This window comes from Bubalus kerabau, chromosome 1, assembly GCF_029407905.1.
Source record: "Bubalus kerabau isolate K-KA32 ecotype Philippines breed swamp buffalo chromosome 1, PCC_UOA_SB_1v2, whole genome shotgun sequence".
NCBI classification, from domain to species: domain Eukaryota; kingdom Metazoa; phylum Chordata; class Mammalia; order Artiodactyla; family Bovidae; genus Bubalus; species Bubalus kerabau.
Genome location: NC_073624.1, coordinates 166,698,062 through 166,759,135, shown reverse-complemented (window position 1 = coordinate 166,759,135; position 61,074 = coordinate 166,698,062). Strand labels below are relative to the sequence as shown.

At 49.5% G+C, this 61,074-nt stretch overlaps 1 protein-coding gene and 1 long non-coding RNA gene across 2 annotated transcripts; both read left to right on the top strand.

Annotated features, from left to right (window-relative positions):
• Positions 1–17,525: 17,525 nt before the first annotated feature.
• Positions 17,526–50,103, top strand: DRGX (dorsal root ganglia homeobox). The gene is made up of 7 exons (XM_055566453.1): positions 17,526–17,654; positions 18,045–18,166; positions 22,246–22,343; positions 23,195–23,296; positions 26,681–26,859; positions 26,947–27,059; positions 49,443–50,103. The coding sequence occupies exons 2-7, from the start codon at positions 18,133–18,135 to the stop codon at positions 49,706–49,708; spliced, it is 792 nt and encodes a 263-aa protein (XP_055422428.1). The 5' UTR covers positions 17,526–17,654; positions 18,045–18,132; the 3' UTR covers positions 49,709–50,103.
• LOC129641870 (uncharacterized) lies at positions 41,848–42,445 on the top strand. Its single transcript, XR_008709491.1, has 3 exons — positions 41,848–42,045; positions 42,151–42,216; positions 42,356–42,445. It is a non-coding gene; the product is annotated as an uncharacterized LOC129641870 (long non-coding RNA).
• Positions 50,104–61,074: the final 10,971 nt, after the last annotated feature.

The following is a 61,074-nucleotide window of genomic DNA, read 5'->3' as shown; positions in this document are numbered from 1 at the left end:
ACTGCAAACAAAGTGGACATGCTGCAGAAGGACAGCTACGGCAAAGCCGGCTTGGAGTGGACAGGAAAGAGAACAGGGGCCCCTTGCGTGTCATCTACACCAACGGGGGCAAGCAGCCTCCGGGGGACCACCCAGCCCTGCCCGACGATGAGGATGGCTTCACACTCTGAGAGAGCGAGCGCTCTGTTGACAGTGCCCTGAGTGTCACGGCCCCTCTGACAGGCAGGGGGAACATTAGAGATGAAAGCTGTCAGGAACTAGCCCTTTGCACACTGAGAATTTAGTCAAAACCCTGAATGAGCAGGACCAAAGCATGGGTATGCTGGCCACTGGCCCAGATGGAGTAGAAGCTGCATTCAGAGTCTTTACCCAGCTCTCGCTGGACTCTGACCCTCCCCTCTCTCCTGATCACTTTCCCTGCAGGGTCCTGCCTGGCTGGCCAGCATGAAGCTGCTCAGGCTCCACTCCTGCCACAACGACCTGAGCCCAGTGACCCAGGTTCCAGTCCTGGCTGTTTTTCCATCAGTCCATCGTGATGGAGTTGAGGTTGGGGTGGGGGTGGGGGGGGACTGTCACCGCCTCGTGCCCCAGCTCAGTCCCTCCACGGCTCTGAGGTTTTATCCTCCTCTCTCACCTTTTGTGGGGCTGGAACCTGCAGAGCCACTTGGCAGTCAGAGACCCTGGTTCATGAGCCCCCCAGCTCCCAAACATCAATATCCCCATCACAGACAGAAGCTTATCATTGTGCAGTAAAACCCAACTGCATAGGCACATGTCTTTGGGAACACTGGCTGTCTGGAGATCCAAATGGGAAAGAATTCTTTAAGTCTGCAGAGCCTTCTGCTGTTTTGCTATGGATGTGCCCTGACATCCCTGGACGTGCAGGACACCTCTGGGTATGTCTGGGCCCTTCTAGCCTGGCAACAGTTTGTGGACTGAATAGATGAAAGCCCACCCATGCCCACTTTCTTCAAATAATCCCCTGTCTGTAGTTGGTGGTGGGCAGACAAGCCTCTCTCATGCCTATGTTCCCCTCCATGCTTTTGTGTGACCAGGACCAGGGTCAGGCTGAGCCAGGAAACCCCACGCAAGGGGGAGGAGGGGGGTACCTGTGCCTTCCTCCCAGGGCTGCAGCTCTTGAAATGGTCGGGGCAGTTTGTGAGTGAGCAGTTGTGGCTCTGCAGAGCAGAGTGTCACCTGAGGGAGGCCTCAGCTGTTTCCAAGGCCCATCCGCTTTCTCTGCAGCTGACACTGCCTCCCCGAATCCTCCATCAGATGCTCCTTTGAGGGGGCAGCAGATGCTGAAAGCAGTCCCCACTCATCCCGCTCCTGGACGGACCCTGACTTTAGAAGATGAACACGACAAGTAAGGCAAGCTGTCACGCAGGGAGCCTTCAGGCTCCTCTGTGTGGTTTTTCTGGAGAGTTCCTTTCCCCTGAATTCTCTCAGTGCTGCTCCAGGGCTGTCTTTTCCTTCTCCTGTTCCCTCCTAAGCAGAAACAAACATATGATGGATCCAGGAGCCTAAATGTAACACTAGAATAGAGGGAGTGTCTAGGAAACAGGGAAGCGGGTGTGCAGGGCGGAGGGAAAGTGATGTAGGTGATGGTGAGAATGGGGTCCTCCTGGGGTAGGGAGGAGGGGTGTCCCTTCCTGGGTAGCCAGAGAAGCAATGCCTTGAGGAGGAACGAGGGTTCTGCGTCCCCTGGCTCATCGCAAGGGCAGTGAGGGGACAGCCTTGCTTCACTGAGGTGAAAGCCCAGAGCAGGTGGGATTGTCCTGTGTAGACAGACAGCCACTGCCGTACAATAAGCTAAGAATATATACAACAAGATGACAGGCAGAAGGGGAGAATCTTACTGCATTTACAGCTCTTACAAATCATCAGTCCTCCAGTAGGAATCATGAGCCTTCCAATAGGAAAGTAAGCATGGAATACTCAGAGCCCCCCTAAAAAACCCCAAAGAAACACATTACAGTAGAAGCAGTATAGGCTTTCCTGGGGGCTCAGCAGTGGAATAAGCTTGCAATGCAGGAGATGCTGGTTCAATCCCTGGAGAGGGAAATGACAACCCACTCTAGTATTCTTGCCTGGAGAATCCCAGGGACAGCAGAGCCCTGAGGACTGCAGTACATAGGATCGCAAAAAGTGGGGCATAACTTAGCCACCAAGCAACAAACAGAATATATGTACAAGAAACTGTTTAACCACCCAAAAATAGAAAAAAAAAAAAAAAGAAAACAAGATGCCATTTTTGTTTGAGGCTTATCTGAGAATATCTGAGACTGTCAGAAATTATTTAAAAAGTTGTCTGCTGCCTCTATGAGTATGGGGAGCAAGCCAGGCACCTGGCCTGTGGGAGCTTCCCTTGTCCCCGTGGTCCCTGGGTTGCGACTGCTCTCCATCAGGCAGAGAGGCAGCCATGCGACAGCAGATGAAACTTCAGGTAAGGCTCTCACCCACCAACACCTCCGCACTGGCCTCTCCTAAATGATCTCCTTTTGTGCACCCTCGCCGTAGTCTCACTATGGCTCATTAAACAGCGATAATTAAAACAAAATAGATTTGTGCATCCTGGACTTTGTGAGGGAATGAAGTCTGCAATGGTGCTGGTGCAGAGCTAGGACTGCAGGACCTAAAATCAGTTCAGTTCAGTTCAATTGCTCAGTCGTGTCCGACTCTTCGCGACCCCATGAATCGCAGCACGCCAGGCCTCTGTGTCCATCACCAACTCCCGGAGTTCACTCAGACTCACGTCCATCGAGTCAGTGATGCCATCCAGCCATCTCATCCTCTGTCGTTCCCTTCTCCTCCTGCCGCCAATCCCTCCCAACATCAGAGTCTTTTCCAATGAGTCAACTCTTTGCATGAGGTGGCCAAAGTACTGGAGTTTCAGCTTTAGCATCATTCCTTATTTCTCCACTGATCTCCAGTAGCATATTGGGCACCTACTGACCTGGGGAGTTTCTCTTTCAGTATCCTATCATTTTGCCTTTTCATACTGTTCATGGGGTTCTCAAGGCAAGAATACTGAAGTGGTTTGCCATTCCCTTCTCCAGTGGACCGCATTCTGTCAGATCTCTCCACCATGACCCACCCGTATTGGGTGGCCCCACAGGCATGGCTTAGTTTCATTGAGTTAGACAAGGCTGTGGTCCTAGTGTGATTAGATTGACTAGTTTTCTGTGAGTATGGTTTCAGTGTGTCTGCCCTCTGATGCACTCTCGCAACACCTACCGTCTTACAAGTAAGTAAGACCTAAAATCGGCAGAGTAGTTAAGGGGAAGTTGCTTATTGTTGTGCAAAAGTGCACTTCTTAGGGGTAATGAGCTCTCCCTGGGGGTGGGAGTCCTGGCTGGGGTGGGGGAGGGGATCAGGGGCTGCTGGCAGCTGGACCAGCCAGGGTAAGAGCTGGAGTCTGCTCGGTTAGCAGAATGCTGTCTGCTACATGCAGTTCCAGACACTGAGATGCTCCACTGAGCTTGCATGCTAGCAGGGAAGTGGGCCAAAAAACACAGCAGAGTGTTGATGGCTAAGAAGGCAATTAAAGCAGGAGAAGAGCTGAGAGTTGGGGATGTGGGGAGAGTTGGGTGGTGGCCCTGGGAGTCTTCTCTTGAAGAGATGACTTTGAGCTGGGAATGAATAATGGGAAGGTCGGAGCTTTGAAGGTGGGAAGACGGCTGGCCAGGCTGGGGTGGGGACTGGGTACAGGAGGGGTTTCTCTGATTGCCCTGGGTGAGATCATTAGGACACTCCCAGTGATCTCTTTCTCTTCAACCTCCCACCCCCTTCACCCTCCTCCCCATAAGCAGGTAAACCACCAATTTGTATAATAAAGACCCTTTGCCCAGTCTGTGGGCCCAGAAGGAGCCAGAGGCAGAAGCATCCGGAAAGGCCCGTTCTTGAGCTAGAGCGACCTGTGAGGCCCAGGGTGGATCCCAGCTTCATCTGTAGTGCCCACCTGGAGGAGAAGACATGCCCAGCTTTTGCAGGGGTATCAGCTCTATCCACGCATCCATCCGTCCATCTGTCCGTCTGTCCTGCAACCAGAAGACATTCACACATTCTGAGCCCCTACTCTGTGCCAGGGCTTTGATGGGAGCAGGCAGCACCCGGATGAATCAGCAGGGGCTCCAGTCTTCCTTGGAAAGCTGTCTGTACAGGACTTCCTGCTGAAGAGGAAGGGGCGAGTGTCTTTGCAGTTTGGTGCCACCTAGTGGCAAGCTGTTGGCTCTGGCTCAATAGGGGCGACTCTGGGTTGGGGCAGCGCCACGGGACGTCAGGGTAACGGCAGCATTCTCAGAAGCTCAGCCAGTGGGTAACACTTCCTCGCCAGCCCAATCTGAGGAAACTGGGCTGAGCCACCTGGGGACAGAGAGAGCCCTCCCCCTTCCCCTTTTCTGGTCCCCAAGATGGGGTTGCTCAAGGTTCTCCTTCCTGCCTTCCTCCCACTTCCCCTCTTCTCCTTTTAAGCTGAGCTCACATTTTCATCAACTCACTAGTGCTGACCTGTGACCCAGGATGTACGGCCATTCTGTCGGTGTGTGAACAGAGGCCCCATCTGCTGGTGGCAGCCCTGGTGGTGGAGGAGCCGAGGAGATTTGGGGAGTCCTGAGGACCACTGTTTATGCCCCTGCTCTAGGGAGAAATTAGCCAGCAGGCTAGAGTGCTAGAGTCCTGAGCCCCCTGGTATTTGACCTGTGACTATCTTCCTCCTTAGCCTGGGAAAGAAAGCCCTGACCTCATGCCTCTCCCAGAACCTGCCTACACCACCTTCCAGCTCCCACCCCAGAGTCCCCTGGCTTTGGGTTTCCTGACTGAGTCCGCAACCAGCTTCCCAGGGGTCTGTTTAGGGGATCAGGGTCTTCATCCAGATTGTCCCCTGGCCTGAGTGTCTTTACATCTGACTCTCTGGGCTGTGATGAGACCCTGTCTGGTTTGCGTGTTGCCACCCAAGACTAGAGAGGGCTGATGCAGGCTTGTGGGATTTGTGTTACAGTTTTCAGTTTGGGGTGGTGGTCACTGATGTCTACCACTCATGTGGGCTGGTCTCCTTGGTAAAGGATGAGGGTTGAAGAGGGCTCGAGGTAGTGAAAGTGAAAGGCGCTCAGTTCAGTTCAGTTCAGTCGCTCAGTCGTGCCCAACTCTTTGCGACCCCATGGACTATATAGTTCATGGAATCCTCCAGGCCAGAATACTGGAGTGGGTAGCCTTTCCCTTCCCCAGGGGATCTTCCCAACCCAGGGATCGAAGCCAGTTTTCCTGCATTGCAGGTGGATCCTTTACCAGCTGAGCCACAAGGGAAGCCTGCTCAAGGTAGAAGGGAAGACAAAAAGAAAAATATTTAAGCGGGCATAGGCTTTCACAGAATTGGGAGCAAGTACAAAAGACTTGGGCTTTCCAGGTGGCTCAGTGGTAAAAGAATCCTCCTGCCACTGCAGGAGATGTGGGTTTGATCCCTGAGTCGGGGAGATGCCCTGGAGAAGGAAATGGCAGCCCACTCCAGCATCCTTGCCTGGCAAATCCTATGGGCAGAGGGATCTGGTGGGCTACAGACCATGGGATCACAAAGAGATGGACAGAGCTTAGTGACTGAATACGCACGAGTGACTCTCAGGAATCTTCAGTATGTTTATTGCTTGTTCAAGCAGTTTGTCTACTGGAAAATTTATCTTAGGAGAAAAACAGTGGCTGTACGAATGTTCCACAACAGTCCCTCACTGAAACAGCACTGTGGCGGATACTGACAGCGGTCCCCCAGTGCTCACTCTCCTTTCTCCCAGGATAACAGACCCTGTGATGCTCATCTGGGCACATGGACGTCTCCCTGCCAGCTGGGTGGAGACATGCTCCTGACCATGGGGATACAAGCAGAAGTAGCATGTGTACCTTCCAGACGCTGGAAGGGCCGTGCCCTCCCGTGAAGGGTGTGCCACCAACCCTCCTTCTCTACCCTCCCTGCTGGCTGTGAGGCACATGTGGAGGGGCTCCTCCTGGGCCACGTGGACAAGGGCCACACCTGAGGGATGGTGGAGAAAGCAGATTAAAGGGAGCCTTGCCACTTCAGAGAGGAGAGCCATCAAAGCAGAGTGGACATCCACACAAGAGGGAAATGCACTGTCTTGTTTAAGCCACTGTTAAAGGTCTCTAGCCCAACAACTGAACACATATCCTGACTGTAGAACCACTAAGAATATTGTGGAAGAACATTTAATGACACAGAAAGACATTCACAATATATTGTGAAGTGAGTAAGAACCGGGTAATGTTATGGTCCCACTTTTGTTCTTTAAAAAGTATACATAAAACAAATTCATATAAAACATGTGTAAGGTCGACAATAAAATGTTAATAATGGTTCTCTTAGGTTGTAAGATTGTGGATGTTTTAAATTGCGTTGTCTTATGTGCTTTTTAAAAATTATCTTCACATTCAATTCATTGATTTTTTCCTTTAAACACTTTTTCTGAGGAGCAGAATAAAAGGAACCTATCACTTCAAAAAAATCTATTCACTTAAAAAAACTTATAATCTATTATAAGTTCAGATGCCCTCAGATGTCAGGTAGAAATGATCTTTGTGTAAAGGGACCAGTGTTACAAAGAGGCAGGGTGTGGACCTTGGTCAGTGGTGTTCCATACGATCGTTTTCACATTTCAAACGTAATAAAGCCAATATCGATTCTGGTTGAACAACAACAAAACTTTCTCCACAATAGCCAAGTGGACACCCCTTCAGAAATTAAAAATTGAGGATCCTCTCCCCTTCCCCCATTTCTTCACTGGTACCTCCCCTATCCAAACTCTATTTCTTGGTTAAAGGGGCAAAGGTGGTGAGAGGTCAGAGCCCACACAGACAATCTTGGGATAGCTAAGGCAGACAGGGCATCCCTTAGATAGGACAGAATTTAGCACAGGCTTTGCCAGTTAGGGGCTGGACCAGACAGGACATTGAGGGAGAGGGAGGGAGGGAGGGAACAGGGAGAGAGACAGGGAAGATGCAAAAGCAGAGAGGCTATTACCCATTCCCCAAGCCCGCGCCTCTGTAGTGCCGGGGCCTCACACATGCTAAGCTCCACCACCACATCTATGGAGCCTTTTACCACATCATAAGGCACTTCTTCTGAGATGGGAATCATTTATCTGCTGCAGATGAGGAGATGATGTTCAGGAGCTGGAAAGCAGCACAGGGGATTTCAGATGCGAGGCACCATGTACATTCTAGTACTGCGGTTGTGAAGTGGGGAGAGCAAAAGCCCTCAAATGATTTGAGTCAAGTTGGGCAAAACAGCCTAGAAGAGCTTTCCTCCTGTAAGACCGCACGGTGTGGCCACATTGCTTGTGATTGTCTCAGAAGCGACTGCCTGTGACTATTCAAAAGCCCTCTGCAGCAATTAGTAAGAGATACAGGAGTGAGGAGACAATTGGTTGGCCCTTGATTCAGGTACTTCTCTGTGCCCCGGCTTATCCTAGGGAACACCGAAGGACACAGCCCAGCACTGGAGGGAGAGGCACTGGTCGCCAAATGCTCTGCTGATGTCCTTGTCCTCCTGAACCTGAGCCCGTAGAGCTTGTCTCATTCCTATGTGTTCTGCATTGCGTGTCTAGGAGAAGGTGCTAGGCACTGGGCTAAGGGCAGAGAATGTCATGATGGACCCACGCGGACCTGTTCTCTACCTTCAAGGCTTTTAGTCTACTTGGGGAGATAATATTAGAAAAAAAAAATCACACAAATAAACAAAATTAAGCGATTTTAAGCATAGTGAAAGAATAGCCATCTCTTGCACACATGGCTCTCCGTGAGCAACTGTTGGAGGAGTGAGAGGGAAGAAGAGGAAAGCTGGAGCTTCAGCATGGCATCAGGGAAGCTTCGCAGGAGCCCCCCACTTCCCTGGCAAAGCTGAGCCTGTCCATCACTGCTTCAGCTGCCCTCCTGCAGCAGCTGGGCTCAGCCTCTCTGGCCAGGACTCTGGACCATGCGGCTGGGGGTCTGGGAGGGGGCAGCCTTAGGGAGCAGGGGTCTGTCCTTCCAGGGTACAGCCTGTCACTGGAACCTGGACTTTGGTGAGCTCTGCTACAGTGGTTATGAGAGGCTTTCCTGACACAGCAACCTCCTCAGTCCCTGGGGGTTTTGTGTACAAATGCATCCCCTGAAGGCACCTGGCACAGACTGGGACTCCACAGCTATGTTGTGGAATGAATGAAGAAACGGATGGATGGACAGGTAAATACATGAGGATGTCCCCAGTGTGTATCAGTATGCCAAGCTGAGGCTTGCCACTCGCCAGGCTGGCCTGTGGGACGCTGTGGGCTGATCGGTGATAGGGCAGAGTGGTGGGAACTGCCTGCACCAGCCTTGCTCAGACATCAGTCAGTTTCATTCAGTGAATATTTATGCTGAAATCTGAATGGGCTCTTAGAGGCTCCCTCCGAGTGAGGCAGGCAGGAGGGAAGGAAGGCAAAGTGGGCCCTCCTCTTGGAGTGTGCTGAGAAGCTCTGCTCCATACACCCAGGGCATGTCCATGCTGGGCAGGATCGTGGTGAGCTGAGTCACAAAGGCAGAACCAGAGAGTGTGAGGGGAGCTGTGAATTGGCTGTGGGGGCAGGGCCAGTAGCTTGGAAGAGGCGGGGTCTGACCACAGACAGCAGTGGGCTGGTCAGAAAAGAAGGGGGGCTACCTCTAAATCCAGGTTTGCAAGGATGTCACAGAGAAGTCACAGTTCCGAAGCACCTACTGGGTGTGTGTGTGTGTGTGTGTGTGAGTGTGTGTGTGTGTGTGAGAGAGAGACAGAAACAGCGAGAGAGAATAAGGTACTGATGTTCTGATGTACTGATGGCCAGCCAGATACTGAAAGGCAGGCATTGTCAATCCTGCTTTATAGACAAGAAAGGGGTTTAAGAAGCCAAAGTTAACCCCAAGTCTGTGTGATTACAAACCTACTCCCTTTGCACCGTAGATGTTTACATAATTCGAGTCTATTAGAAATTAGAAAGCTTTTATTGTGCTTACTAATATTCATGTTGCAAACATTTCATTTCTTTAATAGTCATTTCAATTAAATTCTACACATTTATTGAACACTTAGCATGGACAATTGACTGTATTTTGTTTCAGGAGAAACATGTCTTGTTAAAGAGGGCCAGTCAAGAGCGCAAGGCTTGTGGCTGGGAGACGGACTCCAGTCCTGCTTCTGTTGTCAACCAGTCCATCCAGGTGCCACCTCCCCACTTCCCCTTAACGTTCAGCAACTCTGTTATTTTATTCTTATGGGGAGAACTGTTTTACACTGAAGGGTTGACCTTGAAAGCTATTTGTCCTAGAGGTTTATTGGTGAGATCATTTAGATTTGGAGACAGATCTTTCTTCTATTTTAGGCTGGATCCTATTTAAGATTTCCTTGGATTGATTTCATTTTATTTTCAGCAACTTATTATGATGTCTTTAATAATAGCCAGCTACAATTAACAACTAAATGTTGCTAAAATGATGTTGCTCCAAGTCAGTGACTTCAGTAGATCCACAGAGTAGTCCTGGATGTCGGGATCTTAGAAATTGATTCCTGTAGGTTCAGCTTTAGGACATATCCCAGACTATGGTCCAGCTCCCTAAGACTTTCCCTGCAGCAGGAATTGGGAAGCAAGAGGCTGAGGGCTGATACTGAGCCTTGTCAAGACCCTTGGGCTCTGGTGTGATGGCCAGGATACTGAGGAGCAAGGGGAGACTCGGTTGTACGCTCTGGGCAGAGAGGGTGCTTCTCCATCTGAATCTGCAAAAGGATGCAGGAGCATCCTGGGAGCCCCTCCCCCAGCAGGAGGTGGGCTATATCATGAAAGCTGCCCTTCTAGAGAGCTCTCTAGGGCAGAGGAGAGAAGACCAGTGAATCCAGTGCCTTTCAGAGCAGTACCAGATGGTGCCAGTTTCCCTTCTCCCTGCTCCCTCCCATTTCCTTTCCTATCCAAAACCTCTAGAGTTTGGCTCCTGTGGCCAGAGATCAGGTCTGTGTCTCCTGTGCCTAGCACGAGGGGTTGCTAGATAAATGTTTACAGAAGTGGACTGAACTAGACTCTGAAACTCCAGGGACTGTGGACTCTGTCTTCCTCAATATACCCCTTTCCTATCCTAATATTTGATAAGAATGCATTAACAGTCTGGAAATTATGCTAGACTCACAGAATTTATGTCAGAGGTAGGAAAGTCAAATGTCTGCAGGAACCTGGTGGGTCACACAAATATGAGCGGCGACCTGGAGGAAAGTAGGGTGGAACAGTGAGGGCTGTAGGCAGGTAGAGTCCACACGCCCAGGCTAAAGGCACTCAATTTGAATTTCTAAAAGATTTCTTGTGGCCAGGTAAAACGCCTCTGATACAGCTTAAAGGGCCTTGGTTTAGGTTTTCTAGCCCAATAGGTGTGTGCTGAGTAATACTCAGCAAACCAAGCAAAGAAGCATGAAGGGAAAACTGTAAGGAAACAAGCTTGGTCGACTGGCAGACGGGGCAGGAGAAGGTGCCAGAGAGGGACTCTCCCCGTGGTGCTGCTTCAGCCCCAGGTGGACTCATCTTGGAGACAGCCAGAAGAGGCATGTGCCATCTCTAAGGATCCAGAGCAGCTCAGAGGAGCATCTCTCCAGGCATGTGGCCCCCTAGTGGATCACAGTAGTGGCAAGACAACAATAACAATCATGATTGTGTAACAGTTGTAGCAAATGTGTGGTTGTTACCTGCTGGGCATTGTTTTCAGTATTTCTCCCCTCCCCTTAATTGAACAAGATAGCCTTTGTTTTTTTAGAGCAATTTTCTATGCATAGCCTCCCCATTATCAGCACCCGCATCAGATGTTACCGTCAGTGAACCAACCCTGACTTATCATAATCACCCAGAGCTCGGAGTTCATATTAGGGTTCATTCTTGGTGTTGTAGTCTTTGGGTTGTAACAAAAGTATAGTGACCTGTATCCATCACTGTGATATACAGAATATTTTCACTGCCCTAAGCCCTTTAGCACTGTTTTTAATCTTCCCACCAGAACTTGATGTAGGCGTTTTTATCCCCTCTTTGTGTAGAAAGTCATGGGGGTCTTGAAAGGGCGTGTGACTGGCTCAAGCTCACCTTGCTCCTGAGGACTGGAGCCACACAGACTCTTCAGGCAGCGGGCCTGCCTCGGGCACAATGCTTTCTCACCTTGTGAGGATCAGGCAGACTGGAGCCAGCTAGGAGAGCCCCCAAGAACCATATGGGACACGCTCTGTCCTGCGGCCACTGCAGGTGGGGTTACTGGACGCCGGCTTGTGTTTAAGTAGCTGCTCTTACTTTCACATGACAGTGAAACTAACGAATGACGGGAAATTTCCAAGATGATAAAATGCCTATCTTTTCCTTGTTGTGTGTGTGTGTGTGTGTGTATGTGTATATGGGGGTGTGTGTGTGTGTATGGGTGTGTGTGTGTGTATATGGGTGTGTGTGTGTATATATGGGTGTGTGTGTGTGTGTGTGTATGTATGGGTGTGTGTATATGGGTGTGTGTGTGTGTATGGATGTGTGTGTGCGTGTATGGGTGTGTGTGTGTATGGGTGTGTGTGTGTATATGGGTGTGTGTATGTGTGTGTGTGTATATGGGTGTGTGTGTGTATGGGTGTGTGTGTGTATGTGTGTGTATGGGTGTGTGTGTGTATATGGGTGTGTGTGTGTGTATGTGTGTGTGTGTATGTATGGGTGTGTGTATATGGGTGTGTGTGTGTGTATGGGTGTGTGTGTGTGTGTGTATGGGTGTGTGTGTGTGTATGGGTATGTGTGTGTGTGTATATGGGTGTGTGTGGGTATGGGTGTGTGTGTGTGTGTATGGGTGTGTGTGTGTATGGGTGTGTGTGTATATGGGTGTGTGTATATATGGGTGTGTGTGTGTATGGGTGTGTGTGTATATGTGTGTGTGTGTATGGGTGTGTGTGTGTATGGGTGTGTGTATATGGGGGTGTGTGTGTGTATGTGTGTGTGTATGTATGGGTGTGTGTGTATGGGTGTGTGTGTGTGTGTATGGGTGTGTGTGTGTATGGGTGTGTGTGTATATGGGTGTGTGTGTATATATGGGTGTGTGTGTATGGGTGTGTGTGTGTATATGTGTGTGTGTATGGGTGTGTGTATATGGGTGTGTGTGTGTATGTGTGTGTGTATGTATGGGTGTGTGTGTATGGGTGTGTGTGTGTGTGTATGGGTGTGTGTGTATATGGGTGTGTGTGTGTATATGGGTGTGTGTGTGTATGGGTGTGTGTGTGTGTATATGGGTGTGTGTGTATGGGGGTGTGTGTGTATATGGGTGTGTGTGTATGGGTGTGTGTGGGTATGGGTGTGTGTATGGGTGTGTGTGTGTATGGGTGTGTGTATATGGGTGTCTGTGTGTGTGTGTATGGGTGTGTGTGTATATGGGTGTGTGTGTATATATGGGTGTGTGTGTATGGGTGTGTGTGTGTATATGTGTGTGTGTATGGGTGTGTGTATATGGGTGTGTGTGTGTATGTGTGTGTGTATGTATGGGTGTGTGTGTATGGGTGTGTGTGTGTATATGGGTGTGTGTGTGTATGGGTGTGTGTGTGTGTATATGGGTGTGTGTGTATGGGGGTGTGTGTGTATATGGGTGTGTGTGTATGGGTATGTGTGTGTGTATATGGGTGTGTGTGGGTATGGGTGTGTGTATGGGTGTGTGTGTGTGTGTATGGGTGTGTGTGTATATGGGTGTGTGTGTATATATGGGTGTGTGTGTGTGTATGGGTGTGTGTGTGTATGTGTGTGTGTATGGGTGTGTGTGTGTATATGGGTGTGTGTGTGTATGGGTGTGTGTATATGGGTGTCTGTGTGTGTGTGTATGGGTGTGTGTGTATATGGGTGTGTGTGTATGGGTGTGTGTGTGTATATGTGTGTGTGTGTATGGGTGTGTGTGTATATGGGTGTGTGTGGATATGGGTGTGTGTGTGTGTGTATGGGTGTGTGTGTGTGTATGGGTGTGTGTGTATATGGGTGTGTGTGTATATATGGGTGTGTGTGTGTATGGGTGTGTGTGTGTGTATGTGTGTGTGTGTATGGGTGTGTGTGTGTGTGTGTATATGGGTGTGTGTGTGTATGGGTGTGTGTGTGGGTGTGGGTGTGTGTGTGTATATGGGTGTGTGTGTGTGTGTTTATCCTATTCATAGTACCCCATTCATCTGGAATTTCAATTAGCTGCTATTTCCCCTACATATTCCATCATGTTTGGTAAACCAAACTTCCTTGGCTGGCCATTTCCAAAACTGCAAATGACAATAGATTTGCAGAGGATGTATGGGGTCCCTACTGAGCATGCATGTCCTGCACTTTCTGTCTTGGGAAAGCTGTGTGGCCACAGGGAACTACACCTGAGAGGCTTTAAAAGATTTAAACAGTGAAACAATATTACAGATCATCTGGACACTTTGGAAACTCGTAAACAGGAATTCAGTGTGTTCTTTTTTCCTCCCTGAAAATTGAAGTATTTTTATCTGCTTGACCCCATTGTTATGGTTTTAAACTGCGTTGACTGAAATTTTTTCTGCTAAAGAAAGTTTTGAAAGGGAGGTTGGAAAAAATCTCTTCTGAGTACAGCTGAAGCGTCAAATCCAACACAATGCATCCGGACTCAGACGATGTTGACAGTGGTGTCTCCAAATGTTTTTCCATTTTCCTAAAACAGAGCAAATGGTAAGAAATAAATACCATGTGTGATGTTGGAGACACTGACCTGGAGTTTCAACCCCCTACATTTTTTAAGGATTTGGAATTTTTTTCAGGAATCAATTAAAAATAACTCATAATTCAACAGAAGGACAATTTAGGGCTTCCAGGTATAGATGTTCCAATTTCCAGCATTTTATTGCTGCTCTCGGTATTTTTGTGATGGCAGTTCTCTCTTCATAAAGAACAAGCTTAAAATTAGAAAAATCAAACACCCATTAGAGAAAGCAGATTTACTCTCCTATTAATTGATACGGAGATGGAAAGCTACCATCACCCAGCCGGGAGCCCAGCGCGTCCCCTGCAGACATTCTCAGGGGCCAGAGCCTGGGTCAGCAACTGCCCACTTGGCCCAAGCCGAAGTTGTCTGTCTTTTAAGAGTGGAGGCTTGAATTTTCAGTGGTAGGCATGCGCTGTGCTGGGGGCACCGTTCTGTAACAGCTGCACACAAATCTTGGGGTGTGTGGTACTGTTTTCCCACTTTATTTTATTTTTTTTAAGTGAACAACCTTGAAAGTTGAACTCACTACTCTGTTCCAGCTTCTCTTTGCTCTGCTGGACAGGAGGTAAGGTAGCATGCCTGTTTAGTAACTAGAAAATGATTCTTAGAATGAAGACTGCGGCTGCTATGTATTAAATACAGAGAAGGAGCCTTTGAGGACCAACCACACAATTGCATCCTTCTAGAGACGGAAGCAACCCAGGTGGGAGTGGGGAAGGCCCGTGCTGATATAGAATCTGTTGAAATATGACCCGTGGTTTTAACTTTAAATAAGCATTCCCGTCCTAATAGAAGCCCCCTCTAATGTCTCCTGCAGCTTTGATTTTGGAACACGTCACATTCCTCATTAAAGCAATCACTGTTAAAACATAAAGCAACACAGGATTTATTTCTTCATTAAACTGATGATCCGTATATGAAGCCAATTAACATTATGAGTCTGGTGAACATCAAGTGTAAAGAGGTTAGAGAAAATTAAAAGCAGTCACCTTGGTCTTTAGATAAAGAAAGTACACTTTTAGGTTGTAAATTATCAGAGTGTCCAAGCGGGACAGATCGGTGAATTTGGTTAATTGGAAAATACATTTTACCGCACAAGAATTAAGAAAAATAACCTTTTCGTTACCGAAGCTCTTTTTTAGAGGGGAGGGAAATGGTAGCAATACGTGTTAGTCACCTCTTTCCGGTCCCGGCCCGGAGGGTCGGAAACAATCCGAGGAAAAAAAGAGCCGTCATCAAAGTTTGCTGTAGCCTTTACTTTCCGTGATTGCTTGGTTGGTTGTTTATTCGCTGTTTTGCCAACAGGAACGAGCCTGGCCTCGAGTCTGGGGGAGAGGAACTTCGGGGAAACGAGACCGAGGGTCCCGCTGGCTCTGAGCCCCGCTCTGGGTGAGTGTTTTGCGGGAGCCCGGCTAAGCGTCCCAGCGGGGAGACAGCCAGGCTCGGGTGCGGGACGCTGGGAAGGCCGGGACTAGACGGAGAGCGGCAGTGGGACGCTTCCCAGCTGGCGGCGCGGGGCAGAAGCTGGGCGTTGGGCTGCGGAACGGAGAGCTCGGCCCCTGCTGCGAGCACTGAGCGAGCGTCCCAAGTAACTTTCTCGTTTGGGACAAGAAGAGGATGGGGATCGGCTCCCAACACCCAGAATCTGGCGGGGTGCGTCCCGCCGCCGCGGAGCACAGGGCCGCAGAGGGGACCCTGTGACTGGTCGCTTCCCTTAGCCTCCCGGTGGAAACAGGTGCCGCTGTCCAGGGTTCTGACCGACAGGGAGGCTCGGGGAGCGCCCTGCCTGCAGACCCAGGACAAGCCTGTCCAGTGCCTAGGACATCTCTGGGCCTTGACAGGAAACTGCTTCGGCCGATGTCAGGAATGGGGACCTGAGATGGGCTTGGACCTAGTTGGTTTTGGGGGCCAACGCGGCGCTGGGCGCCTGGTTCCTAGGGTTCCTACACAGATACTCAGGTGCTCCTTGGAGCATCTTGTGGAGCCAGCCCAGATGTTTTCCTCACCTCGCTTCACAGGCACTCGGCTCCGAAGCGCGCAGGGTGCTTGCAGGAGGCCGCCTAGGGTAAGTAGGTGTTTGAGGGAGCTTTTGGCAGACCCTGGCACTCAAGGGGGAGACTCCGACTCTTGAAAAGAACTCCAGAGAGCACGGGTGCTCTGAGGGAGACAGAGAGCGCGCGCTGAGCTTCCTGGCCTGGGCTGAAATAGGGTCGGTTCTCAGGGCTCTAGCCCTTTCCGGATGGAGTGGAAATGGCTCTCTCACTACCCCGCCAGCCCAGCTTGCAATTGCGCCCGCCGCCCAGACCTGCAGGCATGCTCCCCGCTGGCGGGTCGACTGGACTCCTGGAGTCGGTGGCCCTGGCGAAGCTGGCGCCGCGGGCTCTCTCCACTCAGAATCCAGCCAGCGTTTCCAGTGGTTTCTTCCTTGAGATGAGGTCGGCTTTCTGCGCCTGGGTGGGCTGAGCTCAGGAGGGGCCTCTGAAGTGTAGCGGCCCTGATTTGTCTCTGAGGAAGCGGTCCTGGTTCTTCTTCCTGGCGGTTTTCAGAGGCCATCCACGGGTGGTCCAGGGCCCTGGCAGTCAATCTGCCCTCCAGTTCGATGCACCTTCCTTGGGGGTGGGTGTCCACGTGTGGGCCCCCAGGCCTTTTGTTTCCCACTCACTGTGTCTTTAAGATCAAGGCTGGATCCCAGGCGATGCAGGGACCCGACCTACTGCCTCGCCAGGGATCCTGAACACAGCATTAGAATGTTTATAAAATATTCAATTTATTCAGTCTGTCCAAGAAGCCATCGTCCCAAAATAAAATCAGCAGTCTAGACGGAACACAGACACCAGAACTTATCAACAGTTGTCTGACTTGCATCTTCTGATGCATCTTGAGTGGGTCATAATACCAACTTTATTTTCAGTGGTGCATAAATTAATTACACGCATTTAATAACCAAAATATCATTATATTCCCCCTTTAATATCATAAAGGCTTTCCGCCAGGGAAGCACTTAATAGTGCAGGGGGCCGTAACGGGCTATTATCCTAGTGTAATGCTATTACAGAACCAATTATGCGCCATTAGACTTGCTTTTTTTGCAGTTTATGTGATTTGATCCAATCCCGCGCCCCTGACTTGAAAATTTCAGCCCGGTACTTTAGAGTTTAATTTTCACCCAGGCAGAGGGAAGGGCGGTCTCTCTCCGCTGAGTGTCTGCCTCGGATGCATTTTAAAAGTAATTGCGAAGGGTCCCACCGCATATCATTTGCATGGAGAAGCGAACATAAATTCAGGGACCCCTTGCTGAGAACAAAATCAAACTTTCCTTTTGTACCGTCGCTTGGAAAGGGAAGCCGTGTGCAAAGAGTCCCCCCAAAACCCATCCGGTGGCGACAATTAGCAGCTCTTTGTCAATTCGCAGCCCGGGAGTCACCAGGCCTCTGACAAGGGGAGCCTAAAGTCAAGCTCCTGCGGAGAAAAAAGGTTTGAGGCAGAGGGAACTCGGGGTGGGGGTGGGGTGGAGTGGTCGAGAATAATGCCTTTTGGGGGTGGTGGTAGTGGTGATTGTTTCAACCTTCTAAAAGAAAAGAGGAAAGACATTCCTGATGTTTGCTAAGAAATGACGGATTTTTTTTTTTTTTTTTACACCACGTGGGCCATTTGTAAGGCCCAGTAGACCTATCCAAGTTACTCGCTGTAGACAGCGCTGGAAATAATCAGATTAAGGCCAATTATGCGTGAGATTATAAAGGCGAGTGCTGAGCGGCGGCGCGCGCTGTAGACAGACAGCAAGACATCTGGCCACTTCCCGAGTCACTTTTCTGGTCCTGCGGGCGCCAGCCGCGCGGAGCCCCGCCCGCTGCCAGTCGAGCCGGCGAACGGACCAGAGGCGGTCGCGCTCCGGCCTTCCTCTCCCGCCGCCCGCCGAGGTACGCGCGGCTCCCCACCCACACACCGAGCCCGGTGCGGCCGGCCTGGGGCTGCCTTTGGCGCTGATGCCCTGGCGCGCTCGCCCACTCGGCTGAGGTGGCTTGGGAGCAGGGATTGCGGTGGGGACCCCTGAGAACCGGGAACCAGACTGCGTAGGCTTGGTATTGGGGCCGAGGCTGGGGGACGTCTGTCCGGGTGGTGGACTCGAACGGAAGGGCTGCCCACAGGGTCCCCGGCTTGCGACGGCACTCCACCTCTCCTCCAGTCCCCATAGTGGGCTGAAGGCGTTGGGAGGGGGTTTTCCAGGAAGGGAGCGCCCAGTGCGCTCCTGGGCCGGGTGGAGGCTAAGGCAGAGGGAGACTTAGACTCTATCGCTGTTTGCTCTGCAGCCGGGCCAGATCGACGCGTACGCGTGCCTTGGCGGTCCTGCGGTCACCCTCCCGAGTCCTGGCCGTGCAGTCGATCGGGCCGTCGGCGATGTTTTATTTCCACTGTCCACCACAGCTAGAGGGTGAGTAAGCGCCAAGCTGAAGCTGCTCCAAAAGGCCGGTGCCCGCCAGAAAGGGCCCAAGCGGCAGCTGGGGCTGGTTAGGTTAGGTCCCCGCTTGGAGAGAGGCGCAGCCACCCGCAGTTGGGTAGAGGCCCCCTAGACCCCTCCCCACATCCCGCTCCAGCCTTCCGCCCCGTGGCCACCTGCCTCCTACCTCCCCCATCCCTGCCTGGGCTGGTCGGCCCCAGGCAATGTGCCCTGCCAGGACGGGCAGATCCTCCTAGCACAGATGCTGGTGTTACGCCTCTAATTGAGACTCCCCTGCCCAGGGGGCTGCATCAATCTTTCACGGTGGACTAGGTGGCCTGCATGGCCCAACCACCCTCTGCCAGGCTGCTCTCATTCCCTGCCCAAGGCAGTCTTGCTCAGGGTCCTCAAGGTCTGCTCCAGGACAACATGGCCCTCAGGAGTCCGGTGGCCTTGCCCACCAAGTGCCCTGGCATGGCTCCTCCTCTGTGACTCACTGGTTTTCTGACACCCAATGCTAACCAGTTCCCACTCCCATGGGCATCCCATGGCCAGGGTTTGGGTCTTTGAGGGTCTCCAGTTCTTAGAATCAATTTCCCTTCAGGAACCTTGGTATGGCCCCTGCCGTAGGTTGTTAGGTGGGGATAAGTTGGTGAGAAGGGGAGAGCTTGGATGGCTGGTCTTGAGGACTCCTCAGGGGTGGACCCTCCACAAACTGAGGAGATTACTAATGCCTCAGGCAAATGCAGAGCCACACACTCTGGCCCTTTAACAGTGCCTTCCTCAGACCAGTAGTCTCAGGACATATAACTGGGAGCAATACCAAGACTTGGTTTTGGCAACCTACTCCTCTGATTTATTTGGGGGTGGGGGAGGAGAGTGAGTTTTGGAGGTAAAGAAATCAAAGGCATGGGGCAGGGCGAAAGGTAGCGAGACGGTGGAGGACCTGAAATATCAGAGCATGCTCCTTCACCTTGCGCTGGTTACCTGCAGCAGTAGCTGGCTTCAGCTGGGCCATACGCAAGGGATTTCAGAAAGTTTGTTTTGTTTTTTCCATAGAAGCTTTTAAGAGTTCAGTAAGATTTTCTAAAGCAGGCTAAGGAAGACCAGTGTTCAAGCCCTGCCAGCTTGATCAGCATTCCTAAGAAGGGAAGGACAGACACGTGACTGCATTTTACCTCCTTTTACTCCCAAGGACCCATGCTGATGGGCTTTATAAAGGTCTGAGAGATTCATCCCCTGACCTAGGACTGCAGGGAGAGCCTCTACTTTTGCAGTAGACACACCTTTTCTGCATATCTGAATCTCGGGTTTGGACTGATTGGTATTCGGCAGCTCACCTCTCCAGTTAAAGTGGGATGGTTGAGATTTGGGCATTTAGCGCATGGTGGGCTGCCAGGGTGACTGAAGGGGAAAGTCCAGCCTGCAGAGTGGGTTGCAGAAGTCACTTGGGGAGAGCCTTGGCCAGCCTGTCGTGGCCCCAGAGCACTGAGCTGCTGCTACCCTCGGCTCAGCTCAACTTTCTTTTCTGCATCTGGGCACATCCCACCTCAATGGTGATTCTGATTTCTGTGACCAGAAGAAAAGGAAATGGGATTTTAATAACTTTTTTATTCCTTGGCAGATGTGTTTCAAAGCCAGCTTTACAGAAAGGGGTGTTTTATTTTAGTTTAGTCTTGCTGGGGAGGAGATGACTGCTGCAGATGGAAAGGCTGAGGACAGATCTTTGAAATCTGACATCTTGTTATTGCCTATTGGCTTTTTAATTTTTATTAATCTAGAAAGTCATACAGGTGAGAGCAAACATGGCTCACAGTCTCACTTCTTGGTTAATTTTGCTGAAGTTAAATTAAAAAGGACTACAGCTACCTGTTCAGAAAATTCGAATAGAACAGAAACTTGGACACAGAAAAGTGAGATCCTCCTTCTCTATCTCTGTTTCTAAAGATACTCCCTATTGTTGGTTTCTTGTGATTTATTCCAGAAAAATATGTTTTTACCTGCATTTACCCTCATGTATGTATTTTTGCCTGTATAGGTTGTGCCTTCTTTGTACTGAGATCATACTGCCACATCACTCAGTGCTTGGTTTTTCCTCTTCTTAATACAGGTTTTGGTGATTTTTCTGTGTTAACATATGCAGATCTACTGGCTTATTTTAAACGGCTATGTAGTATTCCGTTATATGTCGCACAGAAAATGTCTATGGTTCGGCACTTTGGTTGTTTCCATTTTTTTCCTGTTATCATGTTACCAGGAACAATATTCTCTCTCTATTTTGGCACACTTTTTAAGTATATTTATAGACTAAATACCCGTATATACACTTAAAATTTTGGGCAGATATTGTCAAATTATCCTCTAATAAGTCTTCACCTATTTGTGCTCCTACGAATGGTGAAGAGTGTGTAAAATGCATTAGGCTTTTATCTGTACTGGTTATAATTGTGCATCTTATTTTTTTTTTGCAAAAATGTTTTGTTTAATTATTTAAAGCTCTAAATTTTCATAATATTATCAACCATTCTATTTATTTTCAAGTAAAAAACATGTCCTCATATTTTCCTCTTTTCTATTAGGTTGTCAATCTTTGCTCTTATTAATCTGATCAATTGTCACCCTTTTTTAGGATCCAGTATGGCATAAAGGGTTTCATTTAAAGATATTATATGTACACTTTGTGATACAATTTGGGACAAGCAAGCAGAAATTTGTGAGGCTGATTGTGATTGGAGAGTCTTAAAGGTTACCCTTCATCCTCACCAGTCAGGTGCTTTGTTTTAAAAGGAGACAATTTGGTTTCCCACAAAATAATGGGAATAAGACTGTTTAGAGTCTGTCTCTTTGAAGTTTCCAATGAGCTAGAGAAAAATATTTTGAGCATTTCAAAGAAGAAAGCAATTTGGATGAGACAATGGAGGGAGAAGTCTGCACCAGAGAGTGGAGGTCTTGTGGCATAGGATGAGGGGAGTAGCGTAATGAGTAGGAGGGACTCCTTTTAGTACACAGAATTTTAAAAAGCCCAAAGGACTTTGCTACTTTGGGCCTGAGGTCCTTCAGAGGGATAATGCCTGGGCAGTGTGACTTGTCAGCTCCTAATGCCGAGCATGCAGTGGTTCTGAGACCGGAGCCCATGGCAGGTACAGCATTCATTGGCTAATGGGAACTTGCTCATTTGTTTTATTAAGAAGTCTTTGTGGACTGTCAAGTAAATGATGCACATTTGGAAAATGATCTGAATGCACGTTTGGGGCCAAACTCTGTTCCGGCTTAATACGGGCTTTGGAGGCTGCCAGGGAGGACTGTGGAAAGAATGCCTTTCTTTTCAGAGAATCAGGAGCAGTGGGTCTTTTATGAGCCTGGCCAGAGGCTGGGATGCCCTTTGAGAATGGTTCTGTTGAAGTCTGATTGGAATTCAGGACAGTCACTATTAGAGCAGATTTCTTATTAATTGACATCTATATAACAGATCCACTATGGCGCCGATGAGCTGTGACCAATGGTATTAATATTCATTTATAAACTTCTTTCTTGCTCATGCCTTGAAGTTCTAGGAGAGGAGCGCTGGGGAAATCTCTTGGAGATTTCTGTCTTCTCCCTTTCCCAGCCTTTAATCCTTATTGTTTATAGAAACAAGGAAAAGGAAAGTAACAGGTGAGCAAAAGGGAAACTTCAAGGTTTCTATTAAAGGATCAGAAGTAGAAGGGATGAGCTGAAGGTGCAGAGATGCAGCTGGAGCCAGAAAGCTGATGAAGGCTCCATCTCAAGTCAGTGACCCTTCCTGACTCAGAGGGTCCCGAATTTCACAAGTGGACTTGGCTGTCTAGGGGAGTAAGGTTGCCATCACCCTATGAAATAGGCGTAGTTGAGCTTAAAGTCAGAGATTACTGGGACAGAGAGAGACAGCGCATGAGAGAGTGGAAAAGAGGAGCAGAGAAAAACACTTTTAGCCAGATGAGGTTCCGTCTGGAGGGGACAGGCCACGGTCTCCCAGTGAGGGTGCATAGCAGGGGCTCTGCGTGAGGACCGTGGGGTGGAGCTGTGTTCAGACTGACCCAGTTTGCTCACCTCAGGCACTGCACCCTTTGGCAACCATTCCACGGGAGATTTCGACGATGGATTTCTGCGGAGAAAACAGCGCCGTAACCGGACCACGTTCACTCTTCAGCAGGTGACGATGTCCCCCTTCTGAGAGCCAGCCACTTCCTGCCTCCAAAACACTCAGAGTTTGAGCAGCTCTTCTTTGTCTTTTAAAATAAGGCCGCCGACTAATCATGTTAAACTGGATCTTTCTGCTTTCTTGAACAATTTGTGTGTCGAGGAATCTGTTTGGAGAGAGGGCAGAGGACGGCGACCTTGTTGTCATCCCAGATAGTAAATGAAGAGGCAGTGATGCTTGTGCCCATTTGTGTCAGGCCGATAATCTCGGGGACATGTTCACATCAGCCATGTAGCGATATCATTTCAACCTCGAAATAACCTTCTGAGGGAGGCAGGTCAGGTATTCTCACCCCCAGCAGATAGGTGAGAAAGCCCAAGAGGTTGAGGGAATTGTAGACGGTATCGTTGTCCATCAGCGGAAGGGCTACAACTGGAGCCTTGACTTAGTGTTTCCAGGGCCCTTAAACCTATCCTTCTCCCAGAGCACCCTGGAGCAGAAAGCCTGGGCGGCTTCCGTGGAGCTGAGGCAGTGAGGGCTTGTGCAAGTTGCTTCTGCTCTTCCAAGCCCTATAGTGAAAGCCCCGTGGGCTGCACTTTAAATGTAGAGGCATATACATTTTAGCTCCTCTCTCCTACCTCTTGGCGTAGCCCTGATGTTGTTAGTGAGTCTTCGCTCCTATGTCATCGCGGTTGAAATTTTAATTCTGTGGGATCTTTTCAAAGAGCTCTTTTCTTCCTCTTCCTCCCCTATTTGATCTGTGAAATGACTTCCTCACCACTCATAGAAAATTTGAAATATGCATCTATTTCCTCTCACCTAGCCGCAACCTCTCACCGGTAAATATTTTTTCCTTTTACCAGCTAGAAGCTCTGGAGGCAGTTTTTGCCCAAACACACTATCCTGATGTCTTTACCAGAGAAGAGCTAGCCATGAAAATCAACCTCACAGAAGCCAGAGTGCAGGTAAACCTTCTTTTTAATTATTTAACTCTCTAATATTAAAACTGGCAAACTTTTTTTTTTGACATCATGACTGCAGAGTGCACATTTGGCCAAAGAAAGCAAATGAAGACTATCTGTCATTTTCATGATGCACTTTAATAACGTCAACATAATGTGGAATATTAGATTAGGTTGATTAATCGGTCATTCATAATTAACTAGTGATAATGTTCTACACTAATTTGTCCGCGTCTCTAAGGTACTAAATTACATCAATGCACATCCATTTCCTTGCTTTGGAAAAAAAAAAAAAGAGCTGAGATGCTATTCTCAAAGCAGTTCTGACCGCTCTGGGGTAAGGCCGGTCAATTGCAGAGAACTCTGTTTTCATATGGGAACAGGGTAGGATCTGCTTTCCAGAAATTGCATCATGTCCAACTTTTCTCCAGTGTGTGGACTCTTTCAGCGAAGTGGATGTGAAGAACATGGGCAATTTAAAAATCTTTAAACGGCAGCATCGAAGGGCTGCCTCTGAGCCTAGTGCGGCCCGCGGTGACTGTCTCTAAGCAGGATTTCTTTTTAGAGGCTCCATGGTGATTACATTTAAGTGCACAAGCCCGTTGAGCCCAGCAGATGTGCCCGAATGCAGGAGGAATAGATTCGCAGCGCCGCCTCTCCGGGAGAGCTATTCTTTGAGCACAATTATATATTCATTTTATTTATGGGATTTCCTCCATGCTGTTTCTGTTCTTTTTTATGTAGGGGCTTGGGGTTAAGACTATGCAAAGATCTAATTGTAGGAAATATAATAGTTTGCTTTCGGTTCCCCTGGGTCATGTTAGTATCTCTTAAAAACCAATGGCTGAAGAGAGATAATGGAATTCTGAGCAGTAAATTGGGGGTTGTAAACAAATTATTTCCCCTATAATCAGATTATGTGATCCTGATTATTAAATCTGAACATGAATCATTGGTCATATGCGGGCAAATTAAACTGATTATTATTTGGAAATGAAAATCTCCTTTGGCCAGGATGCTGTTTATCCTTTCTTTTTTTAATGCCAGCTTGCCAATAGCTGCCTAAAGACTGAACTGCAAATTGAGATAAATGACACAATTATTGAGCATTCAGAAGTGCAGGATCATAACTTCTCCCTGAAAGGTGCAAGGGTGAGATAGGGGCGGTGACAGTTAGAGCCGGGGATTGCTGTTCGGGCTATTGTTGGCTGTTATGCAAACAGACAATGGTTGTGAAGCATTTGTTTAGTGAACCTCCGTGTGGGGACATGGCTTTGCTGGCGGGAAGGGAGATGTGTTTACATTTATACCCCTTGCTCATTCAAATATGATTAATGTTCTATAAAGCAGGGTCTTAATCGAAGCTGATGTTGTCAAACAATAACTAAATAGGGAAATAAACGACTCCATCATGCTCTTTCCTCAGAAGCAGGCGAACTGTCAGTGCGAAGTCATTAAAATATGATAATGAAAAATAGCTCAATTAAATGCTGCTATAGCTGTGACCTCCATTCAATTAAGACGCCAGAAAGCGTCTGCATTTCGCTTTGCATTTAACTGCCCTAAATTTAGAATATAGATAAAATCATTATTCAATGGTTGCTGATATGTGCAATTAAAAACCAACTAGATTAAAAAAGAAAGAAACGCAGTTAAAGGAGAATGAAAATTTGGAGGTAGGGTGAGCCTCAACTCCCAGGCTCCCTCCTGGGCCAGTCTGTCGACAGGAGGAGAGGATGCCCAGGGGAATAGCAGGAGGTCTACCAAGCTTTTTTTTTTTTTTTTAAACCAGGACTAATCTCCCAGGAAAGATGGGAAAGAGGTTTAGCTGCATGGAGTTAAGAACAGCAGGATTTCCCTGACCTCTGGGGACACCTTGGGCCCGGTCTGCCTGGCCGCCCTGAGGCTTTCCTACAAACACAGTCTTAGTTCCCAGGGCTTAAAGAACTCCACACCCGCCTCTGAGAAGGCGCTCAGAGGAGCTGAGTCGTAAGCTGCCCCCTAACCTGGAGAGGGCGCAGGTAGCAACACCAGCCCACGGTCACTGCGTGGTTGACTGCTCTGTGCCAGGCACCGCGCTCCGTGTTCTTCATGCGTCTCTGTTCATTTTCCCAACAATGCTTGAGGTGGGCGGGTGGGTGGGGCACTATTATTACTCCCAAACAGTTTGGATCATGGTCCCCAGCTAAGCCACTGCCTTCAAATTGTGGATCTGCCACATAGCACTTGAATCATCCTGGACAAGTTAATCACTTTGTGTTTAGTTTTCTTATCTGTAAAATGGGGGTAGAAGAGCTGCCTGCCTGAAAAGATTGCAGTGGATTCCGAATCAGATTCACTGGGATCCAGGATTCTGAGCCGGAGCCAGCTCCAGAGTCAGTGTTTCTGTTCGGTGCACAAGTGATGTGATGATATGTCAGGATTAAATCACATGCACGAGTCCAGACACACTCAGGCCACACCTGCTGGAAGAGAGAATGAATATTTTGCACGAGGAAACCGCAGGGCAGTGTTTTACAAACTGCTTTGATGATGAATCCCCCCTACTCCCCGTAGGAAACACATTCCACATCAAATAAATGAACTTGCATACACTGAGAATTTCCACAAGAGGGTACATTTACCCTTACTCTGGGCAGTGCATTTGGATACTTGCTGTGATGTGATACTCATTTAAGAATGCCTTCCCTGGTGGTCCAGTGCTTAAGACTTTGCCTTCCAATGCAAGGGGATGTGGATTCAATCCCTGGTCAGGAAGCTAAGATCCCACATGCCTCATGGCCAAAAAACCAAAACATAAAACAGAAGCAATATTATAACAAATTCAATGCTGCTGCTAAGTCACTTCAGTCGTGTCCGACTCTGTGCGACCCCAGAGACAGCCTCCTACCAGGCTCCTCTGTCCCTGGGATTCTCCAGGCAAGAACACTGGAGTGGGTTGCCATTTCCTTCTCCAATGCATGAAAGTGAAAAGTGAAAGTGAAGTCGCTCAGTCGTGTCCGATTCTTTGCGACCTCATGGACTGCAGCCTACCAGGCTCCTCTGTCCATGGGATTTTCCAGGCAAGAGTACTGGAGTGGGGTGCCATTGCCTTCTCCAAAAAAATTCAACAGAGACTTTAAAAATGGTCCACATTAAAAATAAAATCTTAAAAATGGCTGTCACATTTTCTACACTGATTTTCTGACCCACCTGTGGGTCTGAAGCTGCAATTCAGGGAGCATCACTTTGCTAAATCTCTGCAGAGAGGAGGCTGTGCTCCCACACACCTGTCGTTAGGTGCCTATGGGCCCAGGCATGGGGACCAGGCATTTGGGTTTAGGTTCTGCTTCCTTCTGTCTGATTTTCTGCCTTCTCCGGGTGTGTGTGTTTCCTTCACGGACTCAGGTTTGGTTCCAGAACCGAAGAGCCAAATGGAGGAAAACGGAGAGAGGGGCCTCTGACCAGGAGCCAGGAGCCAAGGAACCCATGGCAGAGGTGACGCCTCCACCCGTGAGAAACCTCAGCTCCCCGCCCCCGGGGGACCAGGCCCGGAGCAAGAAGGAGGCCCTGGAGGCCCAGCAGAGGTGAGGCTGGCTGAGCCCGGGCCTGGGGCGGGGGCTGGTGGGAATGCCGGGTGGAGAACTCACCCTGTGGTTTTCTTTCTCTGCCAGCCTGGGACGCACTGTGGGTCCTACAGGGCCGTTCTTCCCCTCTTGCTTGCCGGGAACCCTCCTGAATACAGCCACCTATGCCCAGGCCCTGTCACACGTTGCCTCCCTGAAAGGTGAGTCTGGACTCGGCTGGCCTGCGCCTCCTCCCCGGGGATTGTGGATCTTGTTCTTGGTCTGGCCCATCCTTGCGCCTGGGGCGGGTGCAGCTCTGTTTCTCCTTCTCTCAGGCTCCGCCAGGGTTGCAAACAGCATCCCCTTGCACACGTGCTGTCTTGCCTGATTTCTATATGTCCTGAGAATACAGGTGAATGTCATTAAGTTTCAGTGCGCTGGCCAAAGGACTGGCCGAGACGTGGCTGTTTCAGGAGGGGCCACTGCACTGGTACTGATTTTATGTTTTTTTAATTAAAAAAAAATTTTTTTTAATTGGAGGAAAATTGCTTTACACTGTTGTGTTGGGTTTTGCCATACAACAACGCAAATCAGTCATAATTGTATATATACATGTTTCCCCTCCCTCTTGAGCCTCGTGCCCTCGTCACACCCCACCCCTCTAGGCCATCACCAAGCGCCAGGCTGGGCTGCCCGTGATGCACACCAGCTTCCCGCCGCGTGCCTATTTGACACGTGGCAGTGTGTATGTACCAGTGCTACCGTCTCAACTCACCCCACCCTCTCTTTCCCCGCTTCAAGTTGATCAGTGTTAGGTGCTAGCCTGCAGCTCATGGCTGAGGCCTGCGATGGACAATTGTCCCACCTTGCGAGGACCCTCTCCATGCACGCAGCTCGCCCACCAGCCTTCCCCGGGGCCTTCTGATGTCAGAGATCAGCATGCGTGCTCAGTCATATCTGACTTCTTGCGACCCCATGGACTGTAAGCCCACCAGACTCCTCCGTCCTTGGGATTTTCCAGGCAAGAATACTGGAGTGGATTGCTATTTCCTACTCCAGGTCAGAGGTCTGAACTGTTAGAGCTTGTGGTTTTCTTAGATTTGCTCTCTTTTCAAAGGCTGCTATGGTTTGAAGGGTGGAAACCATCTGGGGCATTTTTGTCAGGCCGACAGAGAGGGACTCTGATGGGACTGTCCGTTGGGGGTTTCTCGGGCAACCCACTGGATGAATGGGTCCATCCAGTGTCTTTTAGTTCTTGGCCCCAAAGCCACTCTGTGAGGAAGCCAGGCAGCTGTACTGGCCGGGAGCAGGGCTGGGCCCCAGAGAGGGTGTGGGCAGCGAGTGGTGGTGTTGGGGTTTGTCTATCACAGTGGGTCTCGGAGGTGGAGGTGCAGATGTGGGCTCTAGCCTTTTAGTAGTGGGAGAGGGCCCCCTAGGGTGTTTCCTGTGAGTTCTCTTTTAGGGTTTGGGGTCTCCTGGCCTCAAGGGGGTCTCCCTCCAGCAGGTTCTTCACACACACATACACACACACACACACACACACACACACACACACACACACACGCATTGTGGCAATCTGCATTGCAAATGTCGTTTCTGGAGTCTGAAGGAGGGCGTGATGGAGCCTCCCTGGGGAATCTCCTAAAGGGCGAGAAGGGGAGAAGGGTGTTCTAGGCACAGGGAACAAGCATACAGAGCAGCAGGGAGGAGATCCAGGCTTGTCTGGAGAATGGCCCGTATGTTGGGTGCTCATGGAATGGTGCCAAGAGATAAGGTGCAGGGCCAGAGCTTGCAGGCCCTGGATACTGCACTCCCACAGTGGGATTTTTCACTGTAGGAGGTGGGGGCTTGAGGCCTGCAGCTACTTCTGAGTGGTCCAGGCAGCTGGGCAAATCCTGGTGTGGGAGGATGAGGCTCAGCTCCATCCATCTCTGGACCTGTGCCCTCCTACTGCTTCCTTCAGCTCCAGGGGCCACGTAGAGGCCTCTACAGAGTGGCCTTGGGACAAGTCACAGACTGATAGACTGACAGGGCTCCAAGAGTGAAGGTGGGGGTCTCAATTACGAGGAGGTTCCGGAAAGAGATTACCAGTGGGATGTAGGTATCATTCAGGGAGCTTATCCAGACAGAGAAGCAATCCTGTGTCTGTTGAATCATCTCTACTTTGGTGAGGGCCAGCTCAGCTCCTGGGAGTGACTGACTATTTTATAAACATTCTCTGCTTGCCCCACTCCAGCCTCATGAGTTGAAGGTGAATCCCACATTTCTTTGCTGGGACAGCCTTTGAGGGAGGCCCTGGTGGAGGCCTGTGGTGGCTGAAGGAGGGGAGAAAGGCCCAGGTTGCTGGCAGGGAGCAGGAGAGAGTGCCTGCCTGTCCCTGAGAGGCCGAAGGCAGTGGCGAGAGGGGGACGCAGGACAGCTCAGGAGGAAGCAGGGCGGGGGGGAGGGGCAGGCGAATCTGTCATCCTCCTCTTCTTCCTCTGCTTGTGGGTACTCCCCCCACCCCCAGTACGCCCTGGGGCCTGCCCTGAACTTGCGTGGCTGGAAGCAGACTCTCCTTTGACGGAGGGGAATGCTTGGGTGTGCCGGCTCTGCAGAGGTGATGGGAACCACGGTGTGCACACAGCGCCAGGGCACATCCTGGGCTTTGTGGTGGCACCTGCTTGGGGAACCTGGACATCCTCACTGGAAGGCCTTCCTGGCTGCAGCCAGGGACACGAGGTGTGCTGGGGCAGCGGCACACTCCACGTTCACAGAGCGAGGCAGGCAGTGAGCGAAGCGAGCACGTGAGGCTTTGCCTTCGCTCCCCCAGATACTAATGAGCTCGTGATCATTCGAAACACGCAAGCTTCTCAGTCTGTGAGTCTTCCTCCCACTTTTGAGCAAGGGGTGGGGAAAAGGCACGCTTCCCTACCATCAGCAGTTATGCAAGGATCACGCTAAGGGGCGCCTGCAGATTCAGCAGAACTGGGTGGGGCTGGGGGGTGGGCTGGGGAGCATTTGCCACTCAAGTGTCAACTGCCATTCAAGACAGCCCCTGGTAGGCAAATGGATATACGGAACCAACGTTGCCAGAACTACTGAAACTTCAGGAGAAGCTGGAAATCCAGATTTTTGTTTAAAATAATCGTATGTTTTAAACGTGGCTTTCAAGTCTTTGGGCCAAATGGGCACATCCTTGGTCAGACCAGCCTGTGGCCTGCCTTCCTGTGGGGGCACTTTTACTCCATCCCGCCCGTCTCTGCTTTCTGTGTTCTTCTCCCTGTAGTCATAGCTTCTCCTCAGTTCTGCCCTTCCCAGCAAAGTTCCCCTCTTGCTGCTCATCCTTACTCCTTACCCACCATGGCCCTTACTATCTGGTCTCTCTGAGCAGCTGGCTTGTTAGTCTCTGCAAGCTAAGTTGTGTTGGGAAGGCAGGGAAGTGAGTGATTGTTGAAACCTCTTCTGTGCTCTGCCTGGTGGTGGCTGTTAAGCTGCCAAGTCATGTTCACCTCTTCGTAGCCCCTTGGACTGCAGCATGCCAGGCTTCTCTGTCTCTCACTGTCTCCCAGAGTTTGCCCAAGTTCATATCAAATGAACTGGTGATGCCATCCAACCACCTCATTCTCTGTCACCCTTTTCTCCTGCTCTCAGTCTTTCCCACCATCAGGGTCTTTCCAGTCAGTCAGCTGTTCACGTCAGGTGGCCAGAGTACTGGAGCTTCAGCTTCAGCATCAGTCTTTCCAAAGAGTCTTCAGGATTGATTTCCTTTAAGATTGACTGGTTTGATCTTACTGTCCAAAGGACTCGCAAGAGTCTTCTCCAGCACCACGGTTCGAAAGCATCAATTCTGCGTGCTCTGCCTCTTTTCTTCTTTCTTTCTTCTTTCTGGAGGAGGGAATAGCAAAACACGCCAGTAATCTAGCTGTTTAAAACCGTCTCATGTTTGGTCCCATTTAGTTCTCACATAGGGTAGTGGAGTCCGTGATGTATCAGGGAGGCTCTAGAGCTGCACAATAGGTCCGTGGGGCTGGGATGGCTCTGAGGTAACAGCTGGCATTAGCTGGGGCGCCTTTGTATTCTAAAAGTGCCTGACCCTGTGAGGTGGCACTGCCCGCACTGGGGTTTTTGAGCTAGAAGTCTCCACCACGCCAGCTGATCAGCACAGCCTTGCTCCAGTCCAGGCGGGCTTGGCCGTCCCTGGAGATGTGCTTGGTAGACTCACTTCTGCCTCAGGACCTGGGGTAACAAGTGTGTATCTGAAAGTCGGGCTCTGGATGCCCTGGGGTTCAACCCTTGATTGTTTTGTGGAACGCTTGTTCAGTGGTTTGAGGCCTATGACCTGTAGACTCTTACAGCCAACGTCTCCTTCTATCAGGATTCCTCGAGCTACAGAAGTCAAGTGCATGGCCCAGTCTGGACCCAAGAGAGAAGCAATCCCAATTTTCTAGGCCTGGCTCAGGGCTAAGACCTCTGGGCTGTCCCCCAGCCTCCCTCTCCTGAGTTCACCCACACAGGTGGCTGGGCAGCCAGGTGCGGGCAAAGCTGGTGCCCTGAACTCTGCTTCTCAGGGGCTTCTGGCAAAAAGGGGGCGCCCTCATGTTGGGAACTTGATGCATGTGGGTGCTAGAAGGTATATATCTGGGCTTCCATGCCCATCCCTCTTTTCATAAACAAGAAATTGAGGTTCCAGGAAGGAAAACCACTTGCTCACATGTCATTTATATCAGCAAGGTCTCCCCTTTCAGATCAGGGCTGATTGCCATGGGTCCTGATGTGCTCTTTCCTCCAGACACGATGTATTCAGTCATTCCTTTGGGTGGGCACCTGCTTGTAGGGGCTTTGGACCACCCCCCCCCCCCACCTCTTCTCCCTGGCAAGTGAGAGCAGCTAGGAATCCACTGGGTATGAGCCCTGGTGGCGGAGTCTGGACTCACCCAGAGACCAGGACCACTGTCAGCTGAGCACCACAGCCCTTCCAGCCCAGAGATCCTAACCCACTCCTCCAGGCCAGAGGCAACTTGCAAATGACCCCAGGAAAGGAATCAAAGGGAATTTCAGCTTCTGGACTCAGACCAGTGCTCGTGTCTCCTTCCCCAGACTTTGTGGTCCTGGTAGGATCATATAGCCGTGGACTAAAGACAGCCCTGTGCTGACCCTCCTCTGGACGGCACTCTTGGTGTCACTCCCAAGACTCCAGACCAGGGCCTGAGGATCCAAGCCAAGGATGCACCAGAGCTCAGCCTAAGTGTGAGGGGGATGTGGGCTGCCGGTGCCCAGGCAGGATCAATTCCCTGGAGGTGCATGGAGTGCCCCTGGCCAGTGCTTCTAGAGCTGACTGCCTGCAGAGCATTCTCTATAAAGCTGAGGGACTCTGAGTAGGGAGTCTTGGTCCTCTGGTTCTAGGTGCTGTTGTGACAGGTGTGAAGTCTTTGCCTGGGGAACGTTGAGAGAGCCTCCAGGAGTGTTTGTGGGGGAGCTTGGAGGCTGGCAAGGTACAGCGTGCTGAGTTGCTGTAGGTGTTGGTCCTTCAAGTCCTTAGGTCCTTAAAGTAACTATTGAACTCACTTTCCTGGAAACACTGGCTTTGAATGTGCTCTGAGAGCAAGAGCATTCTTGGAATATTGACTATCTCCTCCTGGAGCAGGTGGCACTGGAGGAGAAAGAGGCAAGCAAGAGTGGATGCAGAGAGCTAGTTATAGAGGGACTGTGCTAGGTGGGGGTGCCAGAGCACAGAGCTGTGGGGTGTCGCCAAGCCCTGCCTCCAGCATGAATGGGTGGGCTGGCTGAGTACTGGCAGCCCTTTCACTGTGGCTTAGCACGTGCCGGTGTGTCTAGATTCTGCTTTTAATTTTTTTATTAAGGGGGAATGTGGTCCAGAAAAGATGAAGAGGAACAGGTCTCCCAGCTGCTTAGCAGAGCTTTAGTACCCAGACTGAGAAGTCAGTAGCAGAAAACTCTGGATTATAGTTTTCTTAGGAAATTAGAGGCCCTCATTTTCATTGCACGGAGAGACGTGTTGAGGGTAGGGTCCTGGGGTTCAGAAGCAGCTGGAGAGCTGGGAAAACAAAGATGAAGCTGGAAAGGACCCCTGGCTTTGGAAAATATGCACAGCTCAGAACTGGCACAGCACATCCTGGGCTGGCTTGGTGGACTTGCCTCAGGCCAGGGGCTGAGGGCAGAGGCCTCCTGGAGTCCTGCCCCTGCCACATCCTGGGCTGGGCGGCTCTGCTGCCAGGCCCCAGGAGGCTGGGGGGCCGCTCTGGGGCTGGAGCAATGGGGACAGCCATTCGGCAGGTTCAGTGCTGGGGTGCGTGGAGGGGTTTTCACGGGGAGATGTATCACGGGGAGATGGGTCAGCAAGGCTGCTCAAGCAATCAGGAGCCCAGGAAGCATGAGAGGTGGGGTTGGCTCCCTTGAAGGACATGAGATTATGAACGCTCTGGGTGGGCTGGTTAAACAGAGAGCCTATATGTGTGGGTGTGGCAGACTAGCCTGTAATGTCTGCTGGGCAGGCCCCTGGGTGGGCACTGGGCTGAGTCCAACAGAGGGGCCAGGAGGCTGTCCAGTGGTGAGACAGCCATGTGGTTGAAAACCACACACTTGTGAAAGTTTCCTCCTTTAATTACCAAGCAGCTGACTAGCCCAGTAGCTTTAAGCAAAGGCTCTGGGTGGCCTTGAGGATTCTCACGCTTCCATTCTTTAGCCATGTTAATCTTTTAATTTTTATTGAAGTTTACTTATGTATTTTAATTAATCGATTAATTTGTCTGGATTGGCTCTTAGTTTTGGCATGCAGGCTCTCTAGTTGTGACTTGTGGGCTTTGTCACCCTGTGACATGTGAGATCTTAAGTTTCCCAACCAGGGACCGAACCTGTGTCCCCTGCATTGGAAGGCAGGTTCTTACTACTGGACCACCAGGGAAGTCCCTAGCCATGTGTATCTTGAGTAAAATACCGGGAATCTCTACCTCTGCTTCCTCATCTGTAAATTTGGGGATCTTGACATTATAGGACTGAATTTATAGGAATAAATGGGGGGAGTATGAGTTAGAATACCTGAGGCTTCTAGACCAGTGGGAGGTGTGAGTTAACACTATCATTATTAACTAGATTCCTCCATTCTCATTTCCAAATCACTGGGTCCCACTCATTTCTAAGACTCAATAAAATGTCTTTTCTTCCAAGCTTCTCCTATTTCTGTGAACTTTATCACTTTCATGCAGATGTGCTAAGTCGCTTCAGTCCTGTCCGACTCTTTGCGACCCTATGGACTGTAGCCTGCCAGGCTCCTCTGTCCATGGGATTCTCCAGGCAAGAACACTGGAGTGGGTTGCTATGCCCTCCTCCAGGGGATCTTCCCGACCCAGGGTTCAAACCCGCTTATCTCTTGTGTCTTCTGCATTGGCAAGTGGGTTCTTTACCGCTAGTGCCACGTGGGAAGTCCTTATCGCTGCCGACATCCACCTATTTCCTGTAACCCCCATTGTTCTGATTTTTGGCGGTGATAGAGGCTCCTTCCCATCCCTGGTAAGATTTGCTGGTCAGGGCACTCATTCCCTCCCTGGGGTTTCACGCAGCCAGTGATGTGCTTTGTACTCCGGGGTGGTCAGAGACGGCCCATCCTGACCGGGCAGGCAGTCAGGGTATTTCTGTATTGGATGTCCTACGGAAACCAGAAAAGAAAAAGGCAGCAGGACCCTACCCCCATGAAGCCAGGGTTTGTGTAACAGTAATGAGTGTCCAGAGGAAAAGCCTTTGCAACACAAAGAGTTTTCCTGCACTGTCTTAATGGCCAGCCTCGTGTTCACAATTCATTAATGCAGAGGAGGTTATTAATGGCCGAGGGAAGTGCTTGGGTTTGTTCCGGGGAAGTGCTGGCCGCAGGACGGGCCACAGTCAGCGGAGGCCCTGTCCCTGGTGTACTTAGCCTGGCTGTGTCTAACCTGTGATTTGGAGAGCTGGGTGTGAGGTGGAAACTCCTTACAGCTGCCGGGGGAGAGCTTTCATAACTTAGCCATGGAGCCGCTGTCCCTGGCTAGGCGGGGCATCACAGCTGACCGTCCTCAACAAGATGGGGACAGGAGGGAAGATGGGCCGCCTGCGTGGCAAGGCAGTCCTGTGGGGACGCTCCGTGTCGTCTGTGGAGCCCTGGAGTCAGGCCTCAGCTGAGAGAAGCGCAGCAGAGCTGAGGAAGGAGGTCTGACCTCCTCTTACGCTCCTCTCTCCACCCACTCCAGGTGAGGCCTTGGTCCCATGGGCGGCCCAGGTGGGGAGGAGCCCGGGGGCAGCCAGACCTGGTCCCAACTCTAGCCTAGCTCCATCCCTCTGGGTCCCTCCAGATGAGGGTGTTCTGACATGCAGTACGTGCTCAATCGATGCTGCAGAGTAGCCTTCTGAGCCTGCATCACATGTGTGAGGATGAGGCGAGAGGCCAGGGGCAGGGCATCCAGTGCTGGGAAAGGGTCTGGCCATGTCCTTCCTGGGAACAAAGCCCCGTAGTTACCCCAGAATGTGCCCTCCCGACTTGGCCCTTGGGCTTCCAAACCAAGGTAAAGCGTCCAGAGTCTGAGACTGGGAGGGCTTTACTGGCCAATAAGTGTTTCCCCATCAGGGTTAAACTCACAACTGGAGGCAGCCTCTTCCTCTTTCAAGCCCCTGGAAATGTTTTCCCCTTAATTCTCTTAATCACTTTTTCCTCTGTGTTGTGATTATTTTGTTATGAACTATGATAATCAGGAAAATTCAGAAAATATGCATGTAGAACTTGCTGAATAATTTTAGGCACTCATGTGCCAGCCTTCTTCTGGAGCTCTGCCTGTACCCTAGAAGCCCCCTTCTTCTCATGTCACTTTTCTTCCCCCTAAAAGAAACTGTTATGCTGACCGCAATGGTAATGCAGTTTTGCCAGCCACCTGAGTAGGCGTTCTGAAACGCTATTGTCCAGTCTGAACTTTTTTGAATGATACATGTGTATACATATAAATAGAATCGCATGGGATGTCTTTTTCCTGCCTGGTTCCTTTGACTCAGCATATGTGGGAGATTTATCTGTGTAATTAGGTTTAGTTGTCGATTTTTTTGTGGTGTTCTCTGTTCATGATCAGATCATCTGTAGATAACGACAATAATACGTCTTTCCCTTTCCAGTCCTTATACTGTCGGCCCTGGGTATCCACGGGGATTGGTTCCAGGGTGCCCTTCCCCACCTGCCATACTGAAACCTGCCCATCCTCAAGTCCCTTATAGAAGATGTGGTAATATCGTGAGCACAGTTGGTCCTTTATATCTGAGGGTTTCACATCTCTGTATTCAACCAATTGGCAGATTGATTTCAGTTGGTTGGTTGAATCTGAGGATGTAAAACCTGGGGATACGAAAGGGCAGACTGCACTTATTTCTCTCTCTTGTCCAGCTGTGCTGGCCAGAACCTCTAGCACAGTATTGAACAGAAGTGGTGAGAATAGGCATCCTTGCCTTGTTCTTTTCTTCAGTAACAGCTTTATCGAAATACAATTCACATACCATGCAATGCATCTGTTAAAACAAACAACTCAGTGATTTTTTGGTATAGACAAGAGTTGTGAAACCATCACACAATCGACTTTAGAAAATTTTCATCACCCCAGACCTGTTAGCAGTCAGTCACCCCCAACCCTCCCTGCCCCATGTTACCACTAGTATTTCTGTCTCTACAGATTGTGGACATTCTGTTACTGGCACATATTTAACTGAGTGGAATCATATCATACAATAGCTGGTCTTTGTGACTGCTCCTGGCTTTATGCCCTCATGCTTGATCTCAGGGGAAAGCTCTCACAGCCTCACCAAGGTTTCACCATCGTGTTTGCTGTCTGCCTTTTTATTTTTAACATGTGCTTTATCAAGTGAAGATGTTTTCCTCTTGCACTAGTTTTCTAAGAGTTTTATTTTAATTATTACTTTAAAAAATCATGAATATGAAGGGATGTTGAATTTCATGGAATACTTTTTCCTGCTGCTGTTGAGAAAACCACAGGATTTTTCTTTCTCAAATATTAATACAGTAAATTGCATTGGTTGATTGTTTAATGTTAAACCAACTGTGCATTCCTGGAATTAACCCAAATTAGAGGTGACATATTATTCTTTTTATATATAGATGGACTGGCTGATATTCTGTCTAGGGCTTTTTTGTCTATGATCCTGAAGAAATTGGCTCGTAAATTTTTTTCCCTGATAACCTCTATTCTGAGTTTCAGTACTGTTTTACTTTACCCCCCAACTTAGTTAATAAAAGCGGCAGCAGGGAGCTGTTTTATTGTCTCTCCCAATTCCAAGGACGGGCTGGGCTCAGCTGGATGGTTCTGTTGCTGCTTTTGCCTAGAGTGTCTCATGAGGTTGCATTCAGATGGTGGCTGGGGCTGATACACACAGGATGGCAAGGCCTCTGTGCCTGGTGCCCTGGCAGGGATGCTGAGAGTGCCCTGTCTTTCTCTTTCTCTCTCTCTTTGGTGGGAGTTGAATGGTGGTTGGATTCTGAGATTATAAAAGCAGAAGATGCCAGGTCTTATTAAGACTTACATTCAGAACAGGCACAGTGTTATTTTTGCTGAATTCTATTGATGGAAGCTGCTCACAGAGCCAGCTCAGATGCAAGTGAGGGAATTGCACACAGGTATGAACACTGGGAGTGTGGTTCATCGAAGGCCCTCTGGGGAGACTGACTGCACAGGTATTGAGGATACTCTGGCCTTGTGATGTGAGTTGGGATTTAAACAAATATTTATTTATTTATTTGGCCTCGCCAGGCTTTAGTTGCAGCATGTGGGAATTTAGTTGTGGTGTGTGGGATCTTGTTCTCTGACCAGGGATCAAACCTGTGCCCCCTGCATTGGGAGTGGGAAGTCTTAGCCAGTGGACCACCAGGGAAGTCCTGAGAGGTTTGTTTTTGAACTCACCTAACTTCCCAGTCCTGACTATAAGTGCTTTAAGGGCACAGTCCTTATCTGACTCACCTCTAGATCCTTCCAAGGCATTCACCTCTGCCCTTAACACAGAGGCTGGTGCAGAGTAGAAGGTAGTGAAGTCTGACTAGGCAGAGGATCCCACTTCCTGCAGAGTTGACTACTCAGTGGGAGAGGCTCCCGGCCTAAGGTCCACCGTATGTGCAGCTTCAGGAAAGCAGTGCGACCTTGCAGGACCCCTGGCTTATTTCCGAAGGTGCAGGTGCCGGAGAAGCAGGGCACCCGAGGGCTAGACCTGATCTGTCCTCATGGGGGATGTGGCTGGGTCAGCCCTAGCTCCTCTGTGCCTAGGCGATGTCAGGAAGACAGGGGTGGAGAACGCCAGCACTTAACATTTGGAAGCAATCTCCTTGATGAGTATGTTACCCCCGCTTCTCCAGGATACAGTGGGAGAAACTGAGGCTCAGAGGTGGCTAGGACTGCCCAAGGTCACACAGTGTGCCTGCCAGAGGTAAGACAGACCAGGGACCCAAGTGCCCCAGTGTCCAGGTCCCCACACCCCATATTGATTCTGTTCCTTTTACAGGCCCCTGCTGTCATTCTCTGGCTTTAAAAACGGCAACTCACTTTCCAGAAGCCATTTCCTATGGGTGCTGATGGGTTTGCCCTTCCTGCTAATCAATGGGGCCCTGGAGTGCAGAGCTGAGCAGAGGTCCTGGCTTATGCCCAGAGCCAGCAGGGGGGGCAGGTTGCCCATTCTGGGGGCTGCTGGAAGGAGGGAGGGTGGCACTCACTGGCATCAGACCACCTAGAGTGTGTGTCCCTGTTGCTCCCCTGCTGAGCAGGGCTCTTGGCTCTGGGTGCTGGCGTCATTTGCTTGCCCCCTCAACGGCATCCAAGCAGAAACGGGACATCGATCCTGGCCCCAGACTGGGCCACAGCACAAGGAGTGGTTGGCTGAGCTGACTCCCATCAGGGAGCATTTGCTGGGTGAATAAACAAATGTCGGGACAGTGCGTGCACACGTGGGGTTGACGGGGAGGGATTTAGCATCTACTCCCCCAGGGTAGGGGCTTCCCTTGTAGCTCAGTTGGTAAAGAATCTGCCTGCACTGCAGGAGACCTGGGTTAGATTCCTGGGTCAGGAAGATCCCCTGGAGAAGGAAATGGCTACCCACTCCAGTATTCTTACCTGGAGAACACCATGGACAGAGGAGCCTGGCAGGCTACAGTCCATGGGCTCGCAAGAATCAGACACGACTTAGCAACTAAACCACCCCAGAGTAACCTGCCAAATGAACCTGGGGATTTTGGCATTAATCAGGTTGGGTAGCTTTGTGGTGACCATAGTTTTTCTTTTCATGGGATATTGAGGCAGATTAGGACCTGGGAGATGGCAACTTTGAGGAATCAAAATGTGCTTCCTAGATCCGGAAAGACAGACTTCCCCTTCCTCCCTCCCTCCCCCAAATGTAATCGAGTGTTTGCTTTGTATCCAGAGTGGACGTTTTAGCTCTAGAATCAGGGCTGTGGGGTGAGGATAGGTGAAGGCTCTTACCCTGCAAGTTTGGGAGGTGAGGTGGGTACAAAAATAAACATAACTCCTGTTAAAGAGGCAATAAGAACCGTAACACAGAGATGGGAGAAAGCGCTTTGGGAGTTCTGTGAAAGAAGTCACCTGAGTGAATTGGACCCTACTGTATATTTGATTATTGGTGAACAAACTTAGCCACGGCACTGAAAAATCTCTGCTTAAATATCATAGGCATCTGCCAACACTGTTACCCCACACTCTTTACAAACTGTAAGGATCTGGTATTAGGAATCACAGAACATGCTTATTCTACTTTGCAATGAAGCAAAAAAGAAATGAACTATATGTATATGAAAAGTTTCATAAATCTACTTGTGCACTTACTTGCTCAATAGTCTTACCCTTAACGTGAACATTTAGCAAAAAATCGGTGTGCAACAGCTCTGCTTGTAACTGAAATTGTCGTTCTTGTGCCTTCATATGATGAAAATGTGCTATTGGCAGAGACGAGACAGAACTAACTTAATCTTTCCTGTCAGACTCTGTAGTAGATCAATTAAACTGCCGAGGAGATCAAATGCTTCAGACTGTATTTATTACATTAAGTATTTATGTTCAGGCCAAGCCTTTAAAGCATGATGTCATATAGCAATGTAGGCCGATTAAATCAATTCAGCAGAATTTGCTGTAACTTAATGGAAATCTAATTGTGCGTTTTAATTTAGTGTCCAGGAGGTAGTAAGTTCTCCAAACAAAACAATTTTCAGTCTGCATTTGGGGAGCAGGAGGCTCTTGCACAGGCTTGGGTGATGGCACCTGTGGTGGGTGAGAGGGAAGAAGTCCTGGCCTTGTAGGGGCTTTGCTGGCTGGCAGGTTGGGTTGCATCCCATGCAAGGGATCACTGACTTCGATCCCCACCAAACAGGAAATCGATGAAATGTTCCTGGTGGGTCTTCCGTGGCCAGTCCTCAGCTCCATGTTTGCCAGTCAATAGCTCCAGTGCAGACTGAGGCCATTAGCAGCCATGGAGTCTCGGCTGGGTGCTGAGGACACAGTTCTTACTCCTTAGAAACCTCAGTGGAACGCCCTTCTAAAGGAGAGCATCTCTCCCATCATCTTAATGAAAGGAGATGGGAAATCAGGAGTCACAAGAAAGACACTTATTGTGAGAGTAATGCTCGGTCAGTTTAGAAAAAGCGGAAAATACAACAAAACACAAAGAAAAATATAAAGCTTATTCATAATCTTAGCACCCAGCATCAGCCACGATGAATGTTTGTTACTGGTACATTTGTTTTCTTCCCATTTACAAATATGTATCTCCAATAAATTTATGTATCTTAAAGCTTATTTAGAATTAAAAAATCAAATGTTTAAATTTATAAATATTTTCTATTTCTAAATAGTATTATTTACTATACATGCCTGTGACCTTATATTGATATGGTATATGGCTGCACATGTGCATATACACATATATACTATGTATATATGTATGTGTTGTGTATATACAGATATGTATATATATATATATATACACACACACACAAAATGGGATAATTTTGACTTACTGTTTTTTTAACCTACTTTTTAAAATTTAATATTCTACTATTACTATATTTTTGCACCAAATATCCTCTTATAATATAATTTTGTCATAGTTTAGTGCTTTCAATAAGGTGATTATAACTTATTCAGTCAATTCTCTAGAATTGGGTGGTTAGTTTCTTCATAATTTTTTGTTGCTATATGCCACATGGGAATGACTTTGTTTGTACTAATTTAATTTTTAGACCACTCATGATTTTAGCTTTTTGACAGATAAAAAGCAAAAGAAAACTAGAGCCCCAAGTATGGAAATCCAGACATTAAAAGATGAGACTTTTAAAGTTTGTTGGCTCACTCCTCAAGATTCTGTTGGCAGAATAAATTATTCTTAATAAATTATTATTATTATTAATTATTTATTATTAATAAATTATTATTACCTGGAGAAGGAAATGGTAACCCACTATAAATTATTCTACTTTTCGCTCTGATGGGAACGGGCTCATCAGGGAAGCCCCCAGCTGTGAAAGCAGTGTCGGGATTGTGTGTAAGGCAGGGTGGAGGATGCTCGCAGCACAGCCGCGCATCTCGAGGAGGATCTGTGTGTCCTCCCGGGGATGCTCACAGCAAGTCTAGTTCCTTGCTGGTCACTGAATTGAACTGCTAACTAGAACAAGCTGTGCACTGTAACTTACTCTTGCCCTTTATTTTGCATGTGGTCATGGAAATACTAATTGTTGGAGGACTTAGTACTAGGTGCTTTATAGAGGTGGATATATTACCTCTTATAAATGAGGAAGCTGGAGCTTGGAAAGACGGTGTGAAGTCCCATGGCCAGTTAACAGTGGAACCAGGAGTCAAACTTCAGAGCCCATTTCCTCCTCGTCTGCAGGCTGCCACTGGCTGTCAGACCCCAGGCGGCCTGTCACCGTTCTCATTTGATAGCATGTTGATAATTCTGACTCGGTTTTGGCGCAGACATTTGCTAAAGTATCTGCTACCATCCTGACGTTACAAGAGGAGGACAGTCTCTTTTGTGGCTGACTCCACGTCACCCCATCACTAGCAGACACAGACTTGGTGTGGTTTTCGGAGCCCTTTCAATCATCGTCCCTTGCGGTGGCTCCTGTGGCCAGGGACCGACAGCTTCAGGCCATTCTAAAGCCTGCCACTTTGCTTGCCTTGTACTAAATGGCTCCAGGTTACCACGCATGTTGAATGTTTTGGCTGTTTTATAAATTTTTTGTCTTTTATCTCAGTATTGTCCATCAATGTTTCTGCTATTAACAATCTCATTGCTTTCTAGCTTGTGGCAGCCTTGTAAGACAGAAAAGTGATGTTAGCCGTGCATTTGGAAGTCTTCACGTATGTGGTGAGGGCCTTGAGCCTGTTTTTTGAGGGCAAAATGCATGTTTTGGAGTCTGGATTTTCACCTGGTGACCATGGGGTCATCTGCTGCCTTGAGCATTGCAAAGGATGCATTCATACTTTGCTATTTCTGTTGTCAACAGTGCTCCAGGCTGATGAAGTTGTTCGGGCAGGAGAACACTTGGAGAAATCTCATTGCTGTTGGTTCTGTGAAATCATGGAGAAATCAAGAGTTAGGTCTAAAACGATCCTATTTGTAGACATCATTTTTTCCCCTATGTTAAAAAATGGTTATGGAAATTAAGGGAGATGCTGGTGTTTGGACAATTTAAGTTCAATTGAAATCAGTTGAAATTCTGCAAGCATGTTTAAGTTGGAAGGACGACATAGCTTTATAATTCACATCCCATTCTAAAACCACTCATTTTTTGTTGAAGGGGATTTAAAAATGTGTCTGTTAGCCCGTAGTGTGCATGAAGATTCTCTACAACATCCTGTCAAGGGGGCTTCAGTGTCCATGACCAGAAATGTGTCACCCTCAGAAAGAGACCACCATCCACACTGATGGTAAAGGAAAGAAACCCCTCCTTCTCTCCCTCCATCTGCTGCTTCTACTCTGCCCTAAACCAGGGAGAGGCAGTTTCCTCATGTCCACTGTGCCTAAAAGGCCCTGTTCTTTCACTTTTTACTCCTCCCTACAGCTTCCTCCCTCTAGCCTGACGGTCTGACTGTGACTTTACCCTCCTTTTTTCTGCAGGTTCTGCCTCTGTTAGGGCAACCCACAACCACAGTGAACAGAGTAAGTTCACCGTGAACTTACTCTGAAGCCATACTGACCACATGCTCTACTGCTGAGATACATCCCCCTCTGGACAGCTGGGTCTTTGGGCACAGATCGTAGACTTTACCCATTTCCCTGATAAATATCATTGAATTCGATTTGTTTCCGTGTTTGCCTTTGAGCTTGTCTGTTGGTTCAGATGGCCTTTCTTGGTCTTGTCTGTATCTGCCTTCTGTATCGGCATGTCTTCTGTGTTCTCATCCAGGGAGGGCAGGGCAGAGCAGAGAGGAGGTGAGTCACAGTGGTTCATTTTTTTCAGCACTCCTCCATGTGGCTTTCAGACATTTATGTCTCCACCAAAGAGCATCCCTTGTGGCTCAGCTGGTAAAGACTCAGCCTGCAATGCGGGAGACCTGGGTTCGATCCCTGGGTTGGAAAGATCCCTGGAGAAGGGAAAGGCTATCCACTCTGGTATTATGGCCTGGAGAATTTCATGGACTATATAGTCCATTGGGTTGCAAAGAGTCAGAGAAGACTGAGTGACTTTCACTTCACAAAGAGCATTGCCTGCCCCCCCCCTTTGATAGACAGTCAGCTGCTCTCCAGACTTGGGGTGTTGATGAGGAAAGAGGGAGACGTCTGTGACGGCTTCATGCCAAAGACTTTTGTTGGCCTGGGCACATCTCTCAGGGTCTGATGTCCTGCTTTGGGAATCCCCGCCTGACCGGTGCTCTACAGTCAAGGGACAGAGAAAGGACTCGAGGGAGGTGTGCGTACCATGATGCTTCCTCGGCCAGAGGTGTGGGGGGTTGGGTGGGTTGAGGGTGCTGGTCCTGGACATGTGTGTGTGTGTGGCCTGAGACACTTTGGGGGTCCTCACCCACTGGAGGACCAATAAGGAGTCCCAGTCTTGAGTGGTCTTCATCTTCTCGAGGACCTTGACCTCACTTTCCCTTGGCTCTTACAGTTTTGTTTTGAAGAATTTATTTTTAATTGTGGTGAAATACACATATGGTAAAATTTCTATCTTAACCACGGCTAAGTGTGTAGTTCAGAAGTGTTAAATATGTCCTTATTATTGTACAACCATCGTCACCATCCATCTACAGAACCCTGTCATCTTTCCAAATTGAACTGTGTACCTGTTACACCCCACCCCTCACTCGCATCCCCTCAGCCTCTGGCAGCCGCCATTCTACTTCCTGTCTCTACGAATGTAACTCTACTGGGTACCTCATACAAGTGGAATCAAACAGAATTTGTGTTTCTTCTGACTGTCCTAGTTCACTGAATATAACGTCCTTGAGGTTCATCCATGTTGTCGCCTATGTTGGAATTTCCTTTTTTTTTTTTTTTAAAGGCTGCATGCATAGCCCTTAGAGTTTATAAGCAGAGTCTCCCAAAGTCATTGGGTTCATCTGGTCCTCAGTTTCCCCATGTCTAGTGTGGGGGGTGAAGTGGGCAAGCCGCATAGACTCTGTCCCTCCCTCCATTCTGTGAATTAACTTATATCTTCCACCTCTGAATCTGGGTTTTGTGGGCCAGGAACGTAGTTATCAGTGACTTTCGTGGGGACTTGCCTGTTGCAGACGTGAACCAGCAGGCGTAGGCTGCAGATCCAGGAGGCTGTGTCTTGTCCAAGTGGCACTTCTTCATCTCGCAGGTGACGAGCTCATCGCCGAGTCATAGCCTGATCAACGCCCTCTCTGGTGTCATATCAAAGTACGGCCTTGCTGGGGACGAGAACCAGCCCGAGACACATATGCTGAGCCTGCCCCTCTGGGGCTTGTCTGACATGGGGTTGGCTGCCCAGGCCTGGCTCTGGGGACTGTGGCCTCTTGAGGGTCCCCCGCAGCCTACAGCCCCAGTCAAGCTGCCCTCAGACCCCCAGCCCCTCGTGGCCCCTCCCCAAATGTGCTGAGGGTGGGGGTCTAGTATCAGTCTTCCTTCTTTTGAACATTAATTTAAAATCAAACTTATGTGTTTGAAAGAAATGCACAGGTATTGTAGAAAACTCAGAAAAGTTCTAAGCAGGCACAGAAAGGAAAATCATCAGTATTTCCACTGCTGAGAGGGTTCACTGTGCTCCGTCTTCTGTCCTCTTCCCGCTTGGCTCCCCCCAGGAGGGATTTGGAGGGGAGGAAGACCTCCCCTGCTGGGTGAGTCCTGGCCCTTGGCGTGGCCCCTGGGCTCAGGGCATAGGCACTGTTCCAGCCCAAGATCGCGATCCCCGGTCTCAGTGAGGCCAAGACTGCTGTCAGTGTGTGGCTGCCTGTGAGCACGCTGGGAGAAGCAGAACCAGCAGGATGTGGAATTTGAACCCTTTAACTTTTTGTTTGCTTCCTGCTGTCACTGGAAATGCGACCAGGCGAAAGCCAGCTAGGGGTGCAGGTTGTGGAACGGGCTCTCAGAGTTCTGTGTATAAACTGGGCGCTTGTGATTCTTCTCACACTCATCTTGCCATCTGCTGCCTGCTGCATCGGCCCCTCCATCAGAATTGAGGCAGCAAGTGACGGCTGCATTTTAACCTCCTATTACACTCGAGAAGGAAATGGCCTCCCGCTCCAGTGCTCTTGCCTGGAGAATCCCAGGGACGGCGGAGCCTGGTGGGCTGGCGTCTATGGGGTTGCACAGAGTCGGACACGACTGAAGCGACTTAGCAGCAGCAGCAGCAGCATAGTCGAGGAGAAGGGGACGACCTGCAGGAGAAGGCCCCCTTCTGTAATAAACTGTGTGGACCTGGGCAATTCCTGGAGCCTTGTTTCCTAACTTGGAATGTGGGGCTGAATGATGCCCTCCCCTCAGGGCGGCCAGAATGATGACAAGGGACCACAGTGGGCGCTATAAGGGTGAGTTTCCTTTTGCTTCTGAGTGGGCTTGGAGAGGAAGAGAAAGATGCCCAAATGTGCTTCCGGGGAGAGAAAGAAGCCTGACTCCAGTACAGGGAAGCCTGTCCCTGGGAAAGGAGGTTGGGCATGCCCCAGCTGCGGGCATGGTTGATGCTGCTGAGGCTGCCTCCTGAGGGCTGATCCCGCGAGTGGGTGCCAGGCCTGTGGCCCTCCCTGTCTCCCTTCTGCCCGCCACAGCTATTTCTCAAGGCCTGGCCCGTTCTGGTGCTGTGCTAAGGGCTGGGGACAGAGGAGTGATTTAGGCCCCCTTGGGGGTGTGTGGGGCAGACAGACCACAAGCCAGGCCCAAACCATTAGTGACCCACCTGCTGTTTGTGGCCGGTGTGAAGACAGAGCACAAGGCTCTGACGGAGAATATAACCCGGGAACCTGCTTTGGACAGAAGGTCCCGAGGGGCTCCCTGAGGCCACGACGGTCAAATGGAGCCCTAAAAAGAGACAAGAACCCTGAGTCAGAGGAAAGGTCTCTTCACTCCCAGGCAGAACCCGATGAAGGGTCCAAAATAGGGGAGGGACTGTGCTCTCTCTCCAGACAGAGGGACATAGTTGTTAAGGCGCCAGTCCTCTGCCTACTGGAGAAGGCGATGGCTCCCCACTCCAGTGCTCTCGCCTGGAGAGTCCCAGGGACAGGGGAGACTGGTGGGCTGTGGTCCATGGGGTCACTGGGAGTCGGACACGACTGAGCGACTTCACTTTCACTTTTCACTTTCATGCATTGGAGAAGGAAATGGCAACCCACTCCAGTGTTCTTGCCTGGAGAATCCCAGGGACGGGGGAGCCTGGTGGGCTGCCGTCTCTGGGGTCACACAGGGTCGGACACGACTGAGCGACTTAGCAGCAGCAGCAGCAGCCTCTGCCTAGTGTGAGGTCCAGCTCTGCCGCTTGTTATTCCACCTCAGTTTCCTCATCTGCAAAAGGGGATAGAGCCCACTGCCTAGGAGTGCTCCAAAGCCGAGGTGCGCAAAGTCAAATGTGCTGAGAACTGCGGTGCTGGTACGTACAGGGCCTGCTCCAGTGAGCACAGCTCCTGTGCAGGGCTTCAGTGTGATGGTGGTTTGAACATCCGAAAGGAAGCATGGGTAGCGCATGACAAGAACGAGGAGGGGGCAGTGGGGGCCCCAGCACTCAGGGTCTTGAAGACCTCAGAGGGGAATTTTGATTCATTCAACAGATATGGATTTTGGTCCAAAACTACTCCCTATTTGCAATGCTACTTCTTCCAAAGCTGGTGAGCACTTTTAGAAGAACCAAGGGGTGGGTGGAACCTAGACGGGCTGGCTTTGCTGCCCGCTCCTGGGCTCAGGCCTCAGGGACAGGCACTGGCTCCCATGTCCTTGGCAGGGCCTCATCGCACCATCCCCTGCTCCCCTGGTGGGATAGTCTCTGGAGCCGGCCCAGACTGGCTGGGGCAGAGGCTGTGGTGGGTGGGGGGCGCCATTTGACCTGTCCAGAGGCTCAGGAAATCTCTCAAATCACGTCAGGCCAGCAGCTGAGCCCACCCACCCAGTCTGGATGCAGGCCTGTGTGTCTCCTGCCCCCATGCCTGCCCTTGTGGGGGTGCCAGCATGGTTCAGCTCTGTTTGCAGAGCTTGGATGGTCATTAGGACCTCAGGATTCCATGGCTAGCCTCTCCATGTCCTTCTCCACACACACACACACACACACACACACACACGTACACCCCTTTCTCTCTGTTGGTCCCCATCTTGGAAATGGCACCTCCATTCATTCATTCAAACCCAGGTGTCATCTGTGAATTCTCTTTTCCATCACCCTCCACCTACAGTCTGTGAGCAATGTGTATAGGCGCTCACCGTGAGCATAAATCCAGAATCTGGCCATCTCTCACCACCTCCCCTCTGGCCACCTTGAGCTAAGAGTGCCATCAGCTGGGACCTCATCATCACAGCAGCCTCCCCATCCTCTCCTCAAGGAAGTTACGCTCCAGACACTTGACTCAAGTCTGCCGAAGCTTCCTCTCCCTGCATCCTGCCTGGCCCTGGTGGCTCCTTGACTCCTTGGCGGTCCTCCTCCCCTGCAGCCCTGGCTTTGGTCACTCTGAATGCCTGCTGCAGGTGACTTCTGCCCCCGCTTCAGTGCCACTGCTCTGGTCTTCTCCCTAGCTGTCATGTTCTCTCCTGGGTGTTCCTGTCCCTGTTTCTTTGACATTGCACTCAGCTGTCTACCAAGCATCACACTCCATTCACTTTTTAAATAGCACTCGCCACTGCCTGCCTTCACATGAAGCATGCCTGGACTACACTGTGCCTCTCCCCTGGAACTGTGCTCCATGATGCTGGTGCTCTTGCTGCCTTATTCCTGCTGAGCGGTCACTAGGGCTCAGAACAGTGCCAGGCGCCCATGAGACAGCCACTGGTTAAGTGCACAGTCGAGGGTGACCCGTGGAAGGAAAGGTCTCCTCCCAGCCCTGGCCCTGGAGAGCCTCATGCAGCCCTGGCCCTGGAGAGCTTCATGCAGCCCTGGCCCTGGAGAGCCTCATGCAGCCCTGGCCCTGGAGAGCTTCATGCAGCCCTGGCCCTGGAGAGCTTCATGCAGCCCTGGCCCTGGAGAGCCTCATGCAGTGCTGGCCGGCAGCCTTGGGGACAGACCATTGTTCCAAAGCCCCATTCCACACACTGAACCTGTACTGAGTCCTTTCCCAACCAAGACCTTCAGAACTTCCCAAACTTTAGTTCATGGTGCCCTGAGTGTCCCTTGAACCTCAGGTTAATGTTTCATGTCTCTCTTGGGCTATAAAAAATACTTGCAGTTCTGTTCATTAGATGGTTAGGTCCAAACAACTCAGTAAGTGTTTCTGTCCCAAAAGCTTAGTAGTCATTTGAAAATAGCACATGTAAATTGAATGAAAAATAATAGTTTTCTTTTATTCTTAAAGAGCTACCATTACTTTCTAATGGGAAGCACATCAGTGAGCTCTGCATGACTTCTCTAAAGTTGGAATCACATTGGATGGCATCGCTCCTCATTTTCTGTTCCGTGTGGATTATTTGTGTGGTGTTTGCAAAATCTGGCTTCACGGAAATATGACATCCTTGAAAGGAGCACAGCAAGATCTCCTGCTGAAGCCGTGGGCTGCCTTGTGTGGCAGCTGGCGTGGCATCTGATAGATGTGGCTGGCTTCCGCCTGCCCTTTAAAATTGAAAACATCCTTGCAGGGCCCTTAAGAGTTCTTGGGGATGCTTTGGCACTTAGTTTGGAGCGTGTGGCATTACTTCATTGGATCCTCATAATGATCCTGTGAGGTGGGGATCGTTTCATTTCATAGAAGGACAAGCCCAGGCTCAGAGAAGTCAAGATACTAGTCTAAGGCCACACAGCCTGTTGGTAAGGGAACCAAGGCTGGTCGGTTCTCCCTGATGCTCTGGTGGTAATCCCTTGTCCTATCAATCCTGAGCTCTTGTCAGCTCTCCCTAAAGTGTTTGGAAATAAACAGCATCAATCAACCCCTTGCCCCCAACCCTAAGTCTGAGAGACTGGAATGTGGACAGTGATGGCAGCCTGTTGTTTTTCCTTCTTCCAGGGGGCCCCCTGTGCTCGTGCTGTGTCCCCGACCCCATGGGACTTTCCTTCCTCCCCACCTACGGCTGCCAGACGAACCGCACGGCCAGCGTGGCCGCCCTGCGCATGAAGGCTCGTGAGCACTCAGAGGCTGTCCTGCAGTCGGCCAACCTGCTGCCGTCCACCAGCAGCAGCCCCAGCCCAGTGGCCAAGCCGGGGCCCCCCGATGGCAGCCAGGACAAGACCCCTCCCAGCAAGGAACAGAGTGAGCGCGAGAAGAGCGTATGAGGGGCCTGAGTGGCCAAGCCCGCCGTGCCCTCCCCCCATGCTTCTCCCAGCCTCGGCCCCCATGGAAAACTCTCCAAAGAGCGAGGAAGAAGCCTGCTACCCTGGGCCTCCTCACAGACTCAGGAAAGGAAGCGAGAACCACAGCTCCCCCAGTGAATGGAGAGTGCCTCTGGAGTCCCCCCCAAGTGGGGCTGTTCTGTCTCAGCTTCTTTGGTGTCAGGTCCCGATGGTACTCGTGGGTACCAGAGTCTGCTCTGTGGTGATACCCCTGGGGTTTCCATCTTGGCCCAGAGGTCTGGAGAGAAGGCAAGTTTTTCACCCCTTCACTTACCTGTCCCTCTCCTGGGCCGCCTTTGGAGGTCTTATCAACCCAGAGAACTGTGGCGTGGGTCATCTTTGAGAGATGCCCAGGGCTCAGTCTTATGTTATGAAATGGGACTCTCCGCCTGACATTAAGAACCAGGCAATCGCCGAGATCCCAGCCAGCTCTGTCCCTTCCAGCAAGACAAGCAGCAGTGCCCTCTTCTCTCATGCTGGCTGTGGACTTGGTTGTGTTGGAAGGAGAGAAGCTGTGGGAGTAGGGAGGTGCCAGCAAGACAGAGCCTGTCCCCAGGGGGATGTGGTAGCTCTGCCACTGGGCACTGTTGGCCAACCACATGGGCCGTCAGCTCCAAGAACTGGCGCTGCCACCTTGACACTGAAGCCCCAGAGCAAGTGTGGGCCCTTAACAGCAGCACCCGCCTGCAGCCCCTGCCTCTCTGGACTGTATCTCTAGGTTGGTGGGACGCTGACCATCTGGAAAGCAGTGCTCTGGTCCAGGAGACACTAAGAGTCCTCAGAGGAGGACGAACCCCCAGGAATGCCTCTGAAAAGTGCGCGTCTGGATGAACTTCCTGTCTGCAGGTCTCTGGCACGTGGAAGGGGCTCCCTAGCTGTTTCTTCTTCTTTTTTTTTTTTTCCAATGGAAGGGAAAAGAAATAGGAAACAAGAATGGCGTATGTGCAGAAGTGGAGCAAGGGGAAGAGGGCTCCCTTTTGGTGTGCAGAGAATTAATTCCAAAGGGCCAGATCTCCTAGAAGTTTCCATTTTGGTTGGGTGTGTCTGTTTTTTCTTGTGTGGACAGTGAACTTGAAGAGATCAAAGGGGAAATGTGCAATAGCGTGGGTTCTGTCGCTCCCTGGCAGGGATATCTGTTCCCAGAAAGGTTGCAGTCTCTGATGGCTTGCTCATGGTGTTTCCATGCAAACCGTTATTGCTTTTATGATTGTTTTCCTTTCACTTATTATAATCAAAGGTTCTAGCTTCAGATCACTTTGCCCCTCTTTTTACCTTCCCTTCCAGAAGCCCCCCAAATAACACTCTTAATGTATTGTGCCTCGTTCTCTGATTACCGCAAAGCGTTTGATAAAATACACTGTCTCCTTAAAAAAAAAAATCAAGTCCTTCCTGCTGTATTTTGCTTGTTGAGTACAAAGATGAAACGATTTGCCAAAAAGCAGCAAAGTCGCTTCCGTTTCTCTGTAATTACGAATGTTCTGTTGAACGATGTAAGCTCAAGCCCTTATGTACACTAACTCTTCAATCTAATTGTTTGATTAAACTCGTATTTCCTCCAGAAAGGTACATAAATAAGTGAACTGTTGAGCAAATTAAGAATACTTAACAGCATTGCATCTGAAAAGTAGTTACGCTGATTAAATTTTGTGTCCTTGAGGACTTTCAGGAAATTACTTTTGATCGTCAATAACACAATTAAGTAAACTACACACACATTAGCATGAATAATTGATAAGAAATTATGTATTACCACGAAGCACTGATTTAATAATTCATGATGCGACACTCTAGTGACTGTGCAAAACTGGATAACATCGAAAAGTCTGCCTGATATTACTGAAAGAAAGGAAAAAAAAAAGCAGCAAGCCTCTGCAGAGATATGGAGTACTTAGTTCTGTTGTACAAAGGGGAAAATCACCTTGCATGCTGTAGTTTCTGTTTGTTTAAATACCTGAATAAATTTAGAAGAGTTAAAAAGAAAGATACAAAGAGCTCAGGTTCTCTCTTTGTTTCCCCTAGCCTCCCTGGCTGCAGGCCCGGGCAGGCGAGCTTCTCCACTTGGGCCAGCTTGCAAATGGAGTCCTTCTGGAGCTTCCAGGGGAGGGCTTAGAGGCCTCGGCTCTGGAAACTTTTAGCAGATTCTGGGACAAGACAGGCCTCTGTATAGGCCAGAACCTCCCTGGTTCCGGCGCATGTAGGAGTCAGCTCTTGTGTCCTGGGACAGACGGATGGGTGGTTGGACGGACATGGCCTCACTGGATGCCCTCGCCGGCCATCCCTGGTGAGAACTGTCCTCTGAAGCAATGAGAGCAGCCATTGATGGAGCCCCTGCTGCTGTTTAGTCACTAAGTTGTGTCCGACTCTTGTGACCCCATGTTCTGTACCCCGCCAGACTCCTCGGTCCATGGAATTTTCCAGGCAAGAGTACCCCGCTGGAGCGGTTCTGCATTGCAAATGGGTTCTTCACCACTAAGCCACCCAGGAACACTGGAACCCCTGTAGGTTGTCCCATCTGCAGGGTTTCATAATGTCACTCTAAAAAGGAAGCTGGGCTCATGCTGGGAAGGAGGTGCAGCCGCTGGGGTTGAGTGACTAATTATTAGTATCCATCTGTTGGTTGACGCCCTTGGAAGCGTTTTCCTCAATGCTCTCTGGGTTATGGGAAAGGAATCTGGAGGCATGATGGGGTCAGTGGCCCAGTCTTGTTGGGGATGATGACCTGTGGGCACCTGAGCACCAGTGAGAGCGACAGGGAATCGGAGGGAGGTGGGCTGGGCATACGGCATTGGCTCCTACGGGACTCAGGGCTCCCTTCTCTCTCTCTCAGATTTAGTGCTTGATTAGGAATACCCAGTGTTTGGTCTCTCAATTGGGTAGAAGGATCTCCCTTAATAAATAATTCCCTTTATTAAGACTCTGCCACCCTTTCATTGTCTGGGAATGTTACAGAGGTTAGTTCATTTAATCTCACAACTCACAAGGTAAACATTACTACTCCATTTCATAGATAGGGAAACTGAGGCAGAGCAAGTTTGGGCAACTTCTCCAAAGCTGCATGGATGGTAGCCTTCAGTGGGAAAAGGGAGAGCTTGGCCTCATTGCCTGTCACCCAGAGAGGGCTGAATACATGAGTTCATGAGAATAACTGGGTTCAGTCTTTGGACCCCAAGAGGACAATGGAGGTGTAATGAGGGCCAGTTGGACATGTGGAGTGAGTGAGTGAAGTGAAAGTTGCTCATTCGTGTCCAACTCTTTGCAACCCCATGGACTATAGAGTTCATGGAATTCTCCAGGCCAGAATACTAGAGTGGGTAGCTGTTCTCTTCTCCAGGGGATCTTCCCAACCCAGGGATTGAACCCACGTCTCCTGCATTGCAGGTGGATTCTTTACCTTCTGAGTCATCAGGGAAGCAGGTGACAGGTGGAGAGTTGGGGTAACTACTTTGCGTTTTTCACCATCTATGGACTGTGTCCAGGTGGGGCTGGCCTGTGGAGGGGAGGAGATGCCACCCCAGCTTCTCCCTCTCCTGGGTCCAGTCTGGCAGGGCAGAGGTCAGCCTGAACCCATTTTATCTGCCCCTTGGCTAGCACACTTGGCCTTTGCATCGTGTCTACCTGTCCAAGGGCCCGCCCGCCCAGCAGGGATTGGGGCTGTTGATGGTGCCTGGATTCACTGGGAGAGGAACACCTAGAAGGGGCCCCCCACTCCTCATCACAGAGCCACACTCTCTCTTCTTGTTTCCTGGCTTCACCAGGAAGAGTGGAGCTCTGGTGAGTTCAGAACCTGACTGAAGTGGTTAAGAGCTTGTTTTATCTGTTCAGAATCCCAGCTCTTACTGACTGTGTGACTCTAAACAAGTCCCTTAGCCTCTCTGTGCTTTGGTTCTCTCCTGTAAAGTGGGAAAAATTATGGTACCAGCTTCACAGGGTTCTTTGAAGTTTACATGAATCGACTGCTAAATGCTGTCTGGCGCAGAGGAAGTGCAGTGTAAACGCTAGTTCTTCTTCGACCGAGCCTCACGCATATCAAGGGTTTGAAGACCTTTTGGGGGTAAAAACCTCATATTCTCAAGAAGGAAACAGGGTTGGTTGTCTCTCAGAGCCTGAGGATGTGCCTTCTCCTAGAGGTCATACTCTCCCACAGCTCACGTGATTTTCCTAGGAAGCGGGGGTGGCAAACCCCAACTCCTCTGCAGACTCACATCCATAGCTGAGAGCCTGGTATCTTGCCGTCTGGGTCTTGGGATCCCAGAGCTTGAATGGGAGCCTGGAGTAAAAGCTGGGGTGCTGAGAGTCAGGTGTGGGTTGTTTAGGGGAGAGGAAAAGAGAATGGCTTGGGTGTCCACCTCTGGTCCTATCAGATATCAATTGTCATGGTCCTGGCCTTGCCCTGGGACATGCCATCTGGGTGGACACTGGAAATATGCCCACTCCTTGGAGAGCACACCAGCAGTAGAGCAGGGCTAAGATGTGAAAAAACCAACTCATTTAGACACTTTAAACTCAAGGAGGATATTTATGCTCTTTAGAGACAGGTGTTATAAAGGACTTATAATATTCTTAAAAAAAAAAAGATAGCTCCATTTCTGGGCTCCACTCCTGGGCATAGCCAGACTTCAGAGAGTCCAACATTTGATGAATTTTCTCCAGGACTTGGCTAAACACCTTGGTGGTGAACTTGTGTACAAACATAAAGATGGAGGTGTGCCCAGCCCTGCGCCCAAGAAGGTCTTGGATCCTGGGGCTGTGACATGCTAGGCGTCCCCTTGAGCCATCCTCACTGCCTGTCCTTGTCTAGAACCCCCTCCTAATGATAATAAAGCTCAGAATTGATTCAGCATTTAGACCCCCTGGTAGTATAGATGGTAAAGAATCTACCTGCAATGCAGGAGACCCAGGTTCCATCCCTGAGTTGGGAATATCCCCATGAGAAGGGCATGGCAACGCACTCCAGTATTCTTGCCTGGAGAATTCCATGGACAGAGGAACTGACGGGCCTCAGTGCATGGGGTCACAAAGAGTTGGACACGACTGAGTGACTTCCACTTCATGGTCCCAGCACCACTTACTGCTGTCTAAGATGGGTAGAGAGCTCAGTGCTTGTGGGGCATCAGGCCCCAGGGGTCTTCTGTCTGTGTGAAGAGCAGCATCTTTTCCCTAGCAGGAGCTGTTCTGAACAAGCCAGGCCCACATGCTCCCTTAGTCCTGTGGCAGGAGGCAGGGTGACAGGTTTGGATAAACCAGGATCTATCCTCTTACCCACCAGGAAGGATATTTTAGAGAAAAGTTCTATACCCTACCTGGACAGATACTTATAAGCCACCTTTTTCTGAGTCACTTCAGGGCAAAGCAAGGCATCTTAGTGGAGGGCAGCATCATCCAAGAGCATGCATACCCAGCACCCCAGGGTGTTCTCTTTGCACTTTGTCAGAGAGGTCGCTGGAGGCTGGGCCTCAGGACTGAGCCTTCTCTTGCTGCTGCTGTCTGCCATCTGCTCTCAGGCCTCTGGGCCGGGAGGACGGCCTCTGCAGAGCAAAGCTCCTTGTTTTCTGAGCCTGCTCTGTGCAGGAGATGGGCCATTGCTCTTTAGAGCTCTTCCTCTGGACGTGGGCACTGACGCCTCCCACGGTCACTGGCTGCTTGACTCTGCTGGGTGCATCCTGGCTGTTGTGCAGGGTCAGGGACCCAGATGCGCTACCAGTGCTGAGGCTGCGGCTCTGGCCGGGGAGCCTGGTCTGGATCGGCTGGGCCCAGATGGCACAGCAACCTCTGTGCAGAGAAGCTTGTGCTGCTGGAGGGAAGAGGAGGTTTGCCAGCTGTCAAATGGCTGTACCACGCGGGTGGTGGGGGCACTCATCCAGCTTGAACAAAAGGTCCAGAGAACGTGGGAGGTATAGGATGAAATGACCCAAGCCAGGAGACCTCCAGGGCAAGGGCTGCCCGGGTTCTGCCAATGCAGAAGTTGCTGCTAGGGGGCAAAGCTGCGACTCTGGCCTGATGCCTCTGCTCGGCAGACAGAACCCTTGTCCTACCCCCTGGTGCTGGAGACCCTGCTTTGAGGCTGTTTGAGCTCCCCATCCATGGAAACACCCCCGCAGGATCACGGCAGTGTGCGGTGGATGAAGCACCACAGATCTGGGAATCAGAGGCCTGAGGTCAAGGCCTTCTATTAGCTTGGTGACCTTGGGCAAGCTGTTTAACTTTCCTGTGCCTCATTTCTTAACTGCACAGAGGAAGTAATTATCCTAATTTTGACTTCATAGGGTTCTGGTGAGGATCAAGGGAGATGATGCACGTGAAGGCGGTTTGTGAACAACTCTCAGGATAACAAGGTCCTTTGCGGCACATTGAAACCGCGCTGTCTGAAGCCACCACCTGCTGCAGCAGCGTGGGCTGGGCAGATGCAGCCTAAGAGCAGCAAAGGAGGTGGGTGGCCAGGAAGTGAATCCTGCAGACCCTCCCCTGGGCCTTGCCTGCTTCAAGGCCCCCTCCCCCTGCAAAGGTCTGGATGGGGCAGGGAGAGGGGCTAAGTGGTTGTGTAATGGCCACATCTGTCAGTGCTGGCCAAATGGTTTTTCCAGGAGTCAGCGAGCTAATGGCCCCATAGCCGGGAGAGAGCTTCTTCTAAGTGGAGCACTTTATCTACCGGGGAGCATAAGAGCTGCGTGGCCCCAGGCCACCAGGACTCAGAGAACAGCTGCTCTGCCCTCATCCTTGAATTAGCACCCTGTCGCCATCGGCTTGCCTGGCACCGGCTGCCAGAGGCCAGTCTGCAGGTGGCAGCTGAGGTGGCCTGTAAGGGGGAACAGGAGGCCAGCTAGTGGGTAGCTTTGAACCCACCCACTGTCTGTGGGACCTCGGCAAGTCCCTTGTTGTCTCCAAGCCTCAGTGTCCTCATCTGTCAATGGAGACAATGGGGCTTGGCTGTGGGGGCACTGTGCCTGGCACACAGGGGTTACTGCTGCCCAGGAGGGCTGTGAGCTCTCCCAGAATATGATGACCAAGAGGGCGGAACAGCCCTCTGGGCTGAGGGAGAAGGCCCTCTAGGTGGAAGGGACAAGGGACACGAGAGCACAATGAACCAGGACACCCAATGTGTGGTGTAGACGGGCTTTGTTTCTACCTGAGTCACATGGAGGTCCTGTGGACAGAGGTCTAGCTGCACCTTACCTCTTATAAAGTAGGTTCTCTTTCTGGAGAGCTACAAAATATTACCCATTCTCAAAATACTGGACACATAATTTTTAAAAAACCCTTTTCTTTTCCTAGGATGGAAACTGTTTGCAAAGTAGAAACAGAGACACAGATATAGAGAACAAACTTATGGACACCAAGGGGGGGTCAGAGGGAGTGGGATGAATTGGGAGACTGGGACTGAAATATATATATTTATATACCGCTTTGTATAAAATAGATAGCTAATGAGAACCTACTGCATAGCACAGGGAACTCTACCTAATGCTCTGTGGCGACCTAAATGGGAAGGAAATCCAGGAGGAGGGGATATTAGGATGTGTAAGGCTGATTCACTTTGCTGCACAGCAGGAAATCACACAACACTATAAAGCAACAATACTCCAAAAAAATTGTTTTAAAATCATGAGAAAAAATAAAACATCTTTATATTATTAAATAATTTTAGACTCACACGCATGTTGCAAACACAGCACAGAGCTTTCTCGTTCCTGTCACCGCTTCCACCAGAGAAAATGTTGACATAACCCTGATACAAAGGTCAAAGCCAGGACACTGACACTGGGATAGTACTCGGAAATACAGACCTGATTTGGGTTTTACCTGTTTCTACATATGCTGACTTTTTATGGGGAAAGATATGGGCATTTTATCACATGTATATTTTCATGTAAACATCTCCTACAATCAGGATACAGAACTCACCATCGCCCCTAAGAGACTCTCCTTCAACGCTAATCTAGCAACCACTGGTCTGTCCCCCACCCTTATACCTCTGTTCCCTGTCATTTCGCGCTGCTCTATATCTGGGGTCATAGAGTGGCTATATGCTTTTTAAAAATTGAGAGTTCAACATGATGTGCTAGTCATCATGATTTAAAACACTAACTAGAGGGAGTAAGTAAATATTAACTGGGTTTCCCTGATGGCTCAGCGGTAAAGACTCTTCCTGGCAAAGCATGAGACTTGGGTTCTATTGTTGGGTTGGGAAAATCCTCTGAAGAAGGAAATGGCAACCCCCTCCGGTTTTCTTGCCTGTGAAATCCCATGGACAGAGGAGCCTGGCAGACTACAGTCCACGGGGTCACAAAAGTGTCGGACACGACTTAGCTACTAAACAACAAACATTAACTATATGTAACGTAACTTGAGAAACCTGTACGCAGGTCAGGAAGCAACAGACTGGTTCCAAATAGGAAAAGGAGTACATCAAGGCTGTATATTGTCACCCTGCTTATTTAACTTATATGCAGAGTACATCATGAGAAACGCTGGACTGGAAGAAGCACAAGCTGGAATCAAGGTTGCTGGGAGAAAAATCAATAACCTCAGATATGCAGATGACACCACCCTTATGGCAGAAAGTGAAGAGGAACTCAAAAGCCTCTTGATGAAAGTGAAAGTGGAGAGTGAAACAGTTGGCTTAAAGCTCAACATTCAGAAAACGAAGATCATGGCATCTGGTCCCATCACTTCATGGGAAATAGATGGGGAAATAGTGGAAACAGTGTCAGACTTAATTTTTCTGGGCTCCAAAATCACTGCAGATGGTGACTGCAGCCATGAAATTAAAAGATGTTTATTCCTTGGAAGGAAAGTTATGACCAACCTAGATAGCATATTCAAAAGCAGAGACATTACTTTGCCAACAAAGGTCTGTCCAGTCAAGGCTATGGTTTTTCCAGTAGTCCTGTATGTTGGACTGTGAAGAAAGCTGAGCGCCGAAGAATTGATGCTTTTGAACTGCGGTGTTAGAGAAGACTCTTGAGAGTCCCTTTGACTGCAAGGAGATCCAACCAGTCCATTCTGAAGGAGATCAGCCCTGGGATTTCTTTGGAAGGAAGGATGCTAAAGCTGAAACTCCAGTACTTTGGCCACCTCATGCAAAGAGTTGACTCATTGGAAAAGACTCTGATGCTGGGAGGGATTGGGGCAGGAGGAGAAGGGAATGACAGAGGATGAGATGGCTGGATGGCATCACTGACTCGATGGACGTGAGTCTGAGTGAACTCTGGGAGTTGGTGATGGACAGGGAGGCCTGGCGTGCTGCGATTCATGGGGGCGCGAAGAGTTGGACACAACTGAGCGACTGAACTGAACTGAACTGAACGTAACTTCTAAGGGGCTCTGTCAGATAACTACACTGACATTTATAAGACAGAGGAAATTTATTTTATTTTCGATTGTAGTCAAGTACACACAACATGAAATTTATCATCTTAACCTTTTTAAGTGTACAGTTCAGTAATGTTAAGTAAATTCACATATTCTTAACATAATACTTGTGCAAACTGTCTGCAGAAGTTTTTCGTTTTGCATGACTGAGACTCTGCCCATTCAACAACCCCCAATTTCTCTCTCCCCCTAGTCCCGGGAAACCATCCTTCTATCTTTTGTTTCTGTGAGTTTGACTACTCAAAGTATCTCATGTAAGTGGAATCATGCAGTATTTATCCTTTTGTAACTGGCTTATTTCACCTAGCATAATGTCTTCAAAGTTCATCTATGCTGTAGTGTCAGAGTTTATTTCCTTTTTAAGGCTGAACATGGTTCCATTGTATGTATAGACCACGTCTTGCTTATCCGTTCATGCATCAGTGGATACTTGGGTTGCTTCCACTTTTTGGCTACTGTGAATATGGCTGCTATGAATATGGGTGTGAAAATGTCTCTATTAGACCCTTCTCTCAATTCTTTTGAGTACATACTCATGATTTACATTTCCCTAATGGTAGTGGTGTTGAACATTTTTTTTATGAGTCTGTTGAACATCTTTTAATGTGCAAAAGCCTTGCTAATAGGGATTCTGGAAAGGAATGAGTAGGAGAAGTGAAGTTGACTTTGGTGATGTCTTATTCACTTTTTGGAATAATTTGTCAAGAAGAGATGGAATGCCAGCCTGTTTGCTTTGGCTAAGAAATCTATGGCAAGCTATAAGCAGAACATACGGATGCATGAATTTTCTATGCATATAAATCATTATAACCTACAATCACATGGTAAGAAAAAAAGTGGGGTAAATTATATCTTCTTCCCCCCTCTGGTTTCTCTATGTAGAGATGCCCTCTGCGATCTGGTTCTTTTTATCTGTCCAGAGGTATTAATATGTATGTATCCTTTCATCATTTAAGTAGCAGCATATCATACATACTGTTTGATATTTGCTTTTTTCTCTCAAGTATTTATTTTGGGGAACATTCCATATTAGCATATATGGTTCTGCTTCTAGAATGTTCTTCTGAAGCAAATTCTCAATCCACATGCCTGCATTTCCTCCACTGATGCCCTTAGCCTCTAGAAGTTTCTCTCCATGTTTCCTCCCAGCATTTAGCAAATGCACTTCAACTGGTTTATTCCTTACACAGATGAGCACCCAGTGTCCAGACTGGCCCAGTCAGCACCAGTGTGAAAGCACAGCATTGTTGGTGGCAGCGTGCCTAAGGATTTTGATCATTTCCTGCTTTAATTCCACTTAGCAACTTGATCTCCATTACACTTTTCTTTTTAAGATAATAAAAGCCAATAGTCTGTATAACACAAACACTGCTGTATGGATAAACATGTAGATACTAAACCCTTGACTAACTTAAATTGTCCGCTCATCAGCTCATGTTCCAAAGTCTTACCATGAGAAATTTGATTTAGGGGCTTCAGTATAATGGATGGAAATTCTGCCTGTGGGAAAGTTGATGTCTTCATGTCAAGAGTCAGTGCACACCCAAGTGAGAAGAGCAAAGCCACGGAAGACTGGGGTGGAGGGAGAGGAGTGGGGAGCATAGGTTGAGGACAGGCAGGAGGGCCCATGTGAGCCAGGGTCAGCTCCACCCTATAGGAGATGCAGGGAGGTATCAGAATATGAAGGGCTGTTGGGTTGACTTTATCTTTTATCATAAAAATGATGATAATTAATGGATACTGTCCATGTGCCAGGCACTCTATCAGATGCTTCTCACTTATTATTTCTGATGCTCACGTAAATTTACTATTGTTTTTCTAATTTTCCATCTGAAAAAAGTGAGGCTCAGAGGTTTAAGTAACAACCAGAGTGAAGCAGCTAGTGATTGGTGGGGCTGGAATTTTTACGTGGGGTCCTCTGATGGCAAAGCCCCGGCTCT

Coding starts and splice junctions, on each gene's coding strand:
- DRGX (XM_055566453.1), top strand. CDS start 18,133: ATGTTTTATTTCCACTGTCCACCACAGCTAGAGG. Junction 22,344..23,194: donor CCACGTTCACTCTTCAGCAG/GTGACGATGTCC, acceptor TCCTTTTACCAG/CTAGAAGCTCTGGAGGCAGT. Junction 26,860..26,946: donor GCCCTGGAGGCCCAGCAGAG/GTGAGGCTGGCT, acceptor TTTCTCTGCCAG/CCTGGGACGCACTGTGGGTC.